The following is a 72,089-nucleotide window of genomic DNA, read 5'->3' on the forward strand; positions in this document are numbered from 1 at the left end:
GAAAGGATCACGTGTGGCAGCTCTGGAGAGTATCCAGCACGTATCTGAAAAGATGGCGACAGACATAAGTTAAGAAGGGCTTTGCGTCTGTGTGTGGGTTTGTCCTTGGAGCCAGGACAGGGCGAGGAGGCTATCTGCCTTGTGAGACCCTCTAACCCCCGACGTGTGGAATTGCCTATGTGGCGGTGATGTTCAGCATGGGCACATGGCAGGCCAGGGCATGGCATGCGGACATCCGAGGCAAGCTCAAGAGGAGGGCAGAAAAGGCAGACCTCTGTTCATTAGTGTCTGATACTTTAGGGCAGGGCACACAGGCGGGGAAGGGTCCTGGAGAGCAGGGCCCTCGTGGCCTGGTGGCTCCCGGTACCGCCGCGTTGACACCGCTTGGGGAACTTGGCCCAGTACCCTTGCTCCTGGAAGTGGGCCCCGCACTGCTGTGATGCGCTCCCAAGCATGTGTCCGGTCAGGAGCACTGTAAAACCCATGTGTCCCGGGAGGACTAAGGAGGAATTCGTCCCTGGCGATCCCTGTGGACACATGCCCTCCTGCGCTTCACCACCCGCCCACAGGGGGCAGTTCCAAGGACGTGCGAGGGAAGGCAGGTGTGACTGGTGGGCACTGTGGGTTTGTGAGTGGGCTGTGTGTGAGGGAGATCTGCGTTCGGGTGTGTTTGTGCTCACGTGCAAGTGTGTGTGTGTGTGCTGGCATGTGCAGTCAGCTGAGCAGGCCTCTTTGCCGGGGATTGTGTATGTTTGTGCAGTGTGTATGTGCTTGCATGCACACATGTGTGTGTGGCAAGCGTGCATGCCTGTGGACCGGAGACCATGAGTCTTGGTGTGTGTATCGGGGGGTGTGTTTGCAGGTGCACGGGTATGTGTGTTTGCGAGGCCCTGTGTGCGTAAGAGTGTGTAGGGACCCTGAGTATTTATGTGTTGTGTGTGTGTGTTTGCATGCCGACGTATGTGTTGATGTGTGTGTCCAAGTGTGCATGCTTAGTGCCACAGACCATGTGAGTTGGTGGGTGTTGCCTGAGTGTGTGTTTGCACATGGACGGGTGTGTGTGGGCGGTGACCATGTGCACATAGCTGTGTGCAGACACCATGTGTGGTCCTATTTCATTTGTGTGCGTGTTTGCATGCGTGTGTATGTGTGTATGTGTGTGGCGATGTGTGAGTGCCTGTGTGCCGGTTACAGTGTGTGCTTCCCAGTGTTGGGTGTGTGTGTGTGTCATGTACAGGGCCGTGTGTGTTCCTGGCAAGTGTGCATGCCTGTGTACTAGAGATCAAATGTGGTGGGTGTGTGTTTCCTGACTGTGTCTTTGCCCACGTGCGGTGGTCTGTTTGTGTGGCCAAGTGTGCATGCCTGTGTGCGGGGACCATGTGTGTGTTGTGTTTGTTTCCCAGTGCATGTGAATGTGTGTGAGCATGCGAGCAGAAACCTGCCTGGCTGTCTGGGCTAGGCCATGGGTGTATTGCGTGTATGTGTGTTTTCAGGCGCACCTCGGTGTGTGACTTTCTGCGGGGCTACGTATGTATGGACATGTGCCAGAGACCTTTCATGTGAGTGTTGAGTGTATGTGTGCTTGCATGCGCGAGGGTGTCTGTTGTGTGTCTCTGTGTTTGCAGGCCTTTGGTGATTGTGTGTGTGTGTGTGTGCACACATCTGTAGCCACCTGTCCATGCCTCTGTGTTGGAGATTGTGTGCGTGGTTGGTGTGTGTGTTGCATTAGCACGTCTGTGTGTATTTGGGAGGTCCTGTGAGCACACCTGTGTCCTGAAAAAACGTATGGGTGTTGTGCGTTGCATATATGTGTGTTGGCACGAGCTCGTGTGTGGGTGTGCGTGTTTGAGGGTGAGGGACCAGAGGTGTATGCCTGTGTACTGAAGATTGTGTGTGTTCCTTGAGGGTCTGTGTGCTGTACGGGCCGTGTTTGTGTGTGTGTGTGTGTGTGTGTGTGTGTGTGTGTGTGTGTTGTTCCGGGGCCAATTGTGTATTCTTCTGTACTGGAGACCGTTCGTGTACGTTGTGGGTGTGGGGTTACAGGTGCAAAAGTGTGTGGGTGTATTGGGAAGCTCACCGCACATGCCTGTGAACCAGAGAATGTGTGTCACGTGAGTGTGTGCGTGTGCGTGAGCACGCGCATATGTGTGTGTTGGAGAGGCTCAGTGTACATTCCTATGCGACACGTACCATGTGTTTCAGTTACTTGTGGGTATCCTGAGGGCAGGTGTGTGTACATGTGTCTGCGTGAGGGCCAGTTGTGAATGCATGTGTGCCTAAGACCGTGTGCATTTGTTGTGCGTGTGTGTGTGTGTGACTTTTTGGGCGGAGGGGGGTTTGTGTGCTAGTGCCGGGCCAAGCATGTATGGCTGTGCTGGAGAACTTTTTGAGTGTTGTGTATATGCTCGCGAGCGCAGGCGGGTGTGTTTGCATGGGCAAGTGTGCATGCCTGTGAGCAGGACACGTGTGTTTGTGTCTTATGGTTTCTGAGTGTGTGTCCATGCACGTGTGTGTGGGAGTGGACGTGTGCAGCCAACATGCATTCCTGGGGGCGCAGATTGTGTATTTCTGCACATGTGTGAGAGAGAGAGAGAGGTGCCTGTCTGCATGGGTTTGTGTCTGTGTGCGTGTGTGCGGCCATCTTCTATCTGCTGTGTCAAGCCCGGGTGTGTGGGTGTGTGTACTGTGTGTGTGTTTCCATGAGCTCGTGTCTGTGGTGCCTGTCTCTGTGTGTTTCCAGGCACATGTGATTGTGAGTGTGAGCGGCCACTGGCACACACCTGTGTGTCGAGACGGTATCCGTCTATGTTTTATGTCCAAGCGTTTGCATGTGCACACGTGTGTATATGTGCGTGTGTAGGGCCCAGTCAGAAAAGGAGAGGGATTGCAGGATTTCCAGCTCTGCGGATTATGGAGAAAGGGGCAAGAGGCCGAGGGTAGCCATGTCCCTCCGGACACACAGGCCTCGTGTGCATTCTGTGGTTCTTCAGGAATCTGTCTCACCTCTCGATGCATAGACACACAGAGGCCAAGGCAAGGAGGGAGGGGTTGGAGTTGTCAGGCGGGTGTGAGGCACACCACCCATCTGTGCTGATTGCACAGATGGTTTCAGGTTTGGGCAATAGCTAGGGGTTTCAGTCTCCTTCCCGGGCCGCACACCTCTTGTCGTGTGGTCCCTCTCACCTTCCCGCCCCGGCAAGGGCAATGCCAGAAGTCTGTCATTGCACAAATGTCACCTGGGACTGGGAGTGGACATGGACAGCATCCACATGAAGGGCGAACAGATAAAAACCAGGGTCCAAAGACCGTGGGTGTGCATATGAAATCCACTCTGGTGGAAATGCATGGAGACCCAGTCGGGCACTGTACCTGTAGATATGTGCACGCTTCTCCCGCTTGAGACAGGGGGAGGGGGGCTGTGTGAGAAGCCCCTTTTTGTCGGTGATGCCTGGAGACAGGCTTCCATTGGCACCGGACCCACGGCCCCAAGCCTACTTTGCAGGCTCGAAACCACACTTGGGCATCTCTCACCACATTTGTGGGCCAGCTCTGGGGTTGTGATGGCCCGGCTTGATGTTCCACTCACGGTCGGACCCGGCGGACCCAGAGAGGGGAAGGCTAGGGAGGATGCATGCTCCTCTGCAGGCCAGATGAGCCGGGAACCCCTTCCCTGGGCATTTGTGCAGTTGGCAGAATGCAACGGAAGACAGTCCGTCGCTGGTGGTGCAGGCGTTCGTCCTGCCTGTCGCCTGGGTGCCGTGCTCAGCCCCTTGCTGCCTGGCCTTCAAAGAGTGGGCACTGAGGTCACCGAAAGGGCAGACAGCATCCACCTGGCGGACAGCATCCCTCTGCCGTCCTCTCCACAGGGTTGGTACAGACTTCCTCTTCATAGACGGGCAACTGGGTCCCCTTTGCTGTATGCTCTTGGCTCCAGGAAAAGGCATGCGTCCCTCTGTCCTCCATGCCAAACACACTGTGTGTCTGTGTGACTGTGTGAGCCCTCAACCTGGCACCTTTTCGAGGGTCACCGGACTGGCTGCTGGTCCCAGAGGGGGAGATGGCTTTGATTTCCTGGGAAAGGAGCTGCTCTGAGACTCATCTGCGTCTTCCTTCCTGAAGCCTTTAGATTCCAGAGGCCGTGTGGCCAGAGGGGTCAGAGAAAGAGCGCCGGAAGCCAAAGTCAGAGAGGAGGACGGAGAGGAGAGCGTGAGGAAAGGACAGGCAGACCGGTGGACAGAGCGCTCTTCGTCACTCGTCTTCTGACCAGCAAAGGGCATGCGCTGGGACAAACTGTAGCCGCACATTTGCCCCGAGCAGGCAGGCGGTTTCGGGGCCTCTGTCTCCTGGATTCGCACGATGAATACTCCAGGGCTTGGGCTGACCATTTCCACGCACACTGGACCAGGCTTCCCGGTGATGCACACAGTGTCCCGAGTCTCAGAGGAGTCTGTTCGGGAAGGGCGAGGGACCGCATTGTTGGTAGAAAATCCAGGCAGAAGGCGCGCCCGACGAGGCCGCGGCAGGGGCGTGGGCGGGGTGGTGGGGTGCGGATGGTGTTGGGGGGCGGCGTGGGGGTGGGAGGGGTGGGGTCGGTACAGGTGGGAGCCCGAGGCCCCCCCCGAGGAGGAGCACTGGCGGGCTCCCTTGCTGGATGGCTGTCTCCCTTGCTGGAAGGCTGTCTCCCGAAGGGGCAAGGGGCGGGGCCGGTGGAGGCCACGCCCACCACCGTGCGACTGGTGGGACCCGGGGGCCGGCCCGCGTCCTGGGCGTGGCTCAGGGACTCCAAATCTCCAGGGCTGCACGGGTGCCCCGTCAACGTCGTCTCCTTGGACACCTGGCCCCAGGCCCTTGTGCGCATGCGTCCCAGAGTCCGGCAGCCTCCGGGAAGAGACCGTTATCGGTCGCCACCCCTGGGCGCCGGACGGAGCCCCACCTGCCGAGCCGCTTGCGGAGGCCTGCGCTCACACCTCCAGCCTTTCCCTCGCAGCTGCCCCAGGGAGGCAGGGTCCGGGGGTGGCGAGGCGGGCTTCGGGGGAGGCGGGGCGGTCCCCAGAATCCTGAACCCGCCTCAGTCGGGGAAGGGGCCGGTCACGAGGTGTCTGTGCCCGGGGATAGAGGCCCCCGGGGCGCGCCGGGGGCGCTGAAGGCCATAGGTGTGGGGATGGCCGAGGAGGCTGTGCGGGAAGGGGAGGAGCGATGGGAGAGAGAGGATGCCATCCTGGTGGTGGAGCTGGTCCTAGTTGCGGGTGACCTAAGGTTGGTGCTGCAACTGGCCTTGTTGGAGGGGGAGGACGGAGAGGATGAGGAGGACACGGAGGAGGCCGCGGAGGAGGTAGACGGGGCTGACACGGAGGAGGAAGACGAGGCTAGGGAGGTTGAGGAGTCGGAGGAGGAGGGGGAGGGGGATGGTGAGGGAGAGGAGGCGGAGGAGGAGGAGGAGGGGGAGGTGGAGGAGGAGGCTGACAAGGCTGTGGAGGAAGAGGGCGAGGAGGCTGTAGTCGCTGAGCAGGAGCAGGGGGAGGAGGAGGAGGATGTGGACAGGGAGGAGGAGGGGGAGGCTGAGCATGCTGAGAAGGAGGAGGCTGAGGAGGCTGAGCAGGAGCCAAGGGAGGAGGAGAAGCCCGAGGAAGAGGAGGAGGTGGAGGGGCCTGAAGAAGCTGAGGAAGAGGAGGGGGAGAAACAGGCTGAGGAGCAGGCTGTTGTGGAAGAGGCTGAGGTGGAGGAGGCTAAGGAGGAGCATGTTGGAGAGGAGGTGGCTGAGGCAGAGGAGGCTGGGGAGTGCGAGGGGCCTGAGGAGGTAGAGGAGGCTCAAGAGGCTGAGGAGGAGGCTGAGCACGAGGACCAGAGGGAGGAGGGCCAGAAGGAGGAAGAAGGGGCGCAGGAGCTGCAGGAGAAGCAGAAAGGGGAAGAACAGTCAGAGGGGCGGCGGGGTCCGATCCCGTCCTCGCTCGAGGCTCTAGAGGCCTTGCAGTTAGAGCTGGAGCCCGAGAATAAACAAAACAGCAGGTCCTCCTCTCGGCTCAGACTGAGCTATTGTCGGAGGCGGCAGCGTCCCCTGGAACACCGAAGCGCCCTTATCCGGGGTATCCCTGGCTTCTGGGCCAAGGCTGTATCCTTGACGCTGTCATGGAGGAACCCGGATGTGGCCGGGCTAGAGCAAGAGGAACTGAAGGGACGGGGCCGTTGAGTATCAAAATACGTCTGTTGGAGAACCCCCCTCAACCCCAGCCACACCCCCGGCCGCGCCGCGGTGTGGGGGCTACGCTCATGCCCTGGTGATCCCGACAGCCTCAACATCCTCGTTCTGGGGGTGGGGTGGGGCCTGTGGGCCTCAGAGTGCTCTTGATGTGGCAAGAGGCACTGGAAGACCAGTGGGCGAGTAGGAGCAGAGGTCCAGCTCAGAATTAGGAATTAGGAGCCGCTGCAGGGCTTCTTCTCACAAAACAGCTGGAGGCAAAGCTCAGGTTCCCCTCGGGGTAACGCAGCAGGCCAGTGGCTGTGAGTGCCCACCTGCTCAGCCTGAGGCAGGAACGTGTGCTTGTCCGGAGATGAGCTAGTTGTGTCTGGCTGGCAGCACAGGAGGATGAGCTGGGGAGGGGGGTGTGGGGCGGGAGGGGTGGTCTCTGAGCATGCACAGCTTCCTGTGTGAGTGCCGAGATCTGCAGCATCCCGTGTGGGGACCCAGCGGGCCTTGATGCAGCCTGTGGGGAGGGAATGCAACCCCGGGAAGCAGAGGGGAGGCCGTGCCCGGCCGCTGTCCAGACTTGCTCTGTTGTTGTAGCTCTTTCATCTCCAGCCCTCGGAGGGTCCTTGTCTCACAGCAGTTTGTGAACCACCCCCAGATGTCAGCCGTGATCAGTAAGGAAGATGAAGGCCTCCTTGGCTACATGACGGATTTGAAGGTCTGGCGTGGCAGACTGAGACCGGGGTGGGGGACGGGAGTGGGGAGCGTGCCGAAGTGATCCATCTCTGAAGTCAGGACGGGGAGGTTCTGCTGGACAGAGATTTCACCCCCGTCTCCCCCACTCTGCCACCCGGCAGGTGGAGGATCTCAGGTTTCCCCGTGATTGCCGCCAGATCCTGCTCTTCTTTCGCAAGAACCCCTACTTCTGGAATGAAGTCGTTGTGAAGGAGTATGTCCTCAGCGCTGCTGGTAAGAGGCCGCCGCCTGGATGGGCGGCCACAGGGACAGGAGGGGGGTCGAACCCGATTCTTTACCCGGTGCCTTCTCACATCCTTGTCTTCCAGCAGGGTACGGGCCTTCTCATTCCACTCCCATCCAGTGGCACCAGGATTATGAACAGGAGGCCTACAGTCGCAGGGACCACAACACCAGTCTTAACTTCTTCAACTGGTTCTCTGACCCCAGCTTTGCCAGCTCTAGCAGGATAGCCGAGGTGGGGCCCTGTGACAAACAGCGGGAAGGACCCTGCTGGGCTCCCCGGCTGCTTGGGATGGGCCTCTGAGCCCTGCCCCGTTTCCCCTGCCAGATCATCATGGACGAACTGTGGCCCAACCCCCTGCAGTACTACATGAGGAAGAAGGCCCCAGGAGAGGGAACCGAGAGGAGGACAGGTGAGGGACCCAGGGTGTGGATGCCGAAATGTGCGCCATGGGGCTCTGTGGAACCTCGGCTCCACCAATGGAGACCCTGAGGCTCAGAGGAACTCTCCAACGCAGGGGCCCCGGGTCAAAAGGGCATCACCGTCAGAGAGGGAGATTGGACAAGTGCAGTGCCAAACGGCTTCTGCCTGGGGAATCTTGAGGCAGGCGGGGCCAGGCAGCATCCATGAGCAGAGCTGGAGAGGCAAAGGCGGCTCGGCAGCTGCACTTGGGGGAATTGTCATTCCGGGGCCATGAGCCCCAACCTCAGGTCTCCTAGCACCGCCTTACACTTAGGCCCACCAAAGTTGCCTCCCGTCATGCTTGGCAGAGACGTGTGGGTATCCTGGCGCAAAGGCTCACCCCGCCGCCCCGTCACCTTTCTGTGTTGGTCTGGACACCACCGTTGAACGCTTCATTTCCATAGGCAGCTCCTTTCCTCCCGCCCCCAGGCACGCCGAAAGCACTGGCCAGGGTGCACAGATTAGTTGAATACATGGGTGGAGGAAAGGTAAGGAGATCACAGTCAGCAGCAGGGAGTGGCATGGGAGAGGGACCGCTGTTCCCAGTGAGGGCCTTCAAACCCTGAAGCAACCTTACCTATGGCCCAGAGAAGGTACACACGGGTCTCCTCCTGTGTGCGTGTGTGTCTGTCTGCGTCTCGGTGTGTCTGACCCTCCCAGGGAGCATCAAGAATTTGAGATGAATATGAGGGAGCATCGCACTTGACCGAAGCCAGTCCAGAAGCTTCAGATGCTCAGGCCAGTTCCTCTGCGCAGGAAGTAACCTGGTGCGGTTACTGGTGCGGGGGCGAAACATGGGGCAGATTGAGGCCCCAGGAGCCCTGGAAAAACATTGAAAGGTTGATAAACAAGGTCAAGTGTGCTTTGTGTGTGTGCATGTGCGTGTGCGCTGGCGCTCGGGTGTGCACGCTCCCCTTTGGGGATGGGGGTCGGGGGAGGGCCTGAGCACATTGGCCTCATGTGGGTGTTTGACTTCTCGGCCTGGGCATTGCCGGCCCGTGGAATGGCTCGGCCTGTATGCTTGCCCGGAGGGCTAGGTCACACATGCGTGGGGACTGCATCCCAGGGGGCAGAGGTCCTTCCCCTGGAGGTGCGTGGGTGCTGGGCAGGGAGCGGAAATGAGACCAAGGCCCGCTCCCTGGGGCTCATCTCTTCCCTGGAGAAATGAGGACGTTCAAGGAAAGGGAGCGACGAGCCAGGGCCAATGTGTGTAGGACCCAGGTTCAGTGGATGGAGATGACAGTCGTCCAGGGATGCTCCCTGGTGGGTGACCTCAGACATTCACTGCAAACGCCACGGGGGAGGCGGGGGGAGAACCCAAGGTTCATTACTCAGTTGAGCGGGCGCTGGAGCTCTTCCTGGGCCTAGGAATGCGCACAGGCTCTTGCTGACACGGTCAGCCTCTCAGAAGCAGCAACAATGATAGTGAGTGTGGGTCAGGCCTGATGGCGGGACGGTGGGAGAGGGGACAGAGTGAGGTGGGAAGGTAGGAAGGATGGCACTCTCAGTCAGGCACAGGAGCCAGGGGAGGGTCTAATCTCTGGGGAAAGACACGCATACACACACACACACGCACAGATGCACACTCAGGGGCACAATCACTCACCCCCATACAGACACACTCTTTCAGGCACTCCCACACACTGACACCCACACTCACTCTCACTCACCGCCCCACCCACACTCCTTCACTGACCCACATCCCCTGACATACGCCCACTCGGTCCCTCACTCAGGCACACACTCACTCAGCCCCCTCCCCCACAGGCTCCTTCACTCACATGTCCTGCCACTCACACACTGACGCACCCATGCTCCCCCAGAAGCCCTAGGCCCCTGTTTCCCTAGGGCCCTCGTTTGGGGTCCGCCAGAGTGCAGACAGTCCGAGGGGAGGGGCGGGGGTAGCACGATTGGTAAGTGCAAGGGACGGGCCACTCACCCGTGTGCTCTCTGTCCCATGATGACTCTGGGGCTCATATCCCTTAGCCTTCTGTGCGTAGGTCCATGGAAAGACCTGGAGCATACAGAGCAGCTGTCTAACGCCACACCCAGGAGGCGGTGAGGTGAGCCACTGGGGTGGTCTTCCCCCAAGCGGACGTCTGCTTTCCTGAGATGCCTCTGCCTGGGGAAGCTGGCAGATGACCGAGTCCGCTGCCAGTAGAGTGGGGAGATGTGAGCGTTTGCCCCACGAGGCTCTTCTCCATCCCCAGCTAAAGTGGCTGCAAGGACAGCAGCCCTGAGGGTGACGGATGATACTAACATTCCTGCCCCCCACCGCGCCGCACCCTGTGAAGCTCCCCTCTCCACAACTTCCGGGAAGTATGGCGGCTCTTTCCCAGAGGAGGGTTTGGCAGTCAAACAGCACGGATGCTGCTTGTCCCTTTCAGTATGCAGGACAGATCGCCTATCCAGCGTCAGGCTGTGGATTTGATGATCTGTAGGACCTAGCCTTGCCCCTTCCAGGGTGGGAAGAGGCGCCTGAGGCTCTAGGACTGAAGGCTTGGCTCTCTCAGACTACGGGGAGACTGGCCTTCTCAGCTTCTTGGTCTGTAAATGCCGGGGTACCCACCAGCTGGCCATTGGCTCCGCTTGTGCAGGTCAGATGAAAGTGTGACCTCAGAATCCGCAGCGGGACCAGGATAGCTCCCATGTTGGCGCACGGTCTGAGGGTTGTCCTAGGCTGGGCCGTTTTGGTGGACCGCAGGGTGTTCCTCTACACTTGTGCGGTTTGCTCGGGTGTTGCCGAGGACGTAAAGATTGGGGGGAGAGTTGGGCATAGGGGCCCCCACCTCTTAGCATCTCTGGCCAGCGCTCGGGCAACGGCGTGACGTTGAGGCCCGGCCCGGAGAGAAGGGTGAGGCGGGGGTGGGGGGCGGATGCTTTGGGAGATCAGGGAGCCCCAGATGTCAGGAGTCAATTGGATGCTGAGGGCGTCAGGGCCAGGGTCCCCAACAGGAAAGCGGGGAGCCGGGACAGCTCAGACAAAACTGTGCTGGCGTCCCGTTTGACCGCTTGGATAAGACCATGAGAGCATCCTGTCTAGCAGGCTCTGCAGGGGTGACCTTTCCAGCACGACCCAAAACCAAGCCACTAACCATGACACATCCATCGCTGTCACGAGCTGAGGCACTTAGTCTCGAGATGTCGGCCCACAAGACCCATCATCACGGTAGATGGGGGCGTGATCCAAGCCCTGATTGGCAACACTTTGGCAACAAATCCACAGGCGGTCCACACTCAAGGTCCTGGAAAGAGCTTATAAGAAACCCTAAGTCTGAACGGGAACCCAGCAGCCTTCTCAGGGACTTTTGTACTCTGGCTCAATAAACTTTCCCTGCTGCCCAGTGCTCTTCGTCTGGTCTACCTCTTCCTTCCTCGAAGCAGCGCGGCCAAGACCCCAGGCACTAAGGGAACAAAACTCCTGTAACCCAGAGTGCAGTCTGATTGGAGAGGACCGCCTCAGGAATTCATGAGCATTCTGGCTCCATGGTTCTGAACCACGTGCTTCAGTCCCTGGCCTCTCTGGGTCTTCGAGTTCTTCTCTGCGTAAAGGGTGGATCGCGGGCGTCCCACTTTGCCCGTGTTTCTGTGTCTTCCTGAGCGTGCCTTGCCTTGGTGTGTCTTGGCCTGGCTCTGCCTGTGCCGTCATGTCTCAGTTCTCACATCCATGCCTGAGGCCCGGATGGGCACACCTGCGCCCCCATAAGTGCCTTGGGCTTTGCGAGTCTCGCTGCTTTGCTCCAGCTGCCGGGCTGTTGACCTGACTTGGGTCTGTTGTGAGAGTTCCTGTCTCTGAGTCTGTCTGCCTGTGGATTGGACCCCGTTCCTTCCATTTCGGGATCGGAATCCTGGCCTCCTCAAAACGGGCAGGAGGGGTGGGGGTGGGGGTGGTGCTTTACTAATCACTGGTGAGCCCTGTGTAGTCCTTTGCTGCCTGTACCGTATTGGGCGCTGTGACACCTCCTTCAGTACAGATGAGCAGCCACGCACCGAACCACCAGTCAGCGAGCGGCAGGGATCAGAGTGGCCTCGCTTAGGGCGTAAGGTCACTCTTCTTACTCCGTCCTCCCTCTTCCAACTGCTCTCTGGCCTCGGGCCTAAAAGGTCAGTCTCTTGCACGGAGCATAGACTTGGGCAGCTTTTCAAAGGCAGAACGTTCTGCTGTTGTGCACATTGAGCGGGTTGCTGCCTACCCTCTTTACTGACCAGGGCAGATTGGCGTCCGCTGATGCACTACTTGGTTTCTGCGTACCCCGCGACATTTCCCATCATCAATGCCTCCGTTACTTCCTCCTCTGGTGTCTCATTCATGTTTTAGGTACATGTGAACACTGACATCTTTGACACCGTAGGATGGAGCTCTGCTCGGCCTAGGAGAAGTTTGAGTTGCAGTGTGTGTGAGGGAGGTACGCAGGGTCGCGTCAGGGACATGCGGGTGTCCGTCACGTCCACGGGGTCCTTCCTGCCCCCTTCGTTCTGAAATCTCTCTGCAAACGCTTGGCTTATCCACACGCTAGGGACACAGCCAAGTACGGTTTCCTGCAGGCCTCGGGCACCTTGGGTCTGCAGAACTCCTGCGCCTGGCCGACCTGAGTCTTTATACCCTCGGGCCGACACCTCCCCCTTGTGCCCTCCCCACAGCCCTCCCCCACCCTGTTCACCACGTAACCTCAACTTTCCCCTCTGGTTGCTTGCACACCTCGGACTTAACTTTCAGCTTCCGCATTCATGGGTGGTTCCATCCAGTAGGCCCCCTTCTGGGGCTGGCTTCTTTCACTTTAGCACAGTGCTTTACCGCATCTACGTTGAACGCACCTTTTCGGTGCTCTCCCCTCTCACATTGCAGCAAACACCTCAGCCGGGGGGGGACCCAGGTCGGCCAATAATACGGACTTGGTTGGCGTAAGGCGCGAGGGGCCTGCTCCCGGCTGTCTGTCATGACTCCACGGAAGGGCATCAAACAGCATACAAGATACAGCTCTGTGCGTGCTCAGCTGAGGAATGCAGATGGATGCCTGCTTGGACGGATTTGTCTTTGGGGCCAGATAGGCAGCCCAGAGTACTTCCATACTCAAATCCTGCTCTGGTGTTTGTTATGCATGTACTCTACGGGGTGCCTTATTTCAGGCCAGCAGCTTGACTTAATGGACACACGGACGCGCTTCATTTCGGCAGGCCGGACTCTCCTTAGCATAGAGCCCCGCCTCCCACCTCCATCCCAGCCCCACCCCTCCGGACCCTTGGGCTCATCCTTCCACTCCTTCTCCTTTTGTCTTGTGAACATTTTCTGGGTCATTGGTGCTGAACATCGCCTGCACGTTACAGTAGTTTATCTCTGAACCTGTCGAACGTATCACGTACCGCGTTCTGGCCTCCGTGCATCCGTAGGGGAAGCTGGCTCTTCCTCTCCCTGAGGCTCCCTGGTGTGTGATCGGTCAGTCCCAACTCTGTAGGCTGCCAAGAGACATGTCTCTGCCTCGCTGGTCCACTGGCCTGGGCATCTCTTGGGAGCGTGCCTTCCGTTAGGAGCACACCGGGCTCCTTGGATGTGCAGAGTGAGTATTGTGGGCCAATGTGCAAAGCCCTGTCACCTTAGTTCTTCGTGCAACTGCTGCGTGACTAACTCCCTCCCACCTCTCTCTGGCGTTCCCGACTCGTGCCTGCCGGTGGTGGGCATGAGGGTTTCCCGCAGACCTCTGAGAAGCCTTCACTTCATTTCTTTGGGGCTTTGCCTCTCCATCTCACCCCGCATGACCTCGTGGGATCTGTCTGCAGGTCCACAGGTGCCTTCAGATCTCCTGTTGACGTCCAGGGAGGAATGTTTCCTTTCAGGCTGTAGGCTTTGCAATGTACAGAATTCAGCCTCCCTCCCTGCCTCCGGCCGTCCTCGCTTCCTCCCTCTCTCCCCCCCCCTCCCTGTCCCCATGCCTCCCTCCTCCTCTGCCCTCCTCTCTCCCTCGCACCCCCTCCTCTCACTCCCTGTTCCTCTCCCTGGGCCCACCCTCTCTCCTCCTCTCCTTCTCCACGCTGCTCTGCGTTGTTATCCGTGCAGGGTCCCCCGTTTGCGTCGACAAGTAGAGTTTGAAACGGTGATGCGCTACCGCCCAGAACCGGGCACTTCATCCCAAGGGGGCTCCTCCGGCCTCCTTCCGGTCAAATACCCCCTCCTGCCACGGGCGGGCCAACCCATTTCTCTTATGGACGGGAGGCCCTCCCACGGTGCAACACCAACACCCTTAGCCTTGCCATCACCCACTGGGCCTTCCTCCAACCTCATGTATCGTGCATCGTACACATTCCAGAATGCCTCCCTGCAGCGGACCGGCATGAGGTGTGGGACTGTCACCAAGGACATGCTGAGTACCGGAGAAAGGGCAGGTTGTGCTGCAAGTACTCACTTTGCCATCTCCTCCCTGGGTGGCACTCCACTGAGTGAGAGACAGACCAAGGAAGAACTTGCAGCAGAGCTGGGGCAGCCAAGACAGCCACAGCTCCTCAGCAGGGTGATTTAAAGCAGGCTCTGTGGACCATTATGCTGGAGCTCGGACATCCCTGGCAGTTATGGTGAGGCGGGAAGGCAGACACAGGGAAAGGGAGCGCAGAAGTCAGACAAGGAGGGAGAAAGCAAAGATGAAGGGCCCAGCAGAGGAAAGTGATAGGAGCGAGAACTACCAGTGGCTTTAACGAAAGAACACACCCAGAGTTACTCTTTAGGCTATGTGGGCGGCCCATTAGCATGCCCCCGAGTCCCAATCGCGGACCTCACCGGGGCTGTGCCGGTGGTTGTGTAAGCACAGAGGTGACCTCGGACATTGGCTCCTTGTTAATTTCAGGCCAAATATCTGTGTGTGGTTCCTCTCTTTGTAGGAGAGGCAGGCCGTTGGGGCGGGGAGGTCCCTGCGTTCGGGAGCCTGCTGGGCGGCCTCCTGACTCCCTCGCGCACCAGTCGGGGAAACGGGGGAGTGCCATGTGGACAGCCATGTGGCGGTGGTTGGAGCACCGGCTGATGACTTCAGGGCTTCGCCCCGGCGTGACTAAGAAGGGGCCGGGTGAGGTTTCCGGGCGGCTGGCAGTCACCCTATTGAGCCGCTGGGTTTGAATTCCCCGGTGCCAGTAGCGTGTTCCCAGGGGAACTGAGGAGAAGGTGAACACGAGGTTTGTGATAGCAGGGACTTCCCAGGAATGGCCTGGGAGGTGTGAGTGAAGAAAAGGGGCAGGGACCCGTCACGGACGCCAAAGCTGAGCAGATGCTCTTGCGCACCGTCTCCCACGGGGGCGAGGGGCGGGGCCAGGTGCTGCCACGCCCACCGCCGTGCATCTGGTGGGTTCCCGGGGCCAGTGAGCGTCCTGGGCGTGAGGCCGGGGTTCCTTCCCGCCAAGGCCATATTCGCCCCCCCCCCCGCCCCGCCACCCAGAGGCCACCCGTCCCCAAGGCTTTGTGCGCATGCGTTCCCCAGGCCCGAGGCCTCTGCTAGGTATGGGCCTCCAGCCGTGGGCGCCAGATCTCCACCTGCCGGCCGCTTGTGGGAGCCGCGTGCTCGCCCCTCCAGCTCCTTCCCTCCGTGGCTGCAGTGGTTCGGTCTAGGGCCCCAGGGAGAGCGAGGCGGGGTCCGGGGCTGCCGGGGCTGCCCCGGCATCCCTGGACCAGCTTAGTCCGCTGCCGCTGAGGGGGTCGTGGGGAGGAGGGGGCCCGTGGGGAGGCAGGTGCCTGGAGTGAGGCAGGGGTGCCAGAGGCCCTGGGTGCGGGGGGCATGGCGGCAGAGGCTGTGCGGGAGGCTGAGAACCGGCAGCGCAGAGGCGAGGCCGGCCCGGGGAGGATTTGGTGGTCGTGGGGGAGGATATCTTGGCGGCGGTGGGGGTCGTGGCCGTGGAAGACGAGGAGGTGGCACAAGCAGAGCAGGACGAGAAGCTGCAGGAGCTGCGGCAGGAAGGGCCAGTGCTGGGTGCCGATCGAGCCGGGGGCCCCACTGGCCGCGCTGGAGGTTGTTCAGTTAGCGCTGAGCTCTGTGGATGCCGAAGCTACCGGGACCTACTTGCGGCCCAAGCGCAGGATGAATCAGAAGTGAAGTTCTCACCTGGCTCGCCGGAGGGCCATCATATCCAGGGCATCCCAGGCCGTATCCTTCCTCCGGCTGGTGGGGCTCGGCTGCTGTGGAGGATCACCGCGAGGAGGGCAGCAGCAGAGCCACGGCCAGGGCCATGAGCGCTGGGGGGAAGGGCTCTTCGTCCCCTTGCCGGGTGGGAGTGGGCCCAGGATCCCTACAATGCACAGCAGAGGAAGGCGGGGCGCGGCGGGGGTGAGAACGCTGGGGCTGCGCCCTGTCCAGAGCCTGTCTGTGCAGAAGCTGCGGGCAGAAGCTTTGGGGCTGCAGCACACTCCCAACAGCCTTGCGGGGTTCAGGGAACACGGGTCAACACGCTTCGACAAGTAGTGTAGCACAAAGCCCGCTTGGCTCAGAGCAGATATTGGAAGGAAACTTTTGCTGGGTTCATGGGGCAGACAGAGAGGCTGCCCTCGCCCCTTCCCTGTCCTTCAGAGCCTGCGTGGTTTTCCAAAGAGTTCAGGGAAGACCCACAATGTCGACCGCTCTCGGGTTGCCAAGGCAGTCAGCGGGCCGCCTCGCTTCGGCAGACCGCGGGAACCCAGCACGGCGCTGCCGGGGTGCCGCAAACTCTATCTCCACAGGCCCCACACAGCCAGGCCGGGGCCCCAGGCCCAGGAGCCTACCCGCAACTTTCCTCCCTGCCTGTCTCTCCCCCTCTGTGTCCTCGCCCGCCGTCTACCCCTGTCCTCTCTGCCCTCCCTCTGTGTCCCTTCCTCCCGGTGTGGGCTCTCTGTCCCTCTCGCTCTTTTGCTTTTTTGCTCTTTTGCTTTCCCCCTTTCCCCCTGCCCCCACCTACCGCTTTCCCTCCCTCACTCGCTGACTCTGCCAGGACCACGCTTTGGGCCGTGGGTGCGCAGCTGTGCTCCAGGTGACCCGAGCGGCCCCCTCCTGGGCACACGAGGCCCCTCAAAGTCACGGGGCTTCAGGCAAACACACAAGCAATCCCAGCCGTGAGAGTGGCATGGAGCACATCCAGCTGACCAAAGCAGTGACTGCCTGCAGGCCACACACACAGGCCAGGGGGATGAGGGAACACAGCGCAGTAGGCCCTCGGCCTAGCCCTGTCGGGGGCAGGCAGCCTCAGAGGTGTTGGAACCCCAGGGACTCCCCAGGGTGGAGCAGGTGGGTAGAAAGGGCAGGAGCTGACGAGGTTGGGAGGGCGGCAGTGCTTGGCGTTTCTGCACTTTTGCAACTTCGGTCGCTTGCTCTCAGCCGGGAAGGTCCGGGTGGCTCCTGCCTCTCTTTCCGTAGCACGTGCCGGCGAGGCTCCTTGACCCAAGGCAGATCCTGAAACACCCCAAGATATCAGCCGTGACGGGTGACCAGGACAGACACGTGCTCAGCTCCATGACCCATTTGGAGGTCAGTCCTGGGAGACGGAGGCTGGGGGAGGCCCGGTGGCCGTGGGGTTTGAGCAGGAGGGGGCCGGGCAAAGTGGTTCAGTGCCGTAGCCAGGCGAACAGCTCGGGGCACCTAGAAGACACGTTCCCCCTTCCCGTCCTTTTTCTTCGGCGGGGCAGGTGGAGGTACTGGGCCATCCCAAATACCGCTTCAGGTTGATGTTTTCCTTTGGGAGCAACCCCTACTACCAGAACAAAGTGAACGTTAAGGTGTATAGCCTTAGCAATGCCGGTGGGAGTGGGCTTGAGCTTCGAGGATGCTGGGGGCGGGCAGGGGGGAGCACTTGGGAACCGGAGGGGAGGTGCGTGGGGTCCCCAGCGTGGGGCGGACCAGGCCCAGGAGGGAGACGGGCTGGGAATTTGAGACGGAGAGAAGGCGAGAGGGCGTGGGTCCTAGGCCGTGGAGAGCCTCTCCTAAATTTTCCCTTCCTGCAGGATATAGGGCATGTCGTTCCACACCTGTCCAGTGTTTTTGGGACTATGAATGTGGATCTGCCTGCCGCAGGCCCGACACCGCCAGCCTTAACTTCTTCAACTGGTTGTGTGACCCCAGCGGCCCAGGGTCTAACAGGATCGCCGAGGTGGGGACCCTGGCGGCCTTCGTCAGCCGGGGTGATGCCCCAGCCCCAGCTGCTTGGAACGGGGTCCAGGGCCTGTGCTCAGCTGGCCTGTTTCGACTACCAGGTCGTCATCGAAGACCTGTGGCCCAATCCTCTGCTGTACTACCCGAGTTAGGAAGGCATCCGAAGGGAATGAACTGAGAGGAGTGCCTGCTGGTGAGAAGCCAGGGCTGTTGGGTCCTGACTTGTGTGTGTGGAAGTTGCCGTGGGACAGGCAGATTAGCGGTGGGGAAACTGAGGCTCAGAGGAGACTGGGCCCCAGCTCACCCAGGGAGTGGGTAGCAGGGTGAGAAGTGAACCTAGGGGAACTCAGCACACATCCAGGTGGGTGCGTCCATGCGGGCAAGTTCAGGCCCCCCAGGCTGGCAGCCGGAATGTCCCAGGTCACTCGGGAGAAGCAAGGTTTCTCCACCCCGTTATTCTGAACTGACACCTGTGCGCATCAGCCCCTTTCTCAGGACCCCGGCCTCTCATTCAGTTGGGGATGTACTGCCAGTCTTTTCGATTGGAGCTCCTTTTCCCGGCCCGCTCCTTCCCGAAATTCCCCCACTTCCCTCCATGTTCCAGACCCCCCTGTGGCTTCCCACGGCCTCATGGCCATTCTTGGGAATGGCACTGGGCCATGGGCTGGAGGCTCCTGAGTCTCTAGGTGAGGAGGAACAGGATCTCACGAGGACAGAGGACACCCTCATCCCGCCTTGGCTATCCTTGGCTTTATGCAATTTCACGAATTCTTAACGTGTGTGTGTGTGTGCGCGCGCGCGTGCGCCCAGCTCACCTTAGCCGTGTGGACGTGGACCACACAGAGATCATAGTCTGACCAACCAGAAGTTGTCAAGGAGATATTCACCACTGTGAAAGATGGGTGGATGAGTTAGGTGGTGCTTTGGCTGCACAGGACAGAAATGGGGGAAAGGATCACGTGTGGCAGCTCTGGAGAGTATCCAGCACGTATCTGAACAGATGGCGAGAGACATAAGTTAAGAAGGGCTGTGCATCTGTGTGTGGGTTTATCCTTGGAGCCAGGACATGGCGAGGAGGCTATCTGCCTCATGAGACCCTCCAACCCCCGACGTGTGGAATTGCCTATGTGGCGGTGATGTTCAGCATTGGCACAGGGCCAGGTCATGGCATGAGGACATCCGAGGCAGGTTCAAGAGGAGGGCGGAAAAGGCAGACCTCTGTTCATTAGTGTCTGATACTTCAGGGCAGGGCACACAGGTGGGGAATTGTCCTGGAGAACAGGACTCCTGTTGCTTGGTGGCTCCTGGTCCCACCCCATTGACACTGCTTAGGGAGCTTGGCCCAGTACCCTTGCTCCTGGAAGCATGCCCCGCACGGCTGTGATGTGTTCCCATGCATGCATCTGTCAGGAGCACTGCAAAACCCCTGTGTCCTGGGAGGACGAAGGAGGAGGCCATCTCTCGTCGTCCCTGTGGACCCACGCTGTCCCGCGACGCAAAACCTGCCCACAGGGGACAGTTCCAAGGACCTGTGAGGGAAGTCAGGTGTGAGTGGTGGAAGATACTGTGGCTTTGTGTGTGGGCTGTGTGAGGGAGGTCTGCGTTCGGCTGTCTGTGTGTGCGTGTGTGTGCGTGTGTGTCCTTGCACGTGCAGCCACCTGAGCATGCCTCTATGCCGGGGATCGTGTATGTTTGTGTGGTGTGTGTGAGTTTTAATGTGCACATGTGTGCATGGGAAGAGTGCATGCCTGTGGACCGGAGACCATGTGTCTTAGTGTGCGTATCGGGAGGGTGTTTTTGCAGGTGCACGGGTGTGTGTTTGCGAGGCCACGTGTGTGTGCTTTGTGTTGGGACCCTGGGTGTTTATGTGTTCTGTGGTTGCATGCCCACGTATGTGTTGGTGTGTGTCGCCAAGTGTACATGCTTGTGTGCCACAGACCTTGTGAGTTGGCACACGGATGTGAGTGTGTGTGCGTGCATGTGCAGCCAAGTGCACCTACCTGTGTCCAGGCACCGTGTTTATTCCTATTTCATGTGTGTTTGCATGTGTGTGTATGTGTGTATGTGTGCGGCCATACGTGCATGCCTGTGTGCCAGTGATACGGTGTGTTTCCCAGGGTTGTGTGTGTGTTTGTGTGTGTTTCTTGTGCACCTTAGTATGTGTTCCTATCAAGGCCTTGCCTGTGCACTGGAGATCATATGCGTTTGGTTTGTGTTTCCTGAGTGGCTCTTTGCCTGCACACAGTGGACTGTGTTTGTGGCCAAGTTGAATGCCTGTGTACAGGAACCATGTGTGTGTTGCATGGTCCGTGGGTTTCCCAGGGCATATGAGTGTGTGTGTGCATGCTAGCAGAAATCTGCCTGGGTGTGTGTGCTAGTCCCTGGGTGTATGGCGTGTGCATGTGTTTTAAGGCGCACCTGGGTGTGTGACTTTCTGTGGGGCTTTGTATGTATGGACGTGTGCCATGGACCTTCCGTGTGAGTGTTGAGTGTATGTGTGCTTTCATGCGCAATGGTGTCTGTTGTGTGTCTGTGTGTTTGCAGGCCTTTGGCTGATTGTGTGTGTGTGTGTGTGCGCACTTCTGTAGCCACCAGTTCATGCCTGTGTTGGAGATTGTGTGTGTGATTGGTGTGTGTGTGTGTGTGTTGCATTAGCATGTGTGTATTTGGGTGGTCATGTGTGCAGACCTGTGTGCCGAAAACATGCGTGGCTGTGTGTGCGTTGCATATATATGTGTTGGCATGAGCGCGTGTGTGTATGTGTGTGTGTCTGTGGTTGCGGGGCCAGCAGTGTATGCCTGTGTACTGAAGACCGTGTGTGTTCCTTGAGTCTCTGTGTGTTGTACGGGCCGTGTGTGTGTGTGTGTGTGTGTGTGTGTGTGTGTGTGTGTTTCCGGGGCCAATTGTGCATTCTTCTGTGCTGGAGGTTTGTGTATGTTGTGTGCATGGAATTACACGTGCAAAAGTGTGTGTGTGTGTGTTGGGTAGCTCAGCACACATGCCTGTGTGCCTAAGACCATGTGTATTTGTTGCACCTGTGTCTATGGGAGTTCTTGGGCAGAGGGGGTTGTGTGTGTGTGTGCCGGGCCAAGCGTTTATGGCTATGCCAGAGACCTTGAGTGAGTGTTGTGTGTGTGTTTGCGAGTGCAGCTGTGTGTGTTTGCATGGGCAAGTGCGCATGGGTTTGTGCAGGACGTGTGTGTTTGTGTGTTATGTGATCTGAGTGTGTGTGCATGCACTGGTGTGCGTGTAAGTGGGTGTGTGCAGCCACATGCATGCCTGTGGGCCTCAGATTGTGTGTGTGTGTGCACGCCTGTGTGAGAGAGAGAGAGAGTGGTGCCTGTCAGCGTGGGTTTGCATCTGCGTGCATGCGTGCGGCCATCTTCTTTCCCATGTGCTGAGCCCGGGTGTGTGGGTGTGTGTCATGTGTGTGTGTTTGCATGTGCCTGTGTGTGTTGTGTCTCTGTGTGTTTCCAGGCATGTGTGTGTGTGTTTGTGTGTCCAGAGGCGCATGCCTGTGTAGACCGTATGTGTGTGTGTTGCGTGTCTAAGTGTTTGCATGTGCACACGTGTGTATGAGTGCATGTGTAGGCCCCGGGCAGGAAAGGAGAGGTCCTGCGGGATTTCCAGCTCTGCCGATGATGGAGAAAGAGGCAAGAGGCCAACTGCAGCCACGTCCCTCCAGACACACAGGTCTTGTTTGTATTCCGTGGTTATTCAGGGGTCTGTCTCCCCTCTCGATGAACAGACACACAGAGGTGAAGGCAAGGAGGTTGCAGTGAGAGTTGGCAGGTGGGTGTGAGGCACACCACCCATCTGTGCTGCTTGCACGGATGGTCCCAGGTGTGGGAAATAGCTAGGGGTTTCCGTCTCCTTCCCAGGACGCACACCTCTTGTCATTGGCCCTTCTCACCTTCCCTCCCTGGCAAGGACAATGCCAGTGTCTGTCATTGCACAAATGTCACTCGGGAGTGCCAATGGACTTGGACAGCATCCACATGAAGGGCGAACAGATGGAAAACATGGTCCAAGACCGTGGGGGCGCATATGAAATCCACTCTGGAGGAAACGTGTGGAGACCCGGTCGGGGACTAGGCCTGGATGTATGTGCATGCTTCCCCCAACTGAGACGGGGGGAGGGGGAGTACAAGGAGCCCCTGCTTGTCAGTGATGCCTGGATAGACTGGCTTGCATTGGTGCCAGACCAACAGAACCAAGCCTACTTTGCTGGCTCAAAACCACTCGTGGGCATTCTCTCACCACATTTGTGGGCCAGCTCTGGGGACGTGATGGCCCAGCTTGATATTCTGCTCACCGTCTCACCCGGCTGGCCCGGAGCAGGGAAGTCAAGAGTGGATGCGTTCTCCTCTGCAGGCCAGATGACCCGGGAACCCCTTCCTGGGGCATTCGTGCTGTTGGCAGAATGCAACACACGATGCTCCATCTCTGGTGGTGAAGGCGTTCGTGCTGCCTGTCACCTGGGTGCCATGTTCAGCTCCTTGCCGCCTGGCCTTGGCCTTCCAAAGAGTGAGCACTGAGGTCACCGAGCCAGCGGACTGCATCCACCTGCCACCCTCTCCACAGTGTTCGCCCAGACTTCCTCTTCAGGGAGGGGCATCTGGATCCCCTTTGCTGTATGCCTCCAGGAAAAGCATATGTTTTCTGTCATCGGTTTGGTTTAGTTGATCTTATTTGTTCTAAAAAAAAGTTTTTTCTTTGCAATGTCCCATCTTTACAGCTAACTGTATTCATGATTTCTTCATTTACCGTGACTCCTTTATTTTTTTAATTTTAATTTCAATTGCAGTTAATTTAATATATCATGCTATATTACTTGTCTGTGTTTATAATCATTTTTCAGTTTCAAACAAGTACTTTGTCTCTATATAGCTGCTCTATGCTTAATTCCTATAATCTTTTTAATCCAAGCCACCATCTCATGTTGTTAAGACAGTTTTAATAACTAAGATTCTATTTCTTGTTTGTGGTTTGCTTTTTTCCCCTTTGTTAACTTGTTTAGTTACATATGGAAAATCCAAAGAAAAACTCCTTCTTTCATGTTTATTTTTATATAATTAAGGGTTTTCTGTACATTGTGTATTAATTTTTTTATGTTTTACTAACTACTTCAAGCTTTATAATTGTCTTATTCTCTTTAACAACTGAAATAGAATAAGTTTAGGCGTATATGTTTTTGATAGAACACATGAGCGCTCTGAAGTTTTATGAGGTGTGATTATGTATTTGTCAACTTTTCAATGTGATTTATTTTTTATATTATCTTATTAACTATTATCACAAGTCATGGTGGAAGGTTTTACATTTTTGAAATTTTAATTGTTAAAATCTTTTTTTTTACAATGTTAAAAGACTGTCATTTTAATGGATAGAATTGATGCTTTTCTAAGGAATAACTGCAGAGAAGTTAGGGTCTTAATTCAACTGTTTTGTTTTAATTGGAAGTTCTGATCTCTTTTTTTTTTTTTTATCACAGTGTGACCAGATTGGTACTGGTCATTATAACCACTGGTTTACAATAGACTCTGCATTACAAGAATCATTAATGATGAAAGTGGTAGTGTTGCCTGTTTATGAAGACTAGATGACTTTGGCTTTTCCACCCAAGGCATGAGTGCCTGGTTTAGGGGATGACCTGTTTTGGCTGATGTGGAAAATATCCAGGAATAGTGTGGGCTGACAATGGTAGCAAGTGCCTTTAGACTGGTAAAGCCTATCTGTCTCCAGATGCCATTTCCAGACACTGGTCTGCACATAACAGCACTGCCAGGAGTCACAGGTTCCTGTGAAGGCAATGGTAGAATTTTGATTAAAGCCACTGTCTTAAATTCTTACTTATTATTAGACTTTGTTAGTTGGAAAAGAGAAAAACTATTTGGAAAATAAAGAGGTCTCAAATAGCTAGCAGCCAATCAATATAATTACCAAATAGATTCTTCTCATAGTAAACTACTGATAATGCCATTGACCATTAGTCCATAAAGATGGCATTTATAAAGGCAAATTAAGCTTTCAGATATGATGAAATTTAGAAGCCATGTATTAGAATATACAGAATTATATGAAATTCCTAATTTCTATGGACACCACCAAAACAGCTTTTCAGTGTGGATAGTTAAGAATAACAAGTGTCAGATAAACCAGAGATTAATAGCATACATTTTTGAGGAAGTTTGTTCTGTAAGTAATTTTGTTTTTTCCCACTGAACAAAAACCCAATTTCTTATATTTATAACTTACTAATTGCATGGTCTACATTTTTATATGTAGAAAAATTTATAGTTTCTATGAATTAGAATTAAAAAAGGAACAGGAACTGTTTACCACATTCGTATCAGAGCCTTTCTCCTGAGTAATGAAGCAGATAATAGAACTGCCAATGTCAGGGTGGAGGTGGGCACAGCCTGAAGCTCCCATCACCTGCATCTGTAACATTTCTGGATTCTCATCTGTTTCTCCTAGAAAAACAGGTATAAAATAAGAAGTCCAAGAGATATAGCCTGCATTGTAACACTAACTAATGAGATGATATCATCATCACTTTAAATTATCTCTAAGTTTTAATGCCAAAAAACTTCATTTATTTTGTTATCACCATCTTACTGCACATATTTATCCATTCTAATAATTTTCCTCACTTTTTAAATGCCATTCCAAATAATTTATAATTTGATTTTCATTTGTAAAATATATTTCAAGTCATATCTAACTTCATTTTCTTAAGTATAAGTAAAAACAATGACCTATGTTTTTCATTATTATAAAGTTAGCACATTTAGGAAGCAGTCCATGTCTACTTTATTTACTAAACTTGACTGTACACAGAGAGATATCTACCTTGTATCATTTTGCACATTTGAAATCTTATGTAGTCATTATCAAAACTATCATTTTATAAAACCAAAACAAATCCCAGAGAATATCTCTTATTTTGATCAAAACCCAGACACTGAAAATAGAAGAATCACAGGATGATGGAATCCCTGGTTACACAGCCACATTTTCTTTTTACATTTCGGATCATGTTGTTAATCTAGTATTTACTAATGATTTCTTAGGGTCTCCTTGGATAGTAAGTAGCATGCAATTATAAAACTCCTGAAACCCTTGACTAAATTTTTTCACTGTTAATATAAGTCGATAGTTAAATACAAATTTTTCATGTTCCCATTAAAAATTAGTTGAGTTATGAAAAAAAAATAAAATTAATAATGGAGACAATATTGGCTAGAATTCTTACCTGAATTTTAACATCAAACAAATGGATCCCCCATCTCACATATTTTAGAACCACTGTCCTAATAAGCAAATTAACTACTGACCTGGTTTGAGAACTCTTGGCCCAGAAAGCCAGCATTCTGAGCTACTGAGGTTCTTCAGATGTCCCAATGGTGCTAAGAGCTGAATGGGAGTCTGGACCTCTTGAAGGAGCAGCAGTGCTAGATCATTTCTTGCTGCCCCACTCACCAACCGAAATCTCTCATGCAGTAGAATGTTAGACACCTTAATAACTCTCAGAGGTGCTCCAGGGTGCTTCAGGCCTAGTATTACAGCAGTGTCTTCAGGATTCCTAAGTGTGTAGTTAGAGACTAATTAGAATATATTCACTAGGATATATGAGCCCTTAACAGCCATCAGTATTAGGCTTTGTAATGTATTCCATTAGCTATGATGTATAAAGTTCCTACTTTACCTGTAGGGAAATCAGAACACTAAGAAAACTCAAAATTCATACACAGTGGAATTAGGGAGGTATTAACTAAAGGAAATATCAATCAAACACACTGAGGCAAATTTCTTGCCTAGCCTGATGCAAAGATTCTATAGAGATAAGAGATACTGTTCAGGCATAATATGAAGTGAATTAATTCAAAGAAGACTTCAACAAACTAATTTGAAAATACTGTAGCACAGTGTATTATATGAAGCAGGATGCAAACTTACATGTTCCTGACACAGTGGGCAGCAGTGAGAACCCAAGAGCTGCTAACAAGGGAACCACTGCAAATTTGACTGCCACAGCTGATGATCATGGCTTGCCATGGCATGGCATATCGTAGAGAAATTCGATCTGCTAAAGCTGAGAATAAAAGTAAATTCAGTAGAATCGTCATCTGTAGCCCATCTTTAAAGTTTTTCATCCTTCCTAGCCCTTCTAAACTTACGGTTACTACAATTGACTTGCAAACACACAGTCTGTATTGTTACATATATGCTATTTCCCTAAAAGGAATAATTGCCTTATTGTTATGTTTCCAGATCAATCATTTCTTTATGGTCCAGTTTAATTACCTTTCATTTGTCAAACTATTGGGAACTATTATAGGTCTCTTCCCAAGGGGAATTCTTTTTCAGCTGTTAGTTTGCTTAGTTAGGAGTCATTAACATAGTAAGCAATAAAAAAAGAAGCAAAATTTTATTTGACCATTTATTGGAGAAATAAATTTAAAAATTTAAGTGGAACAGAAGGAACTGAGCTTAATTACTTTTTAAAAATTCAGTGACACTTAGGAGGGGATGATGGTGGTATAGTAGGAAGACACTATTGTCACCCCATGCAATGAACACAACTATATAACCATCAAATTATCTGAAATGCAACATAATTTGATCTGAAGACTGAGAGAACAAATTATACAGCTAAAGAGACAGAAGCAGCCATATCAAAGAAGGCAGGAAGTGTGGAGATGTTGTTTGGGAGAGAAATGGCTCATGGCCACTGCAGTGGGTAGGGAGCAATGATGTAGAAGAAGGGTGACAGACAGACTAGCACACATAGCAGTGCACAAGGATAACAAACCCCATAGGAATTAGCTTGGAAAGTGAAAGAGGCTGAATTTTGTGGTTTTAAAGGTCAGTAGGCTTGGCTCTGGGAGAGCCCAGAGGCCTTGAGGCTGCTCCTAGAGAAAAGACAGGTAAACAGCCTGGGAACATACAGTGTGGAAACAGCAATCTGAAGAGCACCTGGGCCACACAGCAGAGAGGCTTCAGTTCAGAGAATGTCCCAGAGGCAGTGTTCATAGACAGACCATCTCCAGGAACAAAGGATCTAGAAAGTACCATTTACGTCCCCTGCCCCTCAGAATAAACACAGGGCCACCTGCGGTAACCAGTGCAGCATGGTTGCTTGCTACACAACTTTTTTACACCATGTTCCACCCCTTTGTGCTCTGGCAAGACTGCCCTTCTCAGTCAAATTTGCCTCAGTCTCAGTGTGGTGGATTTTTCACCAGGGTGGGCTTCCCATAAGCCTAGTACAAACTCCTGCCTATGTCACATCTCCCAACCTGAGAGTTTTGTGAAGCCTTGCGTCCAGAGGCAGTGGTAACACATCTCATTTCACAAGCAGTCCAGAACACACCTAGTTAAAACCAACCACATTCAGGCCAGAGTTTAAACACTACCCAGAGCAGGTGAAGAGAGCCACTGTAAAAGACTGGCTGAAATGATAAAGTGGCCAGAATGAAACAAAAGAACAAAGGCAGCACACACTGGAAGCATGCCTGGAAGAGGCAGCATTTGGGGAACAGTAACACGATACAGCAGGTCACTACAGGACCTCTTCTTCCTAAGACCATTACTGTCCGAAGAGGAATTGTAGCTAACCTCCCTAACACAGAGAAATAGGCATGGAGACTTAGACAAAATAAAAAGATGGAGAAATCTGTCTTAAATGAAAGACCAAGATAAGGCCAAGGCCAGATGTCTAAGCAAAACTGCTATAAGTGGCATGCTTGATAGAGGATTCAAAATAATGGTCATAGGGATACTCACTGGATTGAGAAAAGACTGGAAGGCATCAGTGAGACTACTAAAACAAAAAATAACATAGGAGATAAAGGGCTTGATAAATGAAATGAAAAACATTCTTGATGGCATGAAGAATAGAAGAAATAGAGGAATAAATTAATGATCTAGGAGACAGAATAATGGAAAGTAATCAAGCTGAACAAAAGAGAGAAGAGAGAAGTACACAAAATGAGAATAAACTCAGTGACTCCATCAAATGTAATAACATTCATTTTATAGGAGCCAAGAAGTAGAGAGAAAAGGGGGCACAGAAATTATTTAAAGAGATAGTAACTGAAACTCCCCTAATCTGGAGAAGGAAACATATCCAGATGCACGAAGCACAGAAACCCCTCCACAAAATCAACAAAAGTAGACCCACACCAAGATATACTGTAATTAAACTAGCAAAATAGAGTGACAAGACAAAATTTTGAAAGCAGCAAAACAAAAGAAGACAGTTACATACAAGGAAAATGCATAAGGATAAGAGTGGATTTTCAGCAGGAAGGAGTGGCATGATATTTTTAAAGTGCTAAATGCGGAAAATCTGCAGCCAAGAATACTCTATCTAGCAAGGCTATCCTTCAGAACAGAAGGAAAGATAGTTTTCCAGGCAAAAGACAACTAAAGAAGTTGGTGACCAGTAAACCAGTTCTGCAAGAAATATTAAAAGGGGACTCTTTGAGTGGAAACAGGAGACCAAAAGTTACAGTATGAAGGTAGGAAACATAAAAGCTTAGTAAAAATTAACACTTCTATAAAATGTCATGCAAGGAACTCAGAAAATAAAAGAATTTAAAATATGACAGCATACGGGGACTGGGTGGCTCATTTGGTTAAGCCCCTTGATTTTGGCCTGATTTATGATCTCAGGGTCTTGAGTTTGAGCCCAAGTCCAGCTCCATGTTGGGCATAGAGTCTGTTTAAGATTCTCTCTCTCCCTTTCCCCCATCCCTCCCCTCCCCTCTTGCTCCCGCTTTCTCAAAAAATAAACAAATAGATAAATAAATAGATAAATAACAGTAGATATTAAAATGAGAGGTGGAAAAGAGTAAAGAATGGTTTCAAGCTTAAATGACCATAAACTTAATATAGACTGCTACATGTAGAAGATATTATATACAAACCTAATGGTAACTACAAATCAAAGACACTAATAAATATGCAAAGAATAAAGAAAAAATAACCAGGTATATCACTAAAGAAAATCAGCAAACCATTAAAGAAAGCCAAGAATGTATCAAAGAAAATCTTCATAAACAACCACAAAGCAAATACATTGATATGTATTTAACAATAATTATGTTGAATGTAAATGGAGTGAATATTCCAATCAGAAGACAAAGAGTGACACAATGGATGTGTCCATCCATGGGGAAGACCCATCTGTATGCTGTCTATAATAGACTCATTTGAGACCTAAAGACACCTGCAGATTGAAGTGAGGGGATGGAAAAACATTTATCATGCAAATGGCTATAAAAAGAAAGCCGGAGTGGCAATACTTTTATTGTGCAAACTAGACTTCAGATTTTTTAAAAAAATTTTATTTGACAGAGAGAGAGAGAGAGAGAGCACAAGCAGGGGGAGTGGCAGGCAGAGGCAGAGGGAGAAGCAGGCTCCCCACGGAGGAGGGGGAGCCCAATGTGGGACTCCATCCCAGGATCCCGGATCCCAGGATCATGACCTGAGCCAAAGGCAGGCACCCAACCAACTGAGCCACCCAGGCACCCCAAACTGGACTTTAAAACAAAGACTATTAACAAAAGACAAAGAAGGGCACTATATAATCATAAAGGGGACAATCCAACAAGAAGATCTAAAACTTGTAAATATTTATACACCCAACATGGGAGCACCCAAATACATAAAGCAGTTAATAACATTAAGGAACTCATTGATAATAATGAAATAATAGTAGTGGACTTTAACACCACACTTACATCAATGGACAGATCATCCAAACAGAAAATCAACAAGGAAACAGGGCTTTAAATGACATAATGGACCAGATAAACTTAACATATATAATCATGACATTCCAACCTAAAAGAGCAAAGGACACATTCTTTTCAAGTGCATTTGGGTCATTCTCCAGAATAGATCACATGTAAGCCCACAAAACAGGCCTCAAGAAATTCAAGATGGAAGTCATACCATGCATCTTTTCTGACCACAATGCTATAAAATGAGAAATTAACCACAAGAAAAAAAAATCTGGAAAGACCACAAATACATGGAAGTTAAACTAAATATAAGTAATGAATAAGTGAACCAGGAAATCAGAGAAGGAATAAAAAAGTACATGGAAATAAATGAAAATGAAAACACAACAGTCCAAAACTGTTGAGTTTCATCAAAAGTGGTCCTAAGAGGGAAGTACATAGCAATACATACCTAGTTCAACCAGCAAGAAAAGTCTCAAATAAGCTCACCTTACACCTAAAGGAGCTAGCGAAAGAACAATAAACAAAGCCTAAAACCAGGAGAAGGAAGGAAATTATAAACATGAAAACAGAAATAAATGATATAGAAACTAAAAACAACAACAGAACAGATCAATGAAACCAAGAGCTGGTTCTCTGAAAAATACTAATAAAATTGATAAGCCTCCAGGCAGATTTATCAAGAAGCAAAGAGGAAGGACTAGAATAAATAAAATTACAAATGAGAGAGAAATAACAACCAACACCACAAAAATACAAACAGATATACAGATAATTATAAGAAAATATGAGAAACTATATGCCAACAAACTGGACAACTTGGAAGCAATTGGTAAATTCCTAGAAAAAGGAATAGAAAATTTGAAAAGATTGATTACCAACCTATAAATTGAATCAGTAATAATAATGATGAAAAAAACTCCCAACAAACAAAAGTCCAGGATGAGATGGCTCCCCAGATGAATTCTACCAAACATTCAGAGTTAATACCTATTCTCAAACTATTCCTAAATACAGAAAAGGAAGGATCACTTCCAAATCCATTCTATGAGGAGAGAATTACTCTAAAATCAAACCAGAGAAACGCTCCACTAAAAAAGACAATAGACCAATATCTGATGAACACGGATGGAAAAATTCCTGAGAAAATACTAGCAAATCAAATAGAACAACACATTAAATAAATCATTCACCCACTCAAATCGGATTTATTCCTGAGTTGTAGGTGGTTCAATTATCACAAATCAATGTGATATACCATCAATAAAAGGATAAAACCATATGATTATTTCAAGAGACACAGAAAAAGCATTTGACAAAGTACAAATATCCATTCATGATAAAGATCCTCACCAAGGTAGATTTAGAAGGAACATACTGCAACATAATAAAGGCCATATATGAAAACCCCAGACACCATTAACCACAATGGCAAAAAACAGAGCTCTTTCCCTATTTAGGAAAAAAAAATGATGTCCACTCTCACCACTGTTATTAATCATAGTATTAGAAGTCCTAGCCTCGGCAATCAGATAAGCACTAGAATCAAAGGCATCCAGTCAGCAAGAAAGAAGTAAAACTTTCACTACCTGCAGATGACGTGACACTATATACAGAAAACTGACATGACTCCAACAAAAGTTCCGGTAGAACTGATAAAGTCAAGTCTCAGGATACAAAGTAAATGTGCAGAAATCTGTTACATTTCTATACACCAATTAATGAGCAGCAAAAAGAGAAATTAAGAAAGCAATCCCATTTACAGTTTTACCAAAAACAATAAGATATCTAGGAATAAATGTAACCAGAGGTTTGAAAGACCTGTACTCTGAACTGTAAAACACGGATGAAAGAATTTGTAGAGCACACAAAAAATGATGAACATCCCACAGTCATGCACTGGAAGAAAAATTACTTGAAAATGTCTCTAACCCACAGCAATCTACAAATTTAATGTAATCCTATCAAAACACCACCAGGGTTTTTCATAGAGCTAGAACAACCCAAAAATTTGTTTGGAACCACAGAAGAACTTTGTTTTTAAATTATTTTACGTATATATTTTTATTATTATGTTCAGTTAGTGAACATATACAGAAGAACTTTAATTGTCAAAGCAATGTTGAAAAAGAAAAGTTAAGCTGGAAGCAGTACATCTAGTCTTCAAGTTATATTACAAAGCTGTAGTGATCAATACAGTATGGTATTGGTACAGAATATACAAATACATAACACACAAAAATAGATCAATGAAACAGAATAGAAAATCCAGAAATAAACACACAATTTTGTGGTCAACTAATCTTTGACAAAGCAGAAAAGAATATCCAATGGCAAAAAGACAGTCTCTTCAACAAATGGTGTTGGGAAAACTGGACAGTCACATGCAGAAGAATGAAACTGGACCACTTTCTTACAGCATACACAAAAATAAACTCAAAATGGATTAAATGTGAAAGCTGAAACCATTAAAATCCTAGAAGAGAGCACCTGTAGTAACTTCTCTTGACATCAGCCACAGCAACTTCTTACTAGACACATCTCCTGAGGCAAAGGAAACAAAAGCAAAATTTAACTATTGGGACTTCATCAGGATAAAAAGCTTCTGTACAGAAAAGGAAACAATCAACAAAACTAAAGGCAGCCTGCAGAATGGGTAAAGATATTTGTAAACAATATATCTGATAAAGGCTAGTATCAAAAATATAAAAAGCATTTGTTAAACTTAACACCCAAAAGCCCAAACCCCAGTTAGGAAATTTTCAGAAGATATGAACAGATATTTCTGCAAAGAAGACATCCAAATGGCCAACAGACACATGAAAAGATGCTCAACATCACTCATCATCAAGGAACTACAAATCAAAACCACCATGAGTTATCACCCCACACTAGTCAGAATGGCTAAAATTAAAAAAAAAGAAGAAACAACAGATGTTGGCAAGGATGCAGAGAGGAACCCTCTTGCACTGTTGGTGGGAATGAAAACTGGTGCAGCCACTCTGGAGAACAGTATGGAGGTTCCTCAAGACATTAAAAGTAAAACTGCACTATGACCCAGCAATTGCAGTACCAGGTATTTACCCTCAGAATAAACAATACTGATTCAGATGGGTACATGCTCCCTGATGTTTATAGTAGCAATGTCCACAATAGCCAAGATATGGAAGCAGCCCATCGACAGATGAATGGATAAAGAAATGTGGTACATATATACTTTGGAATATTACTCAGTCATCAGAAAGGAATGACATCTTGCCATTTGCAATGACAAGGATGGAACTAGAAGGTATTATTCTAAGCAAAATATGTCATTCAGAGGAAGACAAATACCATATAATTCACTCACATTTGAAATTTAAAAAAAAAAGAGATGAGCAAAGGGGGAAAAAAAGAGAGGCAAACCAAGAAACAGACTGTTAATTCTAGAGAACAAACTGATGGTTACCAAGGGGAACTCGGTGGAGGATGGGTGAAACAGGTGATGGGAATGAAGCAATGCACTTGTTGTGATGAGCACATGGTGTTGTATGGAAGTGCAGAATCGCTATATTGTACACCTGAAAGTAATATTACCATGTATGCTAACTGGAATTTAAATAACAACTTTAAAAAATTAAACCTTAGTGTGATGTGCAGTTGTTACTTTAAATATGATTTTCAGGTTTGCCACTTAGGAAAGTGAAGTTTAGAGTTTGTCATAAAAGTTTTGAGTTGAAGTAATACATATATAAATTGAAATATGGTAGAGATAAGAAGATAAGAAGTTCTTTGCTCAGATATTTCAAAGTCCTCATCACTTTGACAATTAACACAGTGTAATTCCCTGAATAGTCTAGATTGTCTTCACCTATTCTCTTCCCTTACTCTTTTTATACATCTTATCTCTACCATTATTTCAATTTATATATGTATTAACTACTATTACTTCAACTCAAAACTTTTGGGACAAACTCTAAAATTCACTTTCCCAAGTGGCAAACCTGAAAATCATATTTAAAGTAACAACTGCACATCACACTAAGGTTTAATTTTTTAAAGTTGTTATTTAAATTCCAGTTTGCATACACGGTAATACTACTTTCAGGTGTACAATATAGCGGTTCTACACTTCCATACAACACCATGTGCTCATCACAAGTGCTTTAGAGGGTAGGAATTGGGGGGATGGGCTATTAATACCCTGGTGATGGGAATTAAGGAGAGCATAATGAAAGGAGCACTGGTTGTTATACACAAACAATGAATCATGGAACACTACATCAAAAACTAATGATGTGATGTACAGTGATTGACATAACATAATGAAATAAATTTTTTTAAAAAAGCTTTAAAAAAGCACCCATTACTATGGATATGACAGTATGAACATGAGAAATAGGTTTAAGTAGGTGAAAATATAATATGGAGAAATATGATTTGTTAGAAATAAATTTCTAAGGAAAGAAAAGTGAGGTTGTCATTGATGATAGTATGACAGATTTCATAATAGTAAGGAAAAGAAAGATGGACACAATGTAACAGATTTCAGTAGAGCATATTAGAGAAAATTTTATATATATTTCTACCAAGAAAGTATATTCTCAACTTAAAATTCTGACATAACTTTTGTTAAGATTCTGTGGTAGTAAAGACGTTCACATGAGAAGAATAAAAAGTTTGAGTGTCTATGCTAACCTTGTTCCCTCTTTCTATACTGATAATGTGATTAAACCATTCTAGTTCTATGGGTATCACAGTAATTAAGAATATTATTATAATCACGTCACCTGTATCAGAAAGAAATATTATGGCAGTTAAATAATACACCAAGAATGAAATACCTTTGGAAGTCATAAGGGTAATGATTCCTATTATTTGGTATTAAAAACTCATGCATTTCTCTGGGAAAAGACTCTCCCCCTCCTTTTCTATTTCCATTATCCTTTCCTCTTCATTTTTTTTTTCATACCTCCCTGACTACCATTTTCTTGGGCCTTACTCTGAGGCTGTGGCAGAGAGATGAACTGTGGCCGAACAGAAGCAGGAGTGGCAGTAAAAGCTGAGTTGTTTGTAGAGGTAGAGACTGAAAGGGAGATGGAAGCAGAGGTAGTCATGGCCCCTTGCTGGGACCATGGTGCATGGCTGGGCTGTGTAACTCCCTGAAGCCAAAAAAAAAGAAAGGGCTCACTTGGCTGAAGACGTAGGGCTTTGTGCAATGTTCATCTAAGTGACTCAAAATTCCCACCTGCACCCATGTGTTCTTTTGTTGTAGATGGCATACCAGAGGTGCCCCTACGTCACCCTGCAAGAAACAAAGAGCAAAATGTCCATGTACACTTTAAAGGAGGCTAGGAAGTAACTTCTGGTTTTGAAGAAGTAACTTTTGCTTTCCACACCCCTCAACTGTATCACCTTACAGCCAGTCTCGCCAAGAGCTTGCTTGGCTTCCACACAGAAAGTGAACTCATTCAGCTTGGGCCAAAACTGGGCACATGTGCTGACTTGCAGTATTCTTAGATGCCTTTTCTGCAGAATTCCAGGACTTCCTAGTGGAAAAGGGAGAACAGAGAGGATTTTAGTTTTACCCTAGTTAGAGGGAGAAATATGGCTGAAGGAAAAGATAATCACAAACCTTCTATTACATGAAAGGATACTACTCCTTCTTTTCAAATATATCATACTTATGCTCATGTAAATATGCTGCATTACTCACCTCTCATGAGGGACCAACTGGGTAGCCAGCAGTCATACAGCTGTATATTTTTCTCTTGCTCCAGGTTCTCCTCTAGACAGATAGGAAGCACCAAGGGTTGAAAATGTAGGGGCTGTTTCAGGAAGATTAGCCCAGGACCCAAAGTTCCCTTGGGAGCTAGGTAGGGCATGGCACAGTGAATGCCTACAGTTTGAGCTTGAGCAGGCTCCTGAAGATCAGTAAGCCCAACTTGGACCAGGGCTAGTGCTTCTGAGTTTTTTCTGGGAGGGAAATTTATCAAGCATTTTATTATTACATATTTCAATGTGGAAAAGAACTCTAGAGTTAACATGAATAAAGTCCAGGTGAGCATTAAAGTACTACTATTCCCTTCACTACTTCTGTCTTATTAGGAACACTATGCTTAGACACCTTCAGAAATGAGGAGGTAAGTTTTACAATACAAACCATTTAACTGTTGAAAATTCCTAACTTAAATTATTAGGCATGCTAATATTTGTCGTGAAAGTAAAATACACCAAATACACCAAATAGTGAAATACACCAAAAACTAATGATGTACTGTATGGTGACTAACACAACATAATAAAAAAAAAAACACTTAGTGAAATACATTTTGAAAGTTAGGAGTTGAAATATTGTATAGTAATAATATAAATAACTTTGGACAGTTATTCCCTTTCTGGGGGCTTTGTTTTCCTTGTTTGTCCAAAGACTTACTTCACTATGCTAAAAGAAGAAATAAAACTATGCTCAAAAGGATATTTTTCAAAGAGTTATAATTCTTCTACAGATCCATATATTTAAGAGATAACATGGTTGAAGTCAGAAAGTGGAAAACTGTGAACCTTACTATTTAAAATTTCCATCATTTTATTATAGGTAAAATTATACAAAAATAGGGTATCTTCTAACAGTTCTATTGATTTGGATCCTGAAATTATCTCTGAAAAACAGGTAAAGCACCCATTTATGGATACTTGAGATATGACAAGATCCAAGTAGAGATGCTTTCTCTTTAGTTAAGAAAATGTAACAGATGTGACTACTGCAAGAAGATACACAAAATTTGATTTCTGTAACAAAGAATATGTATCATCTTTAAACAATCTTGAAATGACATACTCAGAGTTACATGAAATTTGCACATCTAGCTGAGGTAAGGATCCACTGTTCATTCAGTACAGAGCCAGCACAGAAATGGGAGAAAGAGAGTTGCACGGAAACCATCCAAGGAAATTCACCCATGTCTGCCTCCCAGCAGTTGGGACAGTGGGGCACAAGGCCAGGTCATAATCCACACTCTGCAGAAGGAATCCATATTTTCAATAGGTGAAGGAAGTATTATTACCTCCTTTACCTGAACAGTTTGATTTCCTAATTTTTGACTTTATCAAAGTGCTTGTAAATTTTCAACTTTAGGAAAGTGCTTGGAAATATAAATTTTAACCCTATATAGTTGGGTATGGGAACAGAGATTGTCTGAATACACCTCTCTGAAAATAACATATGTCTATTCACTCCTCAAATAGAACAGTAAACCATTTCTAAGCACTAAAGCATTTTTATAATATGCTCTGAAAGGAACTACACTTATTAAAAAACTGTTTCTAGCAATAATTATCTTCTCTGAATATGTAGATATCTGTTAAGATTTTGTTATGCATTCCCCATTCTCTGATCTAAATAATGGTTTGAATTGTATCCTGCCCAAATATGAGGGCATGATTTCTGACCTATAGAGAAACTCTTGTAATTAGGCTCTAACAAAGACCTTGGTGCTAAGGATAATAACTCAAATAGATGACTACACTGAACTTGCCTGTGGCTTCATGAGAAATAACAGCTGTCTTGAAGAGCCAGAAAGCCTGGACACTCTCTTTCCAGGCCACACCTAAGTGACACTCAGCCAAAGAACGTTGAGTTGTGAATACTTGAGAGGATCTTGTTCAGGCTGATGAGACTTGGTTCCAGATTGAGACCCAGGCATCAGAGAAGGTTCTTTTCTTAAAAGGGTGGCTGGAGCAGCAAGCAGATATGAAAAAGTATGAGAAAGAATGTTCTCTTCAGTAAATTTTAAGGAAGACAATTCCTTGACAGAGCTATCAGAAGAGGAGGCTAAGGCAGGAGAACAGGAGAGAAGGCTGCTGGAGAAAGAATGGAGCAAGAAGGGAAAATATAGAATAAAGGCAATATACCAGAAGAAATGACCAAATAGGAATGGGGCAATGCACATGGTGATGGGAGAGAACAAGGAATAAGAAAGGAAAATGATGGAGAGAGGGGGCTAAGAGATGTAGATGTTACATCAGGGCTTCCATTTGTTTTTGTAATTTGTAATTTGACAACCTTCGGGTAATGAAGTCTTTCAGGAAGCCAAGTACTTGCAAGGGGAAGAAAGGGAATGTTTGTGAGCTCACTCAAACGGAGAGAATTGATTTGATATTGGCTTTCTGTTGTACCTATCTCAGTTGACAAAGCTATAAAATACTGATGTGGGGAAGGAATTATTTCTATTGTTTAAAAAAGGTACATGTTTAGACCAGGAACTGAAATGGCTAGTTAAGGGAGTTGCTCTATCTGGCTCAACCTCAGAAGGAACAAATAATATAATTCTATCAGCTTTATAATGCCTGTCAGGTCTGATTTCTACTTCATTATGGATCCATGTTCTGACTTTGTCATGTTTATGAATAGCAAATGATGCAATCATACCAGTTTCAGGGTGGGCCCCGGATCTCACTGCTTGGGTTTCAGGATGGATCCAAGGGTGAAACATACCAACTTCAGGCTGCAACCCGGAGCTGAAGATCTGAGATTCGGAATTGGTCGATGGTCTGACTTTATTCATTGGAATGTAGAACCAAGATCTAAGTGCATCAGGTTCTAGCTTCATCCAGGGTCTGACTGTTTGGATTTCTGAGTAGGGTTGATTCACAGTACCACTTTGCTGAATCCAGGGGTGATTTATACCGTCAGCCTGACTCCAGGGACTGACAGATTGGGAGTCAGATTTAATCCAGGGTTGACTGTATCACTTTGAGTCTGTAACCAAGATGTAATTGTATCAAGTTCCAAGGAAGTTGGAGGTTTTACTACTTTGCCTCTGTCTGGGTCCAAATTTGGATTGTTTCAGTTTCAGGTTTGAGTCCATGATCTAATTGTATTGGCTTCAGGCTGGTTCCAAGGTTTTATTGAATCCAGTTTAGTCTGGAACCAGTGTCTTATTACTGTACCAGCTTCTAACTGGGTCGGGGGGTATATTTCTATATTTTCAGACTGGGTCTGTGATCTAATTGTAGCAGTTTCTACCTGAATCCAGGGTTGCACTGTACTGATTTCAAGCTTGGTCCAGGATCTGACTGTACTAGTTTCATACTGAGTCCAAGAGCTACTTATACCATTTTGGGTCCCAGAAGATGTCATTTGAGATTCAAGCTGGGACCAAGGCCTAACTGCATCATTTTGAGTCAGGTACCAAAATGTGCCTGTATTTCTTTCAGTCCAGATATTGACTGACTGAGACCCAGGCTTGGTCCAGGGTGTGACTGTACTGCTTTTAGACTGGATCCAGAGTTTGAATATACTAGCTTCACTGTGAATCCATGGTCGCAAGGCATCACCTCCAGAAAGGGTCCAGGTTCTTACTTTGTCTTTTTGAGACTTATTCCAGGGGTGGGATATACCAGTTTTTGTTGGAATCCATGATATGACTGTAGGAGTTTCATGTTGGGCCAAGAGCTCAAATCTATCAGTTTCAAACTGGGTCAAAGTTCTCATTGTTTGAAGTTTTGAGCAGGCCGAGGTACTTACTCTTTCTGTTTCAGTTTTAAACCAATATCTGCTAATATCAGTTTCAGATAGGGGTAAAAGTGTGGCTGCTTGTGACAAAGGCACTCTCCATGATACCAGTGTTTCAAATTCAGGCAAAGGCCATGTATTAACATTATTAATTCCAGGATATGTCGACAGAAGAAATGCTTGATTTTCTCCTTGAATCAAGGATTGAGTAGAATCACTTTGAGGATGCAATGAAATACTGAATATACCAGCTTCAGGCAGTATCCATGATTTCTTAGACTCAGATATAAGTACAGTCCAAAATATGACCGTATCAGTTACACTCGGTATATAAGAATTTACTGCTTGATATTCAGACTGAGTCCAGGATATAATTGTGGACATTGCAGAATGTGTCCAGGATTTTACTAATGAATATTCATTATGAGTCCATATTTTCACTGTAGAAGCTTTAGTGTCTGTCAAAGGATTTAGAAGAGAGGAGGCCTGGGTCCATGTTGTGACAGTAGAAACAAGTGTCACTGTCCAGGGATTTACTGCTGGAAACACACCTTGGTTCCATGACATGACTCTGGAAGCAAGAGCCTCTGTCCAGGGATTTACTGCTGGAGGTACAGCTTGAGTCCATGATGTGACTCTGGATGTATCAGTGTCTGTCCAGGGATTTACTGCTGGAGGTACAGCTTGGGTCCATGGAGTGACTCTGGATGCACCAGCCTCTGTCCAGGGATTTATTTCTGAAGGGATAGCTTGGGTCCTTGGAGTGACTTTGGATGCATCAGCTTCTGTCCAGGGATTTATTCATGGAGGTGCAGCTTGGGTCCATGGCATGACTCTGGATGCACCGGCGTCTGTCCAGGGATTTCCTTCTGGAGATACAGCTTGGGTCCATGATGTGACTCTGGATGTACCAGCCTCTGTCCAGGGATTTATTGCTGGAGGAAGAGCTTTGTTCCATGATTTGACTCTGGATGCACCAGCCTCTGTCCAGGGATTTATTGCTGGAGGTACAGCTTGTGTCCATGGAATGACTCTGGATGCACCAGTGTCCGTCCAGGGATTTACTACTGAAGTACAGCTTGGGTCCCTGGCAAGACTCTGGAAGTGACAGCCTCTGTCCAGGATGGTACAGCTTGGGTCCATGGAGTGACTCTGGAAGTGACAGTGTCTGTCCAGGCATTTACTGCTGTAGGAGATTGTGTCCATGGCATCACTCTGGAAGTGACAGCCTCTGTCCAGGTATTTACTGCTACTGGAAATACTACTTGGATCCATGGTATGTCTCTCAAAGTGACAGCTTCTGTCCCTGGATTTACTGCTACAGATATAGCTTGGGTCCATGATGTGACTCTGGAAGCAACAGCCTCTGTCCAGGGATTTACTGCTGGAAATTCAGCTTGGATCCATGGTGTGACTCTGGAAGTGATAATCTCTGTCCAGGGATTCACAGCAAGAGCCTGACCCTGAGTTAGGGCTGTGACTGTGTCACTCTCAAATTGTGTCCAAGTTTTAACCACTACAGATTGAATAAGGGTGAATTGTGGGAATATTTCAAAAGTAGACCAAGGAATTACTGTTTTGGCTTGGGTCCAAAATATATCTGATGAAGCTAATATCTGTGTCCAAGGTTTTGCTCTTGAAGATTCATCCAGGGCCCACACTGTGACTGTATCTGCTACAGACTTTGTCCAGGGATTTAATGCTGGAGATTCGGCCTGAGGCCACAGGATAATTGTATCAGCTACAGCCTGTGTCAGTGAACTTACTGCTGGATATTCAGCTTGTGTCCATGGCATGACTAAGGAAGCTACAGGCTCTATCCAAGGATTTACTTCTGGAGATTCAGTCTGAGTCCACAATATGACCATACTAGCCTCAGGCTCAACTGACCGTTTTAGGGCTGGAGATTTGTACTCTGATTCAGACTGTGTCCATGGATTTACGGCCAGAAATTGAACCTGAGTCCAAGTATTTACTGATGGAGATTTAGTCTGTGTCCATTCTGTGACTCTATAAGCTATAGGTTGTGTCCACTGATTTACAGCTAGAGATTCAGCCTGGGTCCATAATGGGACTATGGAAGCTATAGCTTCAATCCTGGGAATTAAGGGTGGAGATTCAGACTGAGTCCACCTTTTGACTGTACCAGTTTCAGTGTCCAATGTTTTGGGCAACTGCTGTGTCCAAAGTTTTACTTCTGAAAATTGAGATTTGGTGCCTGGTGTGACTTTATCAAATTTAGTCTCTATCCAGGGCTTCACAGTTGGAAAAAATCCCATGGTCCATGGTATGGCTGTTTCAGAAACAGCCTCTGTCCAGGTATTTTCTTCTGGGGATTCATTCTGAGTCCATGGTATGACTGTGTTATTTTCAGTCTGTGTCCAGGTATTTACTGCAAGAGATTCATCCTGGATCCAAGGTGTGACTGTAACATTTTCAGGTTGTGTCCAGAGATTTGCCACTGCAGTTCAGGCTGAGTCCACTGTGTGACTATACGAGACAAAGGATACATCAAGAGCCTTTGTCCTGGAAATTCAGTCTTTGCCCATGTTGTGACAGTATCAGCTAAAATATCTGTCCAGTGATTAATTGCTGAAGCTTCTCCCTGTGTTGAGAGTATAACTGTTTTGGTTTCAGACTGTGCCCAGGGATTAACTTCTGGAGTCTCAGCCTGTCCCCATGCCCATGGTGTTGATGTATCAGCTTCATTTTGTGCCCTGGGATTGATTATACCCACATCTGGCTGAATCCAACGTCTTAAGTCAGATTCAGATTGTGTTCAGAATCTAACTTTATCACCTTCAAGCTCATCCCAGGGCCTTACAGTGTAAATGACATGTTGTATCCAGGCTCTTAGCTTGTCTGCCACAGGTTGGTTCCAGGGCCTAACTATTTCTGTTTTGGACTGTATCCAGTGGTGGTCTACTTGGGATACTGGCTCTGTCCACATTGTGGGTGTCTCCACTTGAGTCTGGAACAAATGTCTGACATTGTCAGCCTCAGATTTAGTCCTAAGCCTGGGTATATCACCTTCAGGTTGGGTCCAGGAATTGGCTGTTTGAAATTCTGTCTCAATCCAAGGTTTGAATGTATGCATTTGATTATACAACCAAGGTCTGACTCTATCAGCTTCAAGCTCAGACCAGGAAATGGTTGTCTGAGATTCAAGTTGGTTCCATGTTCTGAATGTATTGGTTTGTATTTGCAACCAAAGTCTAGCTATATCAGCTTCAGGCCCTGTCCAGGGTGTAATTGTATTAACTTTAAACTGCGTCCAGATTCTGAATGTCAATGCTTCAGGCTTCATCCATGGTTGGATGCTACTAGCTTCGGACTGAGTCCATGGTCTCACTATGTCAACTTCAGGCTGAGTCCAAGGGTAGAGTGTTTGCAAGTCTGGCTGAGACCTTGCTCTCCTTTGATTAGACTGAGTCCAAAACCAGGATCTGGCTGTACCAGCTTTAGGCTTGTTCCCAAGTCTGAAGGTTTCAATTTCAGTGTGTGTCACGGATCTAATTATATGTGCTTCTGACTGGGTCCAATGTTTGTCTTTACCATTTTCAGTCTGGGCTCTAGGTCTGACTATTTGAAACATAGGCTGAATCCAGCATCTGATTCTTTCAGTTTTAATCTGTAACCATGGTCTGATTTCTGCTTTCAGCTGAGTCAGTGGTTTTCTTGCCTGGGTTTCTGGCTGGGTCCAGGTTTGGGTTATGGCAGCTTCAGGTTTACTCCAGGGCCTGGTTGTATCAGCTTTAGACTGAAAAAAAGGCTTAATTACATTTGTAATAATATGTGTCAAAAACCAGGTTGTATCTGCAGTTTGAATCTGGGGTTTGACCATAAAAGATTCACGTTTACTCCATGGACTTATTCTCTCCATTTGACTTGAGGCTTTGCTCAGACTGGTATTATATTGTGCCCAAGACTTAATAGTGTTGCTTGCAGATGGTATCCAAATAAAAGTCATATTAAGTGCTGAAGAAGTCCACAATTGAGCTGACTTAGATTCAGGAAGAATCCAGTATTCATTAGTCTTTTCTGTAAGTTCTTGGGATTCATCTAAATTTAAGACTGACTGAAACCAGGGTTCCAACATAAGAGTTAATGTAGGATACTGAGATCCATTTGCATTTAGCGTGGAATGAGTCCAGAATTCATTTTTATTAACTGTTAAAGGAACCCATGCATTCAAGTTATAAGTTACTGGTTTAAAAGCAGTGTGAACTCTATCGACTACATGGTGTATTTGGCTTCCAATATTCTCTTCACTTGATTGTATCTGCATCACTGTTCCAGTTTTATCAGGTAGAGAATGTGTCCAAGGTCGAATGTCAGGGGTAATTTCTAGCCAGGTTCTAGCTAGAAGTTGACCATGGAAAGGAACCTTACTAGACTGAACTTGAAGCTGTACAGTATTAACCCCAGAAAGAAGGTGGGATCCATCTATGCCACTTGAAAACAAAACCCAGGATATAGCAGAACTAAATAATGGTAGAGTATGAAGCCCAATGATAGCAGCTAAAGGATTAACCCAGGGGTTTACTGAATTGGTCATCGTTTGGTACTGATATTTCATTGTATCTTTCTGAGGAAGGTCCTAGGGTATAGATTTATCAGGTGTTGGAGGCTTTGGGGGTCCAGAAAGAACCAAAGCTTCAGAAGTACCAGCTATTGGGGTATTCCAGGGCTCAGAAATATCAGAAGGATCCCGCTGTTTGGTAACAAGAGATGTCCAAGATTGTATCATTGGGAATTTGCTACTTGAGGAGAGCTGACTAGCTTGAAGGTGTAACCGTCTACTGCCAGGAAAAGAGTCTCTATTATTTAAACGAAAAAATACTGGAGGAGGATTCCGGTGCTGTCTGTTCAGTGGGAAAGTGCCTAATCTTCTCTTCCGTGACTGTACAGAGAGTCTGTGGGAGGTCAAAATGGCAGTACCCCTGCTCAGGCTAAGCCTGTCTTGTGGACGATGTTCTACCCCAGGAGTAAAATTGCAGGGTAGGGAAAAAATAGGATCCAGTGGCTTCTGAGATGTCTTGATAAGCCATTTCACCCAAGATAAATATGGGGCTGTCTTGATGACAAGAACAGGGTCATAACGGGCCATTGAGGATTCACTGACCAGGCCTACCAGTTCCCAGTGGTTGCCACAGAGGCAGAGAACAGGACTACCCTGCTGTACCTGAATGAGGAAAAAAGATAAGCCGTATTTATGTGGGACAAACGGGCAGACAAACATAAATCGTAAGAATATATTAAAATATATGTAACATAATTTATATGTAAATATATAATATATAAATTATAAAATATATGGCTACACATGTATGACATAAATAATATTTATATATTATATACATATTATCTCTAAATTCATTGAAATACATGAGATGTATATATTTTTCTACCATATATCCATATGACATGGTGAAAAATAATAAATGTTACCTGGTACATACTTCATAAAGCTCCAGGATAACTTACACACACATAACTGTAACTCCATTTAAAGGAGAAAAACCAAATTACAAAGGATATTTAGAGAAAACTCCCGCGTTCTAAATAGCAATTACATATTCAACATTCTTTATTTGGATATCACTTATTCCCTTTGCTGAGTATTTCTAGGCAGGGCACAACTTACACAATCATATGTAATGACTGTGTTTATCCTTATCACTCCACGTCATTACTCTGGTTCAAGTTGTCCTCATTTATTTTTCAACCATCGTCATTTCTGCTATTCTCTCATACCCAAACTTATTCCATGCTTTGTTCCTCCTGGCAGGCAGGATGATATTCAGAGTAAAATCCAAAGGTGTTATTAATTAGTTTCTGATCTCAGCTCAACATTTTTCCTTTGTTCATTTTGCTACCATCATATTTGTTTCATTCTTCACAGAAATTTTTCCACAGTAGTATCCTTTTCCTGGAATTGGCTTCCTTCATGGGATTTACTTGGGTTGATTTCTCAAGGGCTGTAAGTTTTTGGTCAAATAGAACATTTTTAAAGATCTTCTGCATTTCTTCTATTTTAACAGCACATCTTCATTATTTTCTTGGGAAACAATTGTTAGCTTTTGAGTAAGCTTCATGTGGATAAGGATAATTATATGCTCTTTTTAAACTGCTGCATCTTAGCATAGCACGAAATCATGTTTAGGCAATCAATATTTGATGAATGAATGATTCCTTATTGTTTTTGCAGTTCATGCCAGACCATTTTGTGGGAATAAATGTGAAGAGTACAAAGATACTTTAATAGACTTTGTTGGTTAGATTTCTAAATAAATCTGACTTCTTTAATTTAATTTTAAAAGCCATCTTTCATTCCACCTTCCAGAACAGGAAATATTTGATTCTTCTAAAATATTTTTTTTTTGCATTAAAATCTTTCTGTGACTCCAAGGACTTCTACAACTGAGTCCAGGCACCATTACTTCAAAATTGGTCCAAAGCAATTTTCTTTTCTCTTTTTTTAAATATTTTTCTTACCATCATGTGCCCCTTACAAATTTTACCACTCAAATATTTTCTATGCATTAAATGGTCATTACATTTGCACATCTTATTTCTATTATGAAGAGCTACTTTCCTCTCAAAATTTTAAGTATGCCCTTCTTCTATCCAAATGTAGATATAATTGTTATCTCCACTGTTCACAATAAAGATTTCTATAAGAACATTAACAAAATTATATTTTTACTAAATTACTGCACTACTCTCTCCTATCAAATCATAAACTCTGGTGACCAGGCCCAGAAAATCAGGATTTTCTAAGAACTGGGACCAGGCCTATTTCCTCTATGTACCCTATCAATTTGTAATCTACCACGCTGTGGTTACCTTGTCTTTCTTAATTTCAAATTTCTCAAATATTGGTTTCAAATCTTTGGTCTTTTGGGCTTGACAAAGTTTTGGCAATATGTTTATTAAGAAGAATTTGATATCACCCATATCCCTTTTCCACCACAAATTTTAACATCTTCCTTATTTGTAAATTTCAAACATTTTTATTTTTGCCTCTCACTTTTTTTGCCTTAAATTTCTTTGTAGCCATTTGTGACTTCTTAAATTTTATCTGTTACAAACTAAGTATTACTACATGTAGTATATAACACAAATATTACTACACATCTTCTAGGTTGAGCGTTGGGAAAAAAGTCATGATACTCTTTTAAAATATATATTGGTAGCAGGTACTCCTCATCACTAACTCAGTTACAATATTTTTGTAGCTTCAGGATGGTGAGATAATAATTACACCTCATAACTGAAGACTTTTAAGTACTCAGTTTGTATTTGTAAAACTGAGTTCTATTTGTATTCTAACAAACCAATCGAAGGATAACCTGTTCTTCCCATTGCTTTGAATATATTTTAGCAAATTTTCTAATTCTGAAATTTCATTGATGAAAATATTCCTGCTTTATTTGTGACCTTAAGAATAAATATATCTTTGAATATTTTTTGACATAATGTATGTATGATTATATCATCACATAAACATTACACCTGTGGATTGCATGTGAAAGTAAAGAAACTTTCTTTTTTATTAAGGGAGTAAGAGTCAACATGTTATCGAATGCTTTTAAATTTTTAAGTGTACAGTGTAAGATTGTTAACTATATACACTAGGTTGTTCAGCAGATCTCCAGCACTTATTCATCTTGCATAAATGAACTTGTATCCATTTTACATTTGACATATATTTTTACATCTCCCCCCAATGGTAACTCTGCCCTTATACAGTAAGTACCCAGCAGTCTCCTTGTGGCTGACTCCAGATGCATAAGTTGTTACTTTTAGTTAGGTGGATATATTGATGGTGGCAGAATGAGAGGTCCAGCAGCTTAACTGACAGCTTTTTGATACTGGTTCCAAAGTTATTGTGGTCTGAGGGAATAGAGATAGAAAGGACTATGAGATATGGGTTATTATATTCCTATGATTTACTACTAGGTTGGTACAACTTTCAATCTTTCAATCACAAAAAATTACTGAGATAACTCTGACTTCTCCTTTCCTTCCATCTAATCTCATACATACTTATTTCATACTTTCTTGTATTTTTTAGCTGTTCCTAAATCCCTCTTAATAGAACACAGAATATTATAACCCATGATATTGTCACTTTTCCTTCTTTACTCCATGTGAAGTGGAGTAATATGGCCTTAATTATTTACAAGATTTTTTAACATCCTATTTTATTTTTGCACTGTTTTGCTTTGTTTTTTCTATATCATTATATGAGCTACATTTATGATATGACAGAACATGACTCTTGAGCTTACTCTGATATTGGTATACCCTGCAGTGTCTGTACTGGCAGTTATAACAACTCTTCCAGAAGATGTTATAAGTGTGATAAAGTGGTATTCCCCCCACCCTGATAGGGTACTGTAGCAGGATGACTCCTATGTCTCCTTTGACTGGATCCATTCCAACTTGTGGACCAAAACTGGGGTGCAGGCATATTTTATGGCCAAGTAAGATATCTTCTTGGTCAATGACTGCTGAAATGTCAGAGTCCAAATGTTTCCTAAAGGAATAGAAAAGTGAAAAAGAGCATAATGAAATTAGACTGAGAAAAACATTTCATTAGTTTCATTTAACCTGAAATGTTAATGTAATCCAAAAAAATTTCTCTTTACATCCCTGTAAAATGATGCTCTACATTGCACACTGAATAGAATTTGACTTTTAGAACTCCAAGCTTCATTTTTAATATGTTATTTTCCAAAAACAAAGTCCCTTGAATGCGTCACTATCCAATGCAAATATAATTAATTTTGACAAAACAAATATAAAGTATATATGTAACTATGATCCCTTTATCACGATTCTAGCTGTACTTACAGTTTATTCAGACAGCTGGCTGTGGAGAGGATCCACCACTGACTCAGAATAATGCCCTGGCAGTTTTCAGTCAGGGACACTAGCCATGGGATGTTGCTGGATGCTGTCAATGGGGCAACCGATGGGGTCAATGAGCTTAACCACTGCTTTTGAGAATTGGGTACTAAAAGGCCAGATAGGGAGGAGAGGAGGTAAATATAACATGAAAAACAACATCTTGCTGAATGATTATTGAGATTTGTCATCCTAACTTTCATTTTTTGAAGATGTGAAATAAGAGAATATAGAGAAGAATGAGAAACATAAATAAAAGTGGCAAAATGTAAGATTAGATGAAAGACAAACATGATAAGAAGTAGGAAATGAAATAAACATCAAGGAGAAAAACAGAAGATATTTTAAAAAGTTAAGGAAAATAAAAAATATTTCCCCAGTAATAACACAAACAGAGGAGAAAAAAATCCCAATTATCTGTAACTTACCACCACAGCAGTGAAAAAACAGTCCCCAAAACTGATAGAAGCAAAATGGAGATCTCATATTGGCTCAAGCGGATGTGAATGCAAGATAGGGTTCCAGTCGAGTAGTTGCCAGGGTTGGGATTGAAATTATAGCATATAGAATGTCTGACATCATAATACCTACTTATGAGATAAGTGCCTTCTTCTATTATGATCACCCAACAAGAAATGTTACCCATATTTACTCAAGTTAAATGTAACTTAAAAATTGAAACAAACTTTTATTTAGTTCAATATTGACTTTCATTTTTGGAGTGAGACAATGAAATACCCCATTCCCACACTTTGTAAAGAATATAATCTATCTGGCTTTACATGTAGCTTTACGTACCTGCCACATATACACACTAATTAAAAGAATTAGTTCCACATGATCTAACACAGAAGTTGATGAAATACTAAACAATGATAGTTTAAAATAACTTACAAATCACTATGAAAATGATAGAAACTACAATTGTAGAAAATTAACTCAAGAGCTACAAACACTTCTATCTGATGACAATATTGCGCAAAGAGCAACAATTCAATAAATATTTCCCTACTCTCATATGGAGTGTGCCATCACTTGAACACATATATCTGAGGACAAGAAGCCTTGGCCTTCCTAAGTTTTTTAATTCAGTGGAGGAATATATTAGTTAAGGTTAGTTTCTGCTGGACTGGACAGAAAATATAAATCAATTATATAAGAATAAATATATATTTCATATGATAGGAGTCGTGAGATACCTGTGAAGTCAGCTTCATGAATTTATCTGAGTTCTTTCTATTTTTCTGGTCAGCAATTTTATTATTTGAATTCCATTCTGACAATGCCTAAAAAATGCTTTATCTATACCATGTCCTTGTTCAAAACACCAATTAAAAACAGAGAAAAGAGGGCAAAGGTGAAATCTAATGTCTTCCATTTAAGTCTTTATTCCATTTTGAGTCTGTTTTTGTATATGGTATAAGGAAGTGGTCCAGTTTCATTCTTCTGCATGTGGCTGCCCAATTCCCCAACACCCTTTAGTGAAGAGACTGTCTTTTTTCCATTGAATATTCTTTCCTGTTTTGTCGAAGATTCGTTGACAACAGAGGTGAGGGTCCATTTCTGGGCTCTCTATCCTGTTCCATTGATCTATGTGTCTGTTTTTGTGCCAATAACATACTGTCTTGGTGACAGCTTTGTAATAGAGCTTGAAGTCTGGAATTGTGATGCTGCCAGCTTTGCTTTTCTTTTTCATGATCACTTTGGCTACTGGGGAGCCTTTTCTGGTTCCATACAAATTTTAGGTTAGTTTGTTCTAGCTCTGTGAAGAGTGCTGGTGGTATTTTGATAAGGACTGCATTAAATGTATATGTTGCTTTGGGAACTATGGGCCTTTTAACAATGGTTTTTATTTCTATCCATGAGCATGGAACATTTTTCCATTTCTTTGTGTCCCTTTCAATTTTTTTCAGAAGTGTTCAACTTTTGCAGAGTACAGATCTTTTTCCTCTTTGATTAGGTTTATTCGTAGGTATCTTATGTTTTTTGGTGTAATTGTAAATGGGATCAATTTCTTTTTTTAAATTTACTTTTTTATTATGTTCAGTTAGCCAACATATAGTACTCATTAGTTTCTGATGTAGTGTTCAATGATTCCTTAGTTGCATATAACACCAAGTGCTCATCATACCTGCCCTCCTTAGTACTCTAGAGAAGAACACAAGCAGCAACCTCTTGAACCTTGGTCATATCACCTTCTTACTAGACACATTTCTGGGGGCAAGGGAAACAAAACCAAAATGAACTTTTGGGTCTTCATCAAGATACAAAGTTTCTGCACAATGAAGGAAACAATCAACAAGCCAAAAAGGTAACCAATGGAATGGGAGAGGATATTTACAAATGACATATCTGATAAAGGGTTAGTATCCAAAGTCTATAAAGAAATGATCAAACTCAACACCCAGAAAATAAGAAATCCAGTTAAGAAATGGGCAGACGACATGAACAGATATTTTTCCAAAGAAGACATCCAGACGGCCAACAGACACATGAAAAGAACCTCATCATCAGGGAAATACAAATGAAAACTACACTGAGATATCACCTTACACCTCTCAGAATGGCTCACACAAGAAACAGGTGTTGGTGATGATGCAGAGAAAGGGGAACCCTCTTACACTCTTTGTGGGAATGCAAACTGGTACAGCCACTCTGGAAAACAGTACGGAGTTTCCTTAAAAGGTTAAAAATAGAGCTACCTTTTGACTCAGCAATTGCACCTCTAGGCATGTATCCAAAAGATATAAAAATACCAATTAACAGAGGCACATCCACCCCAATGTTTATAGCACCATTAAATTCAAAAGCCTAACTATGGAAAGAGCCCTAATGTCCACTGAGTAATGAATGGACAGGGAAGATGTGGTATACATACAAGGGAATATTATCTGCCATCAAAAATAATGAATCTTGCCGTTTGCAATGATATAAATGGAACTCGAGGGTATTATGCTAAGCAAAATAAGTCAGTCATATGTGGAATTAAGAAACAAAACAGATGAACACAGGGGAAGGGAAAAAAGAGAGGGAGGCAAACATAGTAGTTAAACTATAGAGAACAAACTAGGGTTGTTGGAGGGGAGGTGGGCTGAGGATGAGCTAAATGGGTGATGAATATTAAGAAGGGACTTGTGATCAACACTGTGTGTTATATGTAAGGGATGAATCACTTCCTGAAACCAATATTACACTGTATGTTAAATAACTAGAATTTAAATAAAAACTTAAAAAAAAACTAATGTCTTCCAGCAGATGAAACTCAATAAGTCATCTTTTCCTGTATTTCCACAGCAACCCCACTGTTTGTTTTTTCCTTCCCTCTTTCACTATTCTGTGAAAGGCACTACTGTAATAATTTAAGCTTTATGATAGCTCTCAAAATGTGTTAAAGATAATTTTTATATTAACAATTAGTAAAAATGAGAGCACAATGTTATAATAATGAATAATGGATAAATTGATTTTAAAATGCTATTAAACTAATGCTTACATTGAAATCTGTGATGAATACAATTAACCAAACAACATAGGACAAGGAATAGAGTGCCTACTGTTTGTTTAGATGCCTAAATGAGGAAATAAAACATGCAGTGTCCAAGACATTTAACGAAATCCAGTGTAAATAAGTAAAAATGAGAGTGGAAGCAACATAAAGCTACAGAGGAAGATATTTACCCAATATTAACAAATCTATAATGTCCCTCTACCCATAACAGGCATCAGAGGTTTTTATGCTGTGTTTTTAATTATTCTAAAAGTTAACTAGAAAAGATAGTGGAGTAGGAAGACTTGAAGCTCACCTCATCCCATAGACATACCAAGATAACAACTACATCAGTGCACCCAGCTTAGAAAAGTACTCAAAGACTAGCAGATCAGACTTCCCACAATCATCCATCTAAATTAGCTCTTGCCCCAACACACTCTTTCAAGGAGCCTGAGCTGAGTACCAACCAGCAGGGATTGGTACCACTCCAAAGTGAATCCTACCATATGGTAATGGGAACATAACCACACTTAGTAGTTGTGTGACAAGATACAATCTTGTGTGAATGCAGTTCAGCAAATGCGCTGAGGTCAGGCATCTTGTGTGACCCAAATACAAGTCATCGCCAGCTCCAGACCACTCCTTAACAGCACAGGGACCAAACCCTGCCCAATGCATCCACAGCAGACATGGGGAGGAATACTGCAGCCAACTGAAGTAAAGGTAAATAAGCCTCAAACAAAATATAGCACAAATGCAGGAACAAATAGGAGATACTTGAGTACCCATTGGACACTGCACTGTAGGGCAATACAAGATTTCTTCTTACTGGAATGGTGGGGGCTGGGAGGGATAGGGTGGCTGAGTGATAGATATTGGGGAGGGTATCTGCTATTGGTAGTGCTGTGAATTGTGTGAAACTGTTGAATCTCAGACCTATACCTCTGAAACAAATAATACATTACATGTTAAAAATATAAAAAAAGAGGGGCGCCTGGGTGGCTCAGTTGGTTAAGCGACTGCCTTCGGCTCAGGTCATGATCCTGGAGTCCCGGGATCGAGTCCCGCATCGGGCTCCCTGCTCGGCAGGGAGTCTGCTTCTCCCTCTGACCCTCTTTCCTCTCGTGCTCTCTATCTCTCATTCTCTCTCTCTCAAATAAATAAATAAGATCTTAAAAAAAAATAAATAAAATCTGTTTGATCTAGAACAAAAAATAAATAAAAAAAGAAAGAAGCAGGAAGGGAAAATGAAGGGGGGTAAATCGGAGTGGGAGACGAACCATGAGAGACTATGGACTCTGAGAAACAAACTGAAGGTCTAGAGGGGAGGGGGGTAGGGGGATGTGTTAGCCCGGTGATGGGTATTAAAGAGGGTACGTACTGAATGGGGCACTGGGTGTTATAAACAAACAGTCAATCATGGATCACTATATCAAAAACTAATGATTTCTTGCATGGTGATTAACATAATATAATAAAAAATCAGCAAAAAATAAAAAGACTACTACTTTATAAACCAGGATATGTAGCTGACCTCCCTAATACATAGAAATAAACACAAATGTTAGACAACATGAGGAGACAGATATAACATCACAAATGAAAGAATGACACAAAAAGCACAGTAAAAGAGCTAAATGAAATGGAGATAAGCAATATGCCTAATAAAAAATTTAAAGTAATGATCATGAATGTATTCACTGGACTGAGAAAAGAGTGGACACTTCAGTGAAAATCTTAACACAAAGACAGAAAATATAAAAAAGAAGCAGTTGCAGATGAAGAACTCAATAACAAATCAGAACAGTGAGCTGGAAGACATTACAGAAAGTAATCAAGCTGAAAACCACAAATGAAAAAAGAAATATATAAATGTGAATAGCTTAAGGGATCTCTGTTACATCATCAAGAAGAATAAATTTATATTATAAGGATCCCAGGAAGTGAAGAAAGAGGGCAGAAAATTTTTCTTATTTTTTTAAAGATTTTATTTATTTATTTGAGAGGGAGAGAGAGAAACAGCATGAGAGGGGAGGGAGAAGCAGGCTCCCCGCTGAGCCAGAAGCCCGATGTGGGACTCGATCCCAGGACTCCGGGATCATGACCTGAGCTGAAAGGAGTCGCTTAACCAACAGAGCCACACAGGCGCCTGAGGGGAGAAAATTTATTTGAAGAAGTAACAGCTGAAAAATTCCTAAACCTGGGGAAGGAACTGACATCCAGATCCAGGAGGCACAGACAGCTTCCATCAAAATCAACCCAAGGGGGTCCACAACAAGATACATGGTAATTAAAATGGCAAAAAGTAGTGATCAAGAGAGAATATTAAAAGCAGCAAAAGTGAGTACCTGAGTGGCTCAATTGGTTAAGCATGTGCTATCGGATCAGGTCATGATCCCAGGGTTCTGGGATCAAGTCAACATCGGGCTCCCTGCTCAGCAGGGAGTCTGCTTCTCCCTCTTCCTCTATCTGCCACTCTGCCTACTTGTGCTCTGTCAAATAAATAAATAAAATCTTTAAAAATAAAAAAGGAATTTATTTTTTTAATTTTAATTTTATTTTTTTACATTATGTTAGTCATCATACAATGCATCATTAGTTTTTTGATGTAGTGTTCCATGATTTATTGTTTGCATATAACATCCAGTGCTCCATGCAGTACATGCCCTCCTTAATATCCATCACTGAACTAAGCCATCCCATTCCCCCAGCCCCCTTCCCTCTAAAACCTTCAGTTTGTTTCTCAGAGTCCATAGTCTCTCATGGTACGTCTCCCACTCCAATTCCCCCCCCTTCATTTTCCCTTCCTCCTCCTAATATCCTCCATGCCATTCCTTATGTTCCACAAGTAAGTGAAACCATATAATTGGCTTTCTCTGCCTGACTTATTTCCCTTGGCATAATCTCTTCCAGTCCCATCCATGTTGATGTAAAATTTGGGTATTCATCCTTTCTGATGACTGAGTAATATTCCATTGTATATACGGACTACATCTTTATCCGCTCGTCTGTTGAAGGGCATCTCGGCTCTTTCTACAGTTTGGCTATTGTGGACATTGCTGCTATGAACATTGGGGTGCATATGGCCCTTCTTTTCACTACATATATGTCTTTGGGGTAAATAACCAGGAGTGCAATGGCTGGGTCATAGGGTAGCTCTATTTTTAAATTTTTGAGGAACCTCCACACTGTCTTCCAAAGTGGCTGTACCAACTTGCATTCCCACCAACAGTGTAAGATGGTTTCCCTTTCACCACAACTTCTCCAACATTTGTTGTTTCTTGCCTTGTCAACTTTTTCCATTCTAACTGGTGTAAGGTGGTATCTCAGTGTGGTCTTGATTTGAATTTCCCTGATGGCTAATGATGATGAACATTTTTTCATGGGTCTGTTAGCCATTTGTATGTCTTCTTTTAAAAAGGAATTTTAAAGCAGAAAAAGCAAATGGTTACATAAAAATGAAACTCTATATGGCTATGAGGTGATTTTTCATCAGAAAATTTGCAGGGCATAAGTGAGTGGCATGACATATTCAAAGTGTTGAGGGGGGGAGGGGAATGTGCAACAAAGAATAGTTTATCCAGCAGAGCTGAATAGAAGGAGAGATAAAGAGTGCCCCAAACAACAGTTAAATAACTTCATCACCACTAAACCAACCTTATGAGAAACTTTAGAGTGAACTTCTTGAATGGGAAGAAAAGGCAAACATAGTAAAAGTAGTAGATTAATCACATACAAAATCACCAAGGGGGTTAAAACACAAAAGCAGTAAAATCAAGTATATCTATAAAAATCAGTCAGGGGGATTCACAGAATAAAAGGATGTAAAGTATGACATCATTATATATATATATATATATATATATATATATATATATATATATATATATATAACATGGTGGGCAGTAAAATTTTAGTGCTTCTAGAATGGGTTCACATGTAAATAATCAAGTTCTCTGCTATATGCAGAAGACAGTGTATACAAACCTAATGGTAACCACAAATCAAGAACCAATGATAGATATGCAAAGAATAAAGAGAGAGGAAATCCAAATATAACACCAAAGAAAGCCTTCAAACCACAATGGAAGAGACCAGGAGAAGAAAGGAACAGAGAAGAACTGCAAACACAAGTTTAAAAAATGGGAAAATATACATACCTATCCATTATTACTTTGATTGTAAACTGATTAAACCCTTCAATAAAAAGATATACAGAGACTGAGTGGATAAAAAATAAGACCCATCTATATGCTGCCTACAGGAGACTCACTTCAGACCTAAAGACACATGCAGATCAAAAGTGAAGGGATAGAAAAACATTCACAATGTAAATGAAAGCAAAAAGAAATCTGGAATAGCAATATTATATCAAACAAAACAGACTTTAAAGCAAAGCTTGGAAGAGACAAAGAAGATGGGTGCACCTAAATACTTAAGTATTTATTAACAGACGTAAAGGAAGAATTAATGTTACCACAATAAACCTAGAGGACATAGTAGCCCACTTATATCAATAGATCATCCAATAAAACAGTGTCGTTGAATGACACATTGGACCAGATAGATCTAATGTATATATTCCGAACATCCATCACAAAACAACAGAATACACATTCTTTTCAAGCGCACATGGAACAGTTCCCAGAACACATGACATGTGAAACCACAAGACAAGTTTCAATAATTTCAATAAGATTGAAATTATAAAATCATATGCATCTTTTCTGATCGAATAGTGTGAAATGAGAAATCAATGACAAGAAGTAAAAGGGAAAGAATAGTTTAAGATACAAGTCTTTGGGCGCCTGGGTGGCTCAGATGGTTAAGCGTCTGCTTTCAGCTCAGGTCGTGATCCCGCGGCCGTGGGATCGAGTCCCGCATCGGGCTCCCTGGTCCTTGGGAGCCTGCTTCTCCCTCTGCCTCTCTCTCTCTGTTCCTCATTAATAAATTAAAAAAAAATCTTAAAAAAATGGTACAAGTCTTTGTGAGGGAGCTAGGATGATGGTATAGTAAAAGGACCCTAGGCTTGTCTTGTCCCTCCAACGCAACTAGAGAACTATCAAATCATTCTGAAAACCCAAGAAATCAAACTGAGGACTGACAGAACTGCATCACTAGAGGGAGAGAAGAGGCCACACCAAGGAAGGTAGATGTGCAGAGATGTGATTTAAGGGAAGAACAGACTGTTGTGCTGTGGAGGGTAGGGAGCTGCGGCAGAAAAATGAGAGAGAGAGGAGCACACAGGGGAATGTAGAAGAACATTCCCCCAAAGCCCTGACTGGGAAAAGGAGAGGGCCTGATTTTTGTAAATTCTTGCAGCCAGCAGGGCTTGAATACTGGACTTTAAAATGTCAGCAGGCTTGGCTAGGATAGAGTCCTGAGGTGCTGCCCTGCTCCTGGAGAGAAGGCAGCTGAACAACTCAGGGACAGATAGCATGGAAACAGTGAACTGAGGAAAGCTGGATGCACACAGAGGGTGGATTCTTTGCTCTTCTTAGCGATAGTCTGTGAAAGGTACTCTTCAGAGAGACTCTCTGGGAACAAATGGAATAGCAGGTGCCATTTCCCTCTCTGCCCCTCAGCATGAATGCAGAGCCACCTGTCAAGGATAGGTCGGCCCTAATATTGGCTACTAGCATGCTTGCTCCAGGTCCACGTACCTGACTTCTGGCACAGCTGCTCATCTCGGTCAGACCTCCCTCAGTCCCAGGATGTCTAGCCCCTCCTCCAGAAGACCAGTGCAAACCCCTGACATAGAATGTCCCCAAAGCCTGGAGTTTTAAATGTCAGCAGGCTGGGCTGGGATAGAGCCCAAAGTGCCCTGCTCCTGAAGAGAATGCAGACAAACAACCCAGAAGCAGTGTGGAAAGTGTGATTTGAAAAACACTTGGGACACACAGGAGGACGATTATTCACTCTTCTTAGAGTGATTCCCTGGGAGTAGCAAGCCAAGGACAAGAGCTGGCTGGTTACCATTTCCCTGAAATTTCCCTAAGATAAACACAGATCCACCTGCAATAAATAGTACAGCAATGACACTGGCAGGCTACCTAGCTTACAGCAGGTCCCACAACCCTAAGATTGTGAAGGCTGCCCTTCTTGGTCATGCTTGTCTCACTCCCCGTGTGGTGGGCCCCTTCACCAGAAGAGCAGCACAAACCCCTGCCCATATCATGTCTCCCAACCACACAGGTCTCTAGGGCTTCAGTTCTCATGGAGGTGGTGTCATGTCTCATTTTCACAAGCAGGTCAGAACACACACAGTTACAACTCACCACATTCATGCCAGGGACCAAACATTGCCCACTGAAGGCAAGGAGAGCCTTGGCCGTCAACCAGTCTGAAGGATACAGCAGCCAAGACACAACAGCAGAGTGCATGCAGCACACAGCAGGGACACTCCCTGAAGTGACAGGCCCTGGACAATACATGACCTCTTCTATAAAGGACACTACTTTCAGGAGCAGGAAACATAACAGACTTTTCTAACACAGAGAAGAAGACAGAGGCTTAGCCAAAATGCCAAGATAGAGGAATTTATCCCATGTGAAACAACAAGATAAAGTCACAGCCAGAGATCTAAGTGAAACAGACATGTGAACTTCCTGATGGAGACTTTAAAGCAACAACCATAAGGATACAAGCTGAGCTTCAGGAAAGCATAGGAGACATAAGGGAATCCCTTCAGCACTGATAAAAGAGTTAAAAAACAGTCAGTAATAAAATATGCAATAACTGAGATTGGAACAGGCAGGATGAAATGAACACAAAGATGGAGGAAGCAGAGGAATTAACAAATTATATAAAAGACAATGTTATGGAAATTAATGAAGCTGAGCAAAAGAGAGAAAGAAGATATGGAACAGGAGATTAGATTTAGGAAACTCAGTGACTCCATCAAAAATAATAATATTTTTATCAAAGGAGTGCCATAAGAAGAGAGAAAAGGTGGCAGAAAATTTATTTGAGGAAATCATAGCTTCCCTAATGTGGGAAATAGACATCAAGATTTAGGAAACACAAAGAACTTACATCAAAATCAACAAAAGCGTGACAACACCAAGACAATTGTAAATCACATTTGCAAAATATAGTGATAAGGAAAAATTCCTAAAAACAGCAAGACAAAAGAAGTCCCTAACTGAAAGGGAAGGCCCATAATGTTAGCTGAAGATCTCTCCACAGAAACTTGGCAAGCCACAGGTAATGATATAATGTAGTCAACATGCTGAGTAGGAAAATTTGTCAGCCAACAATATTCAAACCAGGAAGGTCATCATTCAGAATAGAAGGAGAGAATAAAGAATTTCCTAGAAAAAAACTAATTGAGTTTGTAATCACTAAACCAGCCATTCAAGAAGTATTTAGGGGGAGGCCTGGGTGGTTCAGTTGGTTAGGCGACTGCCTTCAGCTCAGGTCATGATCCTGGAGTCCCAGGATCGAGTCCCGCATCAGGTTCCCTGTTTGGCAAGGAGCCTGCTTCTCCCTCTAACCCTCCTCCCTCTCATGTACTCTCTCTCTCTCATTCTCACTCTCTCAAAATAAATAAATAAATCTTAAAAAAAGGGAAATATTAAGGGAGATTGTTTGAGGGAAAGGAGAGAACCAAAGTGACAAAGTCAAGAAACGATCACAGAAATCTCCAGAAATGACAAAACAAATAATGAAATGGCACTAAATACGAATCTACCAATAATTACTTTGAATGTAATTGGACTAAATGCTCTAATCAAAAGACATAGGATTCAGAATGAATAAACAAGTAAGACCTATTTCCTGCCTATAAGTGACCCATTTTAGATCAAAAGACACCTGCAGATTGAAAGTAAGGGGATAAAGAAACATTTACCACACAAATGGATATCAAAAGAAAGCTGTAACAGCAATACTTATGTCAAACAAACTATATTTTAAACCAAAGACTGTTAAAAGAGATGAAGTGAAGTATATCATAATAAAGGGGACTATCCAAAAAGAAGACGTAACAATTTTAAATATTTATGCCACCAACATGGGAGCACCCAAATATATAAAACAATTAATAACAAATATTAAGAAACTCACTGATAATAATGTAATTATAGTATGGGATTTTAACATTCCATTTAAAGCAATAGACAGACCACCTAAGCAGAAGATCACCAAGGAAACAAGGACTCTGAATGACACACTGGACCAGATGGACTTAACAGATATATTCAGAACATTTCATCCTCAAGCAGCAGAATATACCTTCTTTTTGAGCACACATGGGACATTCTCCAGAATAGTTCATATCCTGGTTCACAGAACAGCTCTCAACAACTTACAAAGACTGAGAACATACCATGTATATTTCCTGACCACAACTATGAATGTTGAAGTCAACCACAAGAAAAAACCTGGAAGGACCACAAATACATGAAGGTTAAAGAACATGCTACTTCAGGATTAATGGGTCAACCAGGAAATTAAGGATGAAAAAATACATAGAGAAATATATGCCAACAAATTGGACAACCTGGAAGAAATGGGTGCATTTCTCGAAACATATAAACTACCAAAGCTGAAACAGGAAGAAATTGAAAACTTGAACAGACTGATAGCCAACAAAGAAATGAGTCAGTATTCAAAACTGTAGCAATAAACAGAAGTCCAGAAGTAGATGGCTTCTACCAAACATTTAAAGAGAGCTCACACCTATTCTTCTCAAACTAATCCAAAACATAGAAAAGGAGGGAAAACTTCCAAATTCATTCTATAAGGTTAGCTTTATCTTGATACCAAAACCAGACCAAGACTCCACTAAAGAAGAGACTCATCAAGCCCAATAGCCATGATGAAGATGGATGTAAAAATTCTCAATAGAATACTAGTAAATCAAAGACAATCATACATTAAAAAAAATCATTCATCATGATCAAGTGGGATTTATTCCACTTGCAAGGGTGGTAATATTTACAAATCAATCCATGTGATACACCACATTAATAAAAGAATGGATAAGAATAATATGATCCTTTCAATAGATGCATAACATTGTTTGACAAAGCTATGATAAAAGCCATCAACAGAGTAGGTTTAGAAGGAATATACTTCAACATGTAGGAGGTCATATATGAAAAGCTCACAGCTTTTATTCTATGGGCAGAATCAAGACAGGGATGTTCACAGTCACCACTGTTATTTAATACAGTATTGGAAGTCTGACCCACAATAATCAGACAGAAAAAAAAAGGGGGGGGGCATCCAAACCAGCAAGGAAAAAGTTAAACTTTCCCTCTTTACAGATGACATGATACTATAGAAAACTCAAAAGCACTAAAACGTTGCTAGACTTGATACATGAGTTCAGTAGTCATAGGATACAAAATCAACACAGAAATCTTGCATTTCCATATACCAACAATGAAGCAGCAGGAAGAAAAATCAAGGAATCAATCCCATTTAGAATCACACCCAAACCATAAGCTACCTACGAATAAGCCTAATCAAAGAGGTAAAAGATATACTGATGAATGAAAGTGAAGATGACACAAAGAAATGGAAAGACATTCCATGTTCATGCACGGGAAGCAAAATTTTTAATCTCTATATCACCCAAGCAATGTACACATTTAGTGCAATGCCTATCAAAATAACACCAGCATTTTTCACAGAGGTAGAACAAACAATCCTAAACTTTTAAGGAACCGCAAAAGACCCTGAATAGCCAAAGCAATCTTGACAAAGAAAAACAAAGCTGGGGGACTCACAATTCTGCACTGAAGTTATAATGCAATCTCTATTGATCAAGACAACACTGGGGTGCCTGGGTGGCTCAGTCATTAAGCATCTGCCTTCGGCTCAGGTCATGATCCCAGGGTCCTGGGATGGAGCTCCACATCAGGCTACTGGGAGCCTGCTTCTTCCTCTCCCACTCCCCCTGCTTGTGTTCCCTCTCTTGCTGTCTCTCTCTCTGTCAAATAAATAAATAAAATCTTAAAAAATAGACAATACTGTACTTGCACACAGATCAATGGAGCAGAATTGAAAATGCAGGAAAAAATAAACCCACATCTGTTTGGTCAATTAATCTTTGACAAAGTAGGAAACAATATCCAATGAAAAATAGAGTGTCTTCAGCAATTGGTGTTGGGAAAATAGGCAGTAACAGGCAAAAGAATGAAATTGAATCACTTTGTTACACTATGAACCAAATAAATTCAAAATGCATTTAAGATGTAAATGTGAGACCTGAAATCATTAAAAATGCCAGAGGAGATTACAGGCAGTAAAGCTCTTTGACACTGGCTTTAGCAACTTCTTACTAGACATGTCTCCTTAGGCAAGTGAAACAAAAGCAAAAATAAACTATCAGGATTACATGAAAATGAAAATCTTCTGGACAGTGAAAGAAGCAATCAACAAAACTGAAAACATACAGAATGGAAGATATTTGCAAATGACATATGAGACAAGTGTTGGTATCCAAATATATAAAGAATTTATACAACTGAGTACCCTAAAAACAAATAATCCAGTTAAAAGTGTACAGAATACATGAATAGACATTTTTTCCAAAGAAGATATATAGATGATCAACAGACACATGAAAAGATGCTCATTATGACCATCATCAGGGAAATGCAAATCAAAAACACAGGGCGGTAAGACCAGCCAGAGTGGCTAAAATCAACAATGAGAGAAACAGCAGATGTTAGCAAGGATGCAGAGAAAGGGCAACCCTCTTACACTGTTGTTGGGAATGCAAACTGGTACAGCCACTCTGGAAAACAGTACAAAGTTTCTTCAAGATGTTAAACCAGAACTAACCTACAAGACAGTCATTGCACTATAGGTTTTTACCTGCAGTTTACAAAAACGCTAATTTGAAGAGATCCATGCAAATGTTTACAGCAGAATTATCAAGAGCCAAATTATGGAAAGAGCCCAAATGACCATCAACAGATGAAGGAGCAAAGAAAAAGTGGCATATACATATACAATAGAATATACTCATTCAAGAAATAGAATGAAATCTTGCCCTTTGCAACAACATGGATGGAGCTAGACTTATTTAAGTGAAATAAGTCAGTCAGAGAAAGACAAATACTATAAGACTTCACTCGTATGAGAAATTTAAGAAAGAAAACAAATGAATATTGGGGTGAGAAATAAATGAAAATAAGAAATAGACTCTTAAACATAAAGAAAAATCGATGGTTACCAGACGGGAAGTGGGTGGGAGGATGTGTGAAATAGTTGATGGGAATTAAGGAGTGTATTTGTGATGAGCATTGGGGTGGTGTATATGGAATTGTTGAATCACTAAATTGTACAGTTGAAACTGACATTACACTGTTAACTAACTAGAATTTATTTTTATTAAATTATTTTTTATTATGTTATGTTAGTCACCATAGAGTACATCATTAGCTTTTGATGTAGTGTTCCATGATTTATTGTTTGCATGTAACACCCAGTGCTCCATGCAATATATGCCCTCCTTAATACCCATCACCAGGCTAACCCATTCCCCAACCCCCTCCCCTCTAAAACCCTCAGTTTGTTTCTCAGAATCCATAGTCTCTCATGGTTCATCTCCCCCTCCAATTCCCCTGCTTCATTTTTCCTTTTCTTCTCCTAATGTCCTCCATGCTATTCCTTATGTTCCACAAATAAGTGAAACCATATGATAATTGACTTTCTCTACTTGACTTATTCACTTAGAATAATCTCCTCCAGTTCCATCCATGTTGATGCAAAATTTGGATATTCATCTTTTCTGATGGCTGAGTAATATTCCATTGCATATATGGACCAATTATTCTTTATTCATTCATCTGTTGAAGGTAAACTCGGCTCTTTCCACAGTTGGGCTATTGTGGACATTGCACCTATGAAATAACTGGAATTTAAATAAAAACTTGGAAAAACTGTAAACCAAAATACCGGGAGGCTTAACTACATTAAAAGGGTCAACCAAGAAATCAAACAGCAATTTAAAAAAAATGAAGAAAAATCAAAATGAACAAAAAATGGCCCCAAATCTTTAGGACTCAGGAAAAGCTGTTCTCACAGGGAAGACTACAGCAATATAAAACTATATCAGAAAGTAAGAAACATTATACCTAGAGGAGCTAGAAAAGGAAGAAAGCCAAAAGCCATTATAAGGAAAGAATTAAAAAGACTTGAGAAGAAATAAATGAAACAGAGACTAAAAACACAGGTCAATGGAACTGGAACTGGCTCTTTGAAAAGAAAAAATTGGTAAAACTTTAGCCAGACTCATCAAGAAAAAAAAAATGAAAGAGGACTCAAATAAATGGAAACAAAATGAAGAAGAAATGACAAATGACAGCAGAGAAATTCAATGCATTATAAGAGAATATTATGGAAAACTACATGCCAAAAAAATGAGGAACCAAGAAGAAATGGATAAATTCCTAGAAACACAAAATCCTCCAAAACTGAATCAAGAAGAAATAGAAAATCTGAACAGATGAATTACTAGCAGACGAAGTCACAAAACTTCCCCCAAAACAAATTTCAGGACCAGAGGGCTTCAGATATGAATTTTACAAACATTTAAGGATGAGATAATACCTATTCTGCTCATACTATTCCAAAAAAATAGGAAAGAGAGGTAAGTATACAAATTCATTATATAAGGCCAGCATTACCCTGATACCCAAGCCAGATAGACATTATAAAACAAAAGAAAACTAAACTATAGGCCAAAATCTCTGATGAATACTGGTGCAAAAGTCTTCAATAAAATATCATCAAACTTTCTCCAACACACACACACACACACACACATATATATATCATTCACAGGATGTTAGGGTGGCTCAGCTGTTTAAACATCCAACTCTTGATTTTGGTTTAGGTCATGATCTCAGTATCATGAAATCGAGACCTGCATCAGGCTCTGTGTTGGGCATGGACCCTGCTTAAGATTCACTCTCTCCATCTACCCCTCACCTACTCATGCGCACACACTCTCTTTCTAAAAAAAAAAAAAAAAAAAAAATTATTTGCCAAAGTCTATTGAATTGGGTTGAATATAACTTTTGGTCCAATATTATCTCTGGGTTGCAAAGTGGTTCAATATTTGCAAATCAAACAAGACACTACATCGAAAAGAAAGGGTAAGAACCATATCACGGCAAGAGACATAGAAAAAGCATTTGACAAAGTACAACATCCATTCATGATAAAAACCTCAAAAATGTAGGTTTAGAGGAAACATACCTCAATATAATAAAGGCCATCTATGAAAAACCTACAGTGAACATTATCCTCAACATGGAAGACTGAAAGCCTTTCCCCTAAAGTCAGGAACATGATAGGGATATCCACCCTCACCACTGTTGTTCAACGCAGTACTGGAGGTCCTAGCCTCAACAATCAGACAACAAAAAGAAACAAAACACATTGAAATCAGCAAGGAAGAAGTCGTACTTTCACTGTTGCAGATGACATGACACCAAATATAGAAAACCTGAAAGAAAAGAGAAAAGAAAATCTGGAAGACTCCACCAAAAATTGTTAGAGTGGACACACAAATTCAGCAAAGTCACAGGATAAAAATTCAATGTACATAAATCTACTGCATTACTCTACACCAACAATGAAGCAGCATAAAGAGAAATCAAGCATTTAATTCCATATACAATTGGACCAAAATCCATAAAATGCCTAGAGATAAACCTCACCAAAGAGGTAAACAATCCGTACTCTGAAAATTATAAAATACTGATGGAAGAAATTGAGGAAGACACAAATAAATGGGAAAATATTCCATACTCATGGATTGGTTGAACAAATATTGTTAAAATGACTATACTACCCAAAGCAATCTACACATTCAATGCAGTGCCTATCAAAATATCACCAGCATTTCTCACAGAGCTAGAACAAACAATGCTTACATTTGTATGGAACCACAAAAGACCCTGAATATCCAAAGTAGTTTGGGAAAAGCAAAGCAAAGCAAAACAAAGCTGGAGGCATTAAGATTTTGGACTTCAAGATGTATTAATCAAACAGTATGGTACTAGCACAAAAACAGACACACAGGTCCAAGGAACAGAATAGAAAACCTAGAAATAAGCCCACAACTATGTAGTCATTTAATCTTTGACAAGCAGGAAAGAATGGGAAACAGATAGTCTCTTCAACAAATTGTGTTAGGAAAACTGGACAGCAACATGGAAAAGAATGGAACTGGATCATTTTCTTACACCATACACAAAAATAAATTCAAAATGCATTAAAGGCCTAAATGTGAGACATGAAACCATAAGAATTCTGGAAAAGAGCACAGGGAGTGATTTCCCTGCATATATATATATGTCTCTGGAGACAAGGAAACAAAAGCAAAAATGAACTATTGGAACTTCATCAAAAGAAAAAGCTTCTACACAGGGAAGGAAATAATTCAACTAAAAGGCAACCTACAGAATGGGAGAAAATATTTGCAAATGACATACCTGATAAAGGGTTAGTATCCAAAATATATAAAGAACCCATACTACTCAATACCCCCAAACAAAATAATCCAACCAGCTAGGAACAGACTTTTCTCTAAAGAAGACATCCAGATGATGAACAGACATATGAAAGGATGCTCAAAATCACTCATCATCAGGGAGGTGAAAATCATAAAACTACAATGAGATATCACCTCACACCTGTCAGAATGCCTACAATTAACAACCTAAAAAACAACAGATGTTGGTGAGGATGTGGAGAAAGTGGAACAATCTTACACTGTTGGTAGGAATGCAAACTGGTGCAGGCACTCTGGAAAACAGTATGGGGCTTCCTTAAAAGGTTAAAAATAGAACTACCCTATGACCCAGCATTATTGCTACTGGATACTTACCCACAGAACACAATGCTAATTCAAAGCAATACATGCACCCCTATATATATAGCAGCATTATCTACAGTAGCCACAATATGGAAAGAGCCCAAGTGTCCGTAACTGATAAATGGATAAAGAAAATGTGAGATAGATATAATAAGACCTATACATATATTTTACTTACATATATGTGTGTGTATGTGTGTGTGTGTATAAATACATACTTACATACATATAAAAATACTAAAATTGAAAATACTGAGGTATAAAAAGAATAGATTCCTGATATGGATGGAACTAGAGTATATTAAGCTAAGTGAACCAAGTCAGTCAAAGATACATACCTCATAATTTCACTCATATGTGGAATTTAAGAAACAAAATAAATGAGCTAATGGAATAAAAAAAAGGTTGAGGCAGACCAAGAAACAGACTCAACAGACTCTTGACTCAGGAGAACAAACTGTTGGTTATCAGAGGGAAGGTGGGCAAGGGCATGGGAAAACAGGAGATGGGATCAAGAAGTATCCTTGTTTTGATGAGGAGCAGGTAATTAAAATAGACCTTAAAAATAAAATAAAAACAACAACATCTAGAACAACAGAAAATAACAAGAGTTGGCAAGAATGTGATGAATTTTGAAACCCTGTACACTGCTGTTAGGAAATGTAAAATGATACAGCTATTGTGGAAAACATTACAGAGCATTCTCAAAAGATTAAAAAAACAGAATTACCATAAGATTCAGCAATTCCAGTATTGGGTACACATTCAAAAGAAATAAAAGCAGGGTCCTAGTGATTAAAAGGGGCACATGCACCCCAATGTTGACAGCAGCAACGTCCATAATAGTCAAACTATAGAAAAAACTCAGTTGCCTTTCAACAGATGAATGGATAAAGAAGTGTACACACTCACACACACACACACACACACACACACACACACAGAGGAATTTTACTCAGCCACCAAAAAGGATGAAACCTTGTCATTTGCAATGATATGTATGGAACTAGAGGGTATTATGCTAAGCAGAATAAGTCAGTCAGAGAAAGACAAATACCATATGAATTCACTTATGTGTAATTTAAGAAACAAAGAGATGAACATTAGGGAAAGGGAAGGAAAATAAGATGAAAATTGAGAGCAAGGCAAACCATAAGAGACTGTTAACTCTAGAGAACAAGGTGAGGGTTCCTCGAGGGGAGGGGTGAGGAGGGTGGGGGATGGGTTAGTTGGGTGATGGGCATTAGTAAGCCCTGGGTGTGATATGCAACTGATGAAGCACTAAAATCTACCCCTGAAACTAATAATACAGTATGTATTGAATGTGTGAATTCAATTTGAATTCGATTCAAATTGAATTGAATTGAAATAAAAAATAAAAATAAACTGAGGAGGGAGTTAAGATTATGGTAGAGTAGGGGACCCTGGGTTCATCTGATTCCTGGAATTCAGCTAGATAGTCATCAAATCATTCTGAACACCTGTGAAATCAATTAGAGTTCTGAGAAAATAAAATGCTGCAATTCTACAAATGGAAAATTTACCACCCTTTGGAAGGTAGGAGAGGAGGAGAGTTGAACCGCATGGAATATAGCTGTGGATATGGCAGCAGGGAGGGGGGCTGATGGAGGAGTCTACTGCAAAGGATTAGAAGCAGCAGAGCACAAACGGTGAACATTTAGAAGTCTGCCACAGTGGGGATGTGCCTGGCTTATAGGTGGTCAGGTGGTAAATTGGGGCAGAATCCCAGGTGTGATTGTGTGGTCTCAGGATCCCTGAAGTCACAAGAAGAATGGGTGTTTCTGAGTGCAGCCAACTTCCTAGGCTGGGGAGCAGGGAAGCTGGCTGAGAACAGCAAGTCTAGGTGCCGGCTTTCTACTTGGTATTATCATAAACTGTGAATCACTACACAGTTGAGTGACCACACTCGCGGTAGGGGCCCAGCAAAAGACAGAAGTGAGTTGAGACTCCCTCCCTCCCCTGGAAGGAAAAGTGTGGGTCCTCACCAAAGGAGTCTGTAAAATTTGGAGACTTGAATGTCAGTTGTGTGCCTGAGAACAACACACTCGGTTACAAGCTGGGTGAACACGCAGTTCAGATGTAAACCAGGATGACAAGAGTGAATGCGTTACTTTGAGGGCTAACTAAAAATGAAGAGTATGAACTTTCAGCTCTAGGGCTAGAGAGTGTGGTGTCACCGTATTCATCCCCCAATTGGTGCTGAAAGCTTTCAAGGAACAAAATAGCACCACATAGTGCAATCGAGAGGCGCTTACACTGAGGCCGGCTCCCTGGCAAGTAGTCTTATACTACAAGTACAAGGTAACTGGAGAATCAGGCAACAGGCCCCTCCCCCAGAAGACCACTGGGAGAACTGAATAGCAACAAGTTTACCTATCACAGAGAACGGTAAAACTCCAGCTCTTGGGGAATACAGTATTTAGCATTCATATATATATATATATATATATATATATATATATATATATATTCATATATTTTTAAATTATTCTTTAGTCTTTCAGTTTTATCTTTCTCACCTATTTTCTTAGTTTTTGAATTCTTTAATTTTTTGCTTTTATTTTCAGATATTTTATTTACTTACTTACTTATTTATTTATTTATTTATTTATTTATTTATTTATGGTTTCCTTTCCTTTTATTTTATTTTGTTTTTGTATCCATAAAAAATTTTTTTTCTTTCCTATTTTGGGATTTACCCTCTTTCAATACACAGAACAAAATACACCCAGGATCTCGGTCTTTGTTTTTTTCGGGTTTCTTCCTTGTTTTATATTTCTTATTTTGTTTTCTTCTGCTTTGTTTTCTTTTCTCTTTTTTTTGTGATTGTCTTTTCTTTTTCTTCTTTTCTTTTCTGGACATAATGATGAAATGGAGAAATTGACCCCAAATAAAGAACAGAAGGTAATATTCACAAACATGGATTTAATCCATACAGATATAAGAATATGTCAGAACTAGAACTTAAGCAATGAGTATAAAATAACTACCTGGGCATGATGAAAAGCATAGAAGACACTAGACAATCCCTTACTGTACAAATAAAAGAACTAGAATGTAATCAGGAAAAAATTAAAATGCTAGTACTGAGATGCAATCACAAATGAGGATAAACGAGGCAGAAGAGAGAGAGTGACAAAGAAGAAAATATGAAGGAGATAAAGAAGCTGAGACAAAAAGAGAAAAACAACTACTGGATCATCAGGGGAGAATCCAAGAAATCAGCAAAATTATAAAGCACAATAATATTTGAATAACAGAGGTCCCAGAAAATGAGGACAGTGGGAGGGGAGAATAAGGTTGATTTCAACCAATTATAGTGAGAACTTCCCTAATGTGGGAAAGGAAACAAGCATTTCAGTCCAGGAGGCAGAGAAAACCCCCCCTCAATATCAATAAAAGTAGGTCACCTTGACATATAATAGTGAAGCTTGCAATTTCAGAGATAAAGAAAAAATCCTGAAAGCAGCTCAGGACCAGAGATCCCTAACCTACAAGGGTAGAAACATAAGGCTGGCAGGAGACCTGTCCACACACTCTGATGGTCAGAAAGGACTGACATGATATATATTCAATGTGCTAAATGGGAAACATATGCAGCCAACAATACCTTATTCAGCAAAGCTGTCATTCAAAATAGAGGGAGAGATAAAGAACTTCCAGGACAAACAAAACTAAAGGAATTTATGAACACTAAACCATTCTTTCAAGAAATATTAAAGGGGATTCTTTGAGCGAAGGGAGAGCCCAAAAGTAACAAAGATCAGAAAGGAAAAAAGACATTTTATAAAAACAGCAAGGTTATAGGTATTACAATGGTACTAAATTCATATCTTTCAATAATTACTCTGAATGTAAATGGAATAAATGTTCCATTCATAAGACATAGAGTATCAGGTTGATAAAACAAAACAAACAGAAAACCAAAAAACAAGACCCGTAGATACTCTAAGTACAAGACTCATTTTAGACCGAAAGACACCTCCAGATAGGAAGTGAGGGGATGGAGAACCATTTCACATGCTAATGGACATCAAATGAAAGCTGGAGCAACAATCTGTATATCAGACATATTATAAACCAAAGACTGTAATAATAGATGGACTCTGAGAAACAACCTGGGCGTTTTAGAAGGGAGGGGCATGGGGGGATGGGTTAGCCTGGTGAGGAGTATTAAGGACGGCATGTACTTCATGGAGCACTGGGTGTTATACAAAATCAATGAATCATGGATCACTACATCAAAAACCAATGATGTACTGTATGGGGACTGACATAACATAATAAAAAAAAGATGAAGAAGAGACTATATCATAATAAAAGTGTCTATCCAACAAGAAGTTCTAACAATTGTGGGGGGGGGCGGAGCAAGATGGCGGAGGAGTAGGAGACCTAGATTTCATCTGGTCTCAGGAATTCAGGTGAATAGGGATCAAACCATTCTGAACACCTACGAATTCAACAGGAGATCAAAGAGGAGAGTAGCAACAATTTTCTGAACAGAGAAGCGACCACTTACTGTAAGGTAGGACGTTCGGAGAAGTGAATCCGAGGCGTTATTCGGGAGGATAGACGGCGGGTGAGTGGCCTCCTTCGGCCGCTTCTGGCAAGTGCTAGAGCCGCGGAGCACAAAATCGGAACTGTTAGAAGTCGGCGCCGCTGAGGGACATCGCTGCAGTGGCTAAGCGGGGGGTGGAACCCTCACGGGACAGTGTGGTCTCAGGACCCTTGGGGTCACAGAAAGACCGGGGGAGCCTGAGTGCGCCAGAGCTCCCAGGTATCGGAGCGGGGAAGCTGGCTGTAGAGACACAGCCAAGGCACGGGCTCTCAGCTGGGGGTGGCCATAAACTGTGATCCGTGGCCCAGTCGGGCCACTGCTCCTCCAGCAGGGACCCAAAAAGCGGCAGATCCGGGGAGACTCCACCTCCTTCCCGGGGAGGAGTGGCGCGGGAACGCACCTCAGGGATCTGCTGCGTTTGGAGACTTCACACGGGCTCCAGTGCCAGAGATAGAAAACTTCGGTCACAGGCCGGGTGAGCACGGAGAGCGGCTGGAGACCAGGGACACAGGAGTGACTGCTTTTCTCTGTGGGCGCACTGAGGAGTGGGGCCCGAGTTCTCAGCTCCTCCGGGTGGAGATTGGGAGGCCACCATTTTTGCCCTGGTCCTCCAAGGCTGTATGGAGAGCTTGCAGGGAACAAAACTCCTGAGATCAAACCCGAGCAGCTTGCTTAGCCCGGACCGACAAGGGCGGGGCAATTCAGCCTCCGGCAAAGACATTTGGAAACCACAGCAACAGTCCCCTCTCCCCAGAAGATCAGCCTGAACAGCCAGCAAGCCAAGACCAAGTTTACCGATCAAGGAGAATGGGAGAACTACAGCGCTAGGGGAATACTGCACATAGAATTCATGGCTTTTTTTTACTACGATTCATTAGTTCATCAAAGTTAATTTTTGTTAACTGTTTTTTTTTCTTTTTCCCTTTTTCAACCAACATCTTATCAATCTCTTTAAAAAAAAACATTTTTTATTTTTCATTTTTAGAGTCATATTTTATCCCTTCATAGTAGTTACCCTTATTTTTGGCATATATATATAAGTTGTTCCCTCTTTAAAATTTTGAGATACAGTTACTTCTAACAGATCAAAATATACCCTAAATCACTAGTGTATGGCTCTGTTCTAGTCTCCTGCCTGATCCCATTCTCTCCCTTTTTTCTTTTTTTTTTTTAATATTCTTTCTTTTTTCAAACAACTCCTTATCTTATCAAGTCCTTTTATAAAATCTTTTATAATTTTCATCTTTACAGTCATCTTCTATCCCTTCATTGTATCAACCCTTCTTTTGTCCAT

General features: G+C 44.4%; 3 protein-coding genes across 3 annotated transcripts; all 3 read right to left on the reverse strand.

Moving 5' to 3' along the window:
* Positions 1-23,244: 23,244 nt before the first annotated feature.
* LOC148161664 (serine protease 52-like) lies at positions 23,245-38,632 on the reverse strand. The gene is made up of 9 exons (XM_088020652.1): positions 36,987-38,632; positions 36,300-36,468; positions 35,165-35,424; positions 34,864-34,997; positions 34,451-34,753; positions 25,676-25,811; positions 25,054-25,301; positions 24,056-24,189; positions 23,245-23,514 (listed from the first exon to the last, which is right to left on the reverse strand). Exons 5-9 carry the CDS (start codon positions 34,563-34,565, stop codon positions 23,245-23,247), a joined length of 903 nt encoding a protein of 300 aa, XP_087876778.1. The 5' UTR covers positions 34,566-34,753; positions 34,864-34,997; positions 35,165-35,424; positions 36,300-36,468; positions 36,987-38,632.
* Positions 34,749-39,349, reverse strand: LOC148161665 (uncharacterized). Its single transcript, XM_088020650.1, has 4 exons — positions 38,788-39,349; positions 35,165-35,236; positions 34,869-34,997; positions 34,749-34,753 (listed from the first exon to the last, which is right to left on the reverse strand). The coding sequence occupies exons 1-4, from the start codon at positions 39,347-39,349 to the stop codon at positions 34,749-34,751; spliced, it is 768 nt and encodes a 255-aa protein (XP_087876776.1).
* Positions 39,350-41,056: 1,707 nt separating this feature from the next.
* On the reverse strand, positions 41,057-48,367 carry LOC148161666 (uncharacterized). Its single transcript, XM_088020651.1, is given in 8 exon segments — positions 41,057-41,062; positions 41,227-41,432; positions 41,435-42,266; positions 42,327-44,150; positions 46,728-46,864; positions 47,263-47,510; positions 47,828-47,990; positions 48,310-48,367. Coding segments are annotated over 8 exon segments (3,474 nt in total).
* Between the last annotated feature and the right edge of the window lie 23,722 nt (positions 48,368-72,089).

Source organism: Eumetopias jubatus, unplaced genomic scaffold, assembly GCF_037043125.1.
Source record: "Eumetopias jubatus isolate StellerSeaLion01/CBP00866 unplaced genomic scaffold, mEumJub1_p1.0 scaffold_96, whole genome shotgun sequence".
Lineage (NCBI taxonomy): Eukaryota > Metazoa > Chordata > Mammalia > Carnivora > Otariidae > Eumetopias > Eumetopias jubatus.

Coding starts and splice junctions, on each gene's coding strand:
- LOC148161664 (XM_088020652.1), bottom strand. CDS start 34,565: ATGACTACCTCTGCTTCCATCTCCCTTTCAGTCTCTACCTCTACAAAC. Junction 25,812..34,450: donor CTCTCTGCCACAGCCTCAGA/GTAAGGCCCAAG, acceptor TTTTATTCTCAG/CTTTAGCAGATCGAATTTCT. Junction 23,515..24,055: donor AAGGCTCTGATACGAATGTG/GTAAACAGTTCC, acceptor TTGCCTTCACAG/GAACCTGTGACTCCTGGCAG.
- LOC148161665 (XM_088020650.1), bottom strand. CDS start 39,349: ATGTCCACAATTATATCCTGGACTCAGTCTGAATATCAAGCAGTAAAT. Junction 35,237..38,787: donor AACCTGGACCCTTTCTGGAG/GTGATGCCTTGC, acceptor CTATCTGTCTAG/AGGAGAACCTGGAGCAAGAG. Junction 34,998..35,164: donor CAGTTGGTCCCTCATGAGAG/GTGAGTAATGCA, acceptor CTTTTCCACTAG/GAAGTCCTGGAATTCTGCAG.